The sequence below is a fragment of the Enhydra lutris genome, unplaced genomic scaffold (assembly GCF_002288905.1).
Source record: "Enhydra lutris kenyoni isolate GAN:26980312 unplaced genomic scaffold, ASM228890v2 scaffoldscaffold3, whole genome shotgun sequence".
Lineage (NCBI taxonomy): Eukaryota > Metazoa > Chordata > Mammalia > Carnivora > Mustelidae > Enhydra > Enhydra lutris.
In genome coordinates this window covers 10,547,934-10,620,022 of record NW_019154087.1, presented here as the reverse complement: position 1 = coordinate 10,620,022, position 72,089 = coordinate 10,547,934, and the positions used below count along the sequence as shown (strand labels likewise).

General features: G+C 37.5%; 1 protein-coding gene across 1 annotated transcript; it reads right to left on the bottom strand.

Annotated features, from left to right (window-relative positions):
• Positions 1-24,891: 24,891 nt before the first annotated feature.
• Positions 24,892-69,642, bottom strand: LOC111157826 (pyroglutamylated RFamide peptide receptor). The gene is made up of 6 exons (XM_022519500.1): positions 69,303-69,642; positions 34,345-34,503; positions 31,565-31,626; positions 27,322-27,557; positions 26,053-26,150; positions 24,892-25,302 (listed from the first exon to the last, which is right to left on the bottom strand). Exons 1-6 carry the CDS (start codon positions 69,640-69,642, stop codon positions 24,962-24,964), a joined length of 1,236 nt encoding a protein of 411 aa, XP_022375208.1. The 3' UTR covers positions 24,892-24,961.
• Between the last annotated feature and the right edge of the window lie 2,447 nt (positions 69,643-72,089).

The window sequence follows — 72,089 nt, the reverse complement described above, 5'->3', positions numbered from 1 at the left end:
CTTCAACCAAACCCTAACTCTATATGATACATGGGAATGAAATAGGTTAGTGATGGAAGATAGTTGAGGGGCCTCTGCTGCAGTGGTAACAGAAAGCCAGCTGCTCCCATGGCTGGATTTTTCCACAGAGGCAGCATGAGGAGTAGAAGTGGGGCCTTCTAAGTTTGATTTATGCTCTTAAATAATTAGGAGTGACAATTATGAAGGTAGATACATAAATGTAATAGGTGTGTCTCCTAGATCCCAGGCTGATGGTAGACCACAGGGAAGCCTGACCTCTAAAGGCACCTGGGAAATGTAATCCTTGTCTCCCAGATTGCAGCATGCAGAAACTCCACTTCATGCAGGTGGGAATGGAGGTGGTGAGCCCGTCTTCAGTACCAGCCTCACAGGATTTCGGCCTCAAAGTTTTTTCTGTGACTCACCAAACTCTTCTTTGAGAAATTATAAGCTTGATATAATCATTATTTTTTTCCCAGGGCATATTAAAATAAATACATGACATTTAAGTTTCAAAATGTTCAACTGAATGCCACCAAAAATTCGTCTTATGTGCCACTGCTGAGCACCCTGGTGCGTGAAGAAGTGCAGGTTTTAGATTTAGATCTGGTCCTGCTCTACCTCTATTAACCTCACTTCGCTTTGGCCTCCACTTTCTCAGGAGGATTTAGTCATAACACATGTAAATGGTTACCAGATCAATCACCCAGTGGCTCCAAAAATGATTAACTTTTAGACTTTTTCTATTTTTCAAAGTTTCTAATGTGATAACTGATCTCTCTGGAAATCTGAAATATTTAAATATATGCCATCTGACAACTATCTTCAATGGAGTAAGCTGAGATGTCACTCAGTAAGAAAACATTGAGCACAGTTTATAATAAAGCCAACATTGGTGTCAATAGAAAAAAATTCTAAAATTACTTTTGTTTTCTGAGCTCAGTGCTTATGATTTATGTCCTTTCTCTCTCTCTCTCTCTCTCTCTCTATATATATATATAGACTACTATAAACTTTTAATTGGAGTAGTCTATATATATATATAGACTAGATCTAGTCTATATATATATAGACTAGATCTAGTCTATATATATATAGACTAGATCTAGTCTATATATAGTCGGCTATATATATATATATATCGACTATGTATAATATGTATATATATCGACTATGTATATATATGTATATATATATCGACTATGTATATATATGTATATATATATCGACTATGTATATATAGTCAATATATATATATATATAGACTACTCCTGTTAAATATATATATATACATATATATATATATATGTATATATATATAGTAGAAAAAGAGAAGTGCTAAGAGATTTCACTGAATTAAACTTGGAATAGGTTGATGAAGTTTAGTAAGATATGGAAAGAATGTGTAGTGAATGCAGATTAGATATTCTGGTAGTATGAAGACAGCAAGAAAAAGGCATACAGCTCTGTTCTGGGAATCTCAATATGGAGTATTGTTTTTCATATCCAAGAGTCTCCTATTTTGCACTGTAATACAAATGGATTTAAGTCAAAAGTGAAAACCTTATTGCAAATTACTCTTCATTCAGGATTCTCACTTGGCTGTTTTTCCCACGGATTTGAGTGAAGATTATGTTTTTTTTTTTTTTAATTATGACCCCCTCATATCATGTAATTTGTTTCTTCTCTTTATGACTTCAAGTAAGTATTTGTTGCTATATACCATTATAGTTTCAGACATCTTAAATGTATGTGTTCTTTCAAGTACTTGGAAAACATAAGTACTTTTTTTTTTAAGATTTTATTTATTTATTTATTTTATTTATTTATTTGACAGAGAGAGAGATCACAAGTAGGCAGAGAGGCAGGCAGAGAGAGAGGGGGAAGCAGGCTCCCTACTGAGCAGAGGGCCCGATGTGGGGCTCTATCCCATGGGATCATGACCTGAGCGGAAGGCAGAGACTTAACTCACTGAGCCACCCACGTGCCCCCATAAGTACTTTTTATCTCAAAAATATGTAATGATGCTGTAGAGAGGAAACCTTGACTCAGAGAACAAAAATGTCAATGCTAGGAGCTATGCAAACACGAGTTTTGTGAAGAAAAGTACAATAGGATGTTTCTAAAAGTATTGTAAAAGCTGAAAGGAGCAAAGAACACATTAAAAAGATACTACTGGAGATGGATATTGTAACTAATGGGAGAAAATTATTCTTAAACTTTGTTTATATTTCTAAGTGGCTTAAGTTATACATAAATTATAATAAAAGCAGTAGGAAACCTATGTGTGTCCCCAACAGTATCACCTTGAAATAATATGATATATAATAATAATAATAATAATAATATGAAATAATGATAAAACTAGTATGGGCAAAACTCTGGATCCTGCTGGTAAAGATAGTCACAGAAACGTTTGGCTTTTCTGTGACGGTGAATGCAGAGGTCCCAGGGCTCAGTTCCTCATTCTCCACTGTTAAACAGCAGATCATGGGTTGTCCATTCTCATGGAATGGATAGTGGCAGAAACTGTGTGGTCTTGGAGCCAGCAGCAGGAGCTGGCTTCCCAGTTCCCCACCTGTCAATGTTGGGTAACTTAAAAAAGAAAAAAAAAAGACTTGATATATTTAAATACACAAGAGTAGAGTCTATGTGTGTTCTGCTGTCAGTAATTGAACCCTAACAGATGCAGGATGACAGAACGATAAAGATTAATAATAGAAAATATGAATGATTTTAAAGTTTGAAGGAAGAATTATGGCCCATTTTTAGAAAATTTAGAATAAAATCAAGAAACACGTGTTTTCTGATTTTAGGGAACTATTGCCTAATTCTGGGAAACTGAAGAAAATATTACTGTATTTAGTTCTATGTGTCTATGTCGTAGAATGGAAGGTGGGATATTACTGTGACTTTATAGAAATAGAAAGGGTCATAGAGAATACTATAGAAAAAAATTCAATAACTTAGATGAAACTTAAAAATTCTAAGACCTGGGGCACCTTGGTGGCTCAGTCAGTTAAGAATCTGACTCTTGATTTTGGCTAAGGTCATGATCTCAGGGTTGCGAGATTGAGCTCCACGTCGGGCTCTGCACTGAGCATAGAGCCTACTTAAGAGTCTCTCTTTCCTTCTCCCTATGCCCCTCCACCCCTTACTTGTGCTCTCTTTCTCTCTCTCCCTCAAAAAACAAAAGCAAAAACAAAAACAAAAAACCTAGATAGACACAAACTACTGAAACTGATTCAAGAAGAAATTTAAAATCTGAATAAACCAATAATAAATGAAGAGATTAAATTCGTGATAAAAAAAAATCCCACCAAAAAACCCCAGGCCCAGATGGCTTTATGGGTGAGTTCTACTAAATGTTTAAAGAGAGAGTAATATATTCACAAACTCTTCCAAAAACAAAACAAAACAGAAAAATGGGAAAAAGTAGCCAATGCATTATATGAAGCCAGTATTACCCTGGTACCAAAACCAGATAAAATAATTACAAGAAAAAAAAAAATCATACACCAATATCCATTATGAACATAGATGCAAAAATCTTCCTAGCAAACCAAATTTAGTGATGTATAAGAATCATGTTTCTATTTTTTAATTGTTTTATTTTGTTTTTTAAATTTGTTTACTTATTTGTACTTTTATTTGTTATTTATTTGTTTATTATGCTTCTATTATCCTAGGTATGGAATGTTCATTCAACATATGAAAATTAATAAATGCAATACCTCATGCTAATGGAATAGAGGACAAAAACCACATGAACATCTCAATAGATATTAGATAATAGAAAAGAACTTATCCCACGTGATAAAGAGCATTTATGAAAATCCCACAACTAATATCATACTTTATAGAGAAATACTGATAACTGTCCCCCAAATCAGGAACAATTCAGGATATCCATTCTCACTATTTCTATTCAACATTCTAGAGGTTCTAGAGGCTCTAGTCAGGGCATGAGGGAAAAAAAAGAAATAAAAGGCATCCACATTGGAAAGGAAAAAGTAAAATTACTTCTATCTACAGAAGACATGATCTTATATATAGAAAATCTTAGGAATTCACAATAAAAACAATCAGAGTGAATAAATCAGTTGAACAAGGTTGCTTGGTATGTGTTCAATATACAAAAATCTGTTGTATTTGTACAAAGCAGCAATGAGAAATGAGAAAAGGAAACTTTTTAAAATTTCATTTGTAATTACATCAAAAATAATAAAACACTTAGGAATAAACTTAGTAAAAGTAGAAGACTTGTACACAAAAACTATAAAACATTGTTGAAATAAATTAAGGAAGTCAAATAAATAGAAAGACATCCCATCTTCATGGACTAAAAGATTTAGTGTTGTTGAGGTTGCAGTACTCCTCAAATTGATGTATGGATTCAGAGCAATCTCCATCAAAATTTGCAGTGCTTTTTAAAAATCTTAAAATTCATATCCAAATGCAAGGGAACCAGAATACCCAAAACAATCCTGAAAAGAAAGTACATAGTAGGAGTACTCATGCTTCCAGATGTTAAAATTTATTATAAAGTTACATTAATCAAGACAGTGTGGTACTGGCATAAAAACTGACATATACATCAATGAAAGAGAATTGAAGGTCCAGAAATAAATCTAAACATTCTTGGTCAGTTGGTTTTTGACAAAGATGCTAAAACCATTCAACAAAGGAATGACTAGTCTTTCAATAAATGGCACTGGGACAACTGGATATCCATATGCAAAAGAATGAATTTGGACTTCTACCTCAAAATGGATGAAAGTTCTAATGTAGTAGCTAAAACTCTAAAACTCTCAGGAGAAAATATACATCTAAATCTTTGTTACCTTGGAGTAAGCATGTTTTTTCAGATATGACATGAAACACAAGCAGCTGAAGAAAATAGAGGTAAATTGGACTTCATCAAAATTTAATTTTTTTGTATATCAAAAGACATTGTTAAGAAAGTAAAAAGATAATCCACAAAATAGGTGAGAATATTTGCAAATCATAAATCTAATAAGGAGTTAGTTTCAAATATATAAAGAACTCCTTCAACTCAACAATAAAAACCTATATAACCCAATTAAAAAATTGACAAAGGATTTGAATCTACATTTCTCTAAAGATGATATACAAATGGACGATAAGCTCATGAAAATATACACATCATTAGTGAAATGCAAACTTGAAACCACAATGAAATATCACCTCATACTTACTGGGACATTTATAATAAAAAAAATTTAGAGAGTAACAAGTGTGGTGAGATTGTGGAGAAATCTGAATCCTTGAACATTGATATTGGTTGAAAAAAATGTGTAATTACTGTGAAAAGCAGTTTGACAGTTCCTCAAAAAGTTAAACATAGAGTTAGCTCATGACCCAGCAATTCCAACCTAGGTATATATTCAGCAGAACTGAAAATATATGATCAAGCAAAAATTCACACATGAATGTTTAGAGCAACATTATTCATAATAGACAAAAGGCAGAAAAAAATGTTCATCAACTGATGAATTGGTAAGTGGTATATCCACCCATAAAAAGGAATGGGCTACTGGTACATACAACAACATAATAAACACTACAGCATCCCCTCTTTGTCTGCAGTTTTGCTTTCCATGGTTTCAGTCACCTGTGGTCCACAATGGTCTGGCAACAGATGATCTTCCTTCTGAAGGTTAATAGTAGTCTAACCCTTCACAATACCTTTGTCATTCACCTGACTTCATCTCATCACAGAGGCATGTCATCATCCCACATGACCATAAGAAGAAGGATGAGTACAGTACAATAAGATATTTTTAGAGAGAGACCACACATTCACATAACTTTTATTCCAGTGCATTGTTATAATTGTTCTATTTGTTATTTGTTATTGTTGTTAAGAATAGGTTGAATAGGCAAATGGGTGCCAGTAATAGGGAAACCCATAGAGACAGAAAGTAGATTGGTGATTTCCAGAGACTAGGAAATGGCATAGTGGAGAGTGACTGCTAATGAGTACAAGGTTTTGATTTGGTGTAATGAAAATATTCTGAAATTAGACAGTGGTGATGGTTGCACAACTTCATGAATACTAGAAAATATTGAATTTCATACTTTTAAATGGCAAATTTTATGCTATGTAAAATGCATTGCAAAAAAAAATCTAGGTATCTTAAAGGCAAAGACAGTTTTTAATTTTTTTTTGCTAAGCATTAAAGAATTTTTTTACTGTTATGAAAATGAACCAAATCTAACTCTCTACATGCCTTGTTAGAGAGTTTCTTCCCCCTCTCAGCTAGAAAGAAGTTATTTATGTCAAGTGTTTCAGCTCCCAGAAATAATATATTGGAATAAGTGACTTCTTAAAAAAAAAATTCAGTGGTAGAATGAGCAAGCAAGGAAACTACTATCAATGAAATGAATGTTTTCATATGCATCATGGTGTTGGTGCATTTAGATAAATGTTTTCTTAATCCCTACAACAGCATGATACATTATCTTATTACTTATATTTACTTATGTATTATATAATTATTTATATATACTTCTTTATTATATTTGTTATAATCACAGAGAATATAAGAAAGTCTACACAGTGAGATGTAAGGAGGAAAGAGTTGATTTCAGAAGTCCCAATTGGAAGAGTGTCAGTCTTAATTTGAAGATCAAACAATCATGCATAAAACATAAGGGGAAAATATTTCAGAAAAATCTTGAACAGAGTAATAGAAAAATAATTGAAATTCCTAGAAGATAAACACACACCCACACACAAACACAAACACACACACATATCACATCTGGAGAAATTCTCAGGGCATAGAAGCTCAATATCCCACAAATCAGCTTCTGAGTTAGAAAGTATTTAATAGTTTTAGAAAATATCTCTGGTCATTTAAGGCCTTTTTCCTTTCACTTTATGGTCAGTTCTATCATGGATTATTCCTGATTCCTATTCACTGCCCTCTCCAGTATAGTCCTCCTCCTCCTCTGATTCCAAACCAGCTGATTTTTCTGTAGCTGATGTATTGTTCTCTTCAACTTGCCCATTTTATCTGAAATTTTTATCCCTTTCTTATACCAATATAGGCTATAAACTCCCAGAGTGATCATTTAATTTGTGTTTCATGCCTAGCATTTTAAAAATTATAGGCACATCAACAGATGAATGAATAAAGATATGGTCCGTATATATAATGGAATTTTATGCCTCCATCAAAAAGGATGAATACACAACTTCTGCATCAACACGGATGGGACTGGAGGAGATTACGCTGAGTGAAATAAGTCAAGCAGAGACAGTCAATTATCATATGGTTTCACTTACTTTTGGAGCATAAGGAATAACATGGAGGACATTGAGAGTTGGAGAGAAGTGAGTTGGGGGAAATCGGAGGGGGAGAAAAACCATGAGAGACTGTGAACTCTGAGAAACAAACTGAGGGTTTTAGAGGGGAGGAGGGTAAGGGGTTGGGTGAGCCTGGTGGTGGGTATTAAGGAGGGCACATATTGCATGGAGGACTGGGTGTGGAACACTGAAAAAAAATTAAATTAAAAAAAGATACCACAAAACAATATTAGAGAAAATAATAACCACTATAGGCACTTAAATACATACTAAATTAATGAGTATATATAAAGGAAAACTTCACTGTTTTGGTAAATTGATATAAATTCCAACCTCAAGCACAATTGTAATTTAAATCTACTTGCATTCTAATACCAAATATAAATGGCTTTATCTCTTTACTATACTTCCCATTGTATTTTTTCCAAATGTGAGGCAATAAAGATTTATAGCATGAGAAAAGTAGTACTATAATTCTAGTGGGAAAAATAAGAATATCTACTTTTGTTTTAGGTCTTGAGTTTTATACTCTCAATGATCTGTAAAAGCAAGGTAATCATCAGATAAAAAACCCAAAATAGCTATTGGAGATAAAAAATTGCTTGAATTATTCTAATATTAAGTTATTCATGTACCTAAATTCTTTTATTTTTATTATGAAGCCCAACTCTCTATACTTTTTTACCAAAAGAAAGCTTATAGTATGCCTCTTTTATTTTCATTTAATTATGTGTCTTTTGTTGTTGTTGTTGTACTTGTTTGTTAGTTTGTTTTAGAAAATCATGTTCCTGGAAAATCTTAGTTCTATTTGAGTAGCCATTTTAAATTAAATCTTCACAATAAGGTAAACATTTCTGCAACAATAAAATATAAATAAATTTAATATTTGCAGATGGAATAACTAGTGACTCAATGTTTAAACTAGTTTCCTGCCAACCTAGTGAAATAGAGGCTCTGTAGTTAGAGTTAATTTTATTAATTTTAACTTTAATTTAGCTAAAGCAAATAAATAAATATGGTATTCTTTAACTGCTTCTCTCCCCTCAGTAAACAGTAACTTCTTGGATGTGATTCAACCATATATGCTTATCCTATCCCTCTTGTGACACAGGCATGTACTGATGAAAGACCAGCTAAGGATAAGGATGTCATCTATAATCATGGAAACACAAAACTTTCATCATTTCTTGGGCAATCTTAAGAGTTAACATTTCTCCTACAGAATGTTGAAGGTCTCCATGAGATTCTAGTCTCAGAGGACCTTATTATCAGCAAGGTAAGATCCTCAAAAGAGAAAAACACCCTCTTCCTTTTCCACTCAGGGAGGTGATGAGGAGGAAGTTTTGTCCAGAGGCTCAGCCACATCAAATTTTCAATGAGAACAATGATATCAGACAACCTGAAATCTCATCTACTCACAGAAGTCTGCCCTATCAATGTTTTCTGTGCCACATTGCACACACTTCCCACTCTCCTCCTGTAGCCACCTCTGTTATCTGTGTCTGATGACAGAGGGAGAACCTTTCATATCTACTCAAAGAAAGTAATTTCTTTTCCTCCTTATGTTTTCTTCTGCTTTCTTCTTACTTTTTTCTGTTATTAAAAATAGAACAGTAGTTATCTTTTCTTATTTTAGTGTTCCTTTTGTGTTCACCTTCTCTGCTGATCTGAATTTCCCAGACAACCCCATTGTCTCTTTGGCACGATTAGAAAATTTTATAAGACCATGCTGCTTTGATTGACCACTAACTTGTGAAATCTAACTTAAATCTGGCCTACCTGCTTACTCAGAAACACTTTCAATCATCCCTTATTGACACATTCCCCATAGTTGGCTGTTCTGGACCATTTCCGTATAATATAACCCTACAAGCACTATTCCAATACTACTCACAGGAGATGTGTTTGCTCTAAAACAAATCTTATCAGATTTTTGATAGGATTCTCCCTCAATATTATCAGATTTTTTATAGGATTCCAGGAATCTTTCTTTGCACTACTTCCCTTAATCTAGACATTTATTTTTCCTCCAGACCATTCTAACCCACAACTTGTCTAAATATTTCAAATTTCAGGTCTTGTTATTTTACTGTCTCCTTGAATATTCCAGGACCCTCTCTAAATTTCCTTAGTAATATTTAAATCTCTTCTTTGACACATTTTTTGCTGTCTAGTATTGTCTTTTCTTTTCTTTCTTTTTTATTTATTTATTTATTTATTTATTTATTTATTTATTTGACAGACAGAGATCACAAATAGGCAGAGAGGCAGGCAGAGAGAGAGGAGGACACAGGCTCCCTGCTGAGCAGAGAGCCTGATATAGGGTTCGATCCCAGGACCCTGGGATCATGACCTGAGCTGAAGGCAGAGGCTTTAACCCACTGAACCACCCAGGCGCCCCTAGTATTGTCTTTTCATGTGCATATTCTGTCTTCTTGAGTAACAATAAACATCAAGGCAGAAATCATAATATAACTTCTATTATAATGTCTCAGAATTCACACTTAATAAGGCTGCATTTTGGAGGAGAGGCAAGATGGCATGAAGTAGCAGACTGAAATGACATTGGATTCCAGGAGTTCAGCTAGATAGGTATCAAACCATTCTGAACACCTACAAACTCAACAGGAGACAGAAGAGAAGAAGAGCAGCAATTATAGGAACAGAAAATTGATCACTTTCTGAAAGGTAGGATGTGGGGAGAAGTGAATCCGAGTGACAGGAAGATAGCCTGTGGGGGGAGGGGCTGGCTCCCAGCAAGTGGCACAGCAACGGAACACAAAATCAGAACTTTTAGAAGTCTGCTCCACTAAAGGACATTGCTCCAGAGGCTAAGTGAGGGTGGACCCTCGTGGGGACATTGTGGTCTCTGGTCCCACGGGGTTACAGAAAGATCAAGGGTGTCTGAGTGTGACAGAGCTGCCAGGTATTGGCACAGGGAAGCTGACTGCAAAGACAGAGCCAAGGAGTGAGCTTTCAGATCGGGGTTACCTTAAACCATGATCCAAGGCACAGCTGGACCACTGCTCCTCGAACAGGGACCCCACAAGTGGAAGTTCCAGGGATACTCACCTTCCTCCTCCAGGAGGAGCAGTGTGGCAGGAATCTGCTGGGTTTGGAGACTCCAAATGGGGCCGTGCACCAGAGATAGAAATGCTCAAAGGTTGGGTGAGCTTGGAGTGCAGCTGGAGACCAGGGAGACAGGAGTGATTGACTGCTTATCTCTGAGGGCACACTGAGCAGTGGAGCCCTGAGCTCTCAGCTCCTCCAGGCCAGAGATTGGGAAGATGCCATCTTCATTCCTGTCCTCCAAAGCGATAGAGAAAGTGTTCAGGGAACAAAAGCTCCAAGAGCGAACCCGAGCAGATTACTTAGCCCAGTCCCTGGCAAGGGTGCAATTCCACTTTGGGCAAAGACATTTGAGAATCACTGCAACAGGCCCCTCCGCCAGAAGATCAGCAAGAACATCCAGCCAAGACCACGCTCATGGATTAAGGAGAACAGTGGAACTCCAGAGCTAGGGGAAAGCAAAGCATAAAATTCATTGCTTTTTCCTCTTGATCTTTTAGTCTTGCAAAGTTAAATTTTTTTTAATTTTGTTTTTTTCTTATTCTATTTTTTTAACTTTTCCTCTTTCCTCTTTTAACTTTTTTAAACTAGTTTATCTTAACAGTACCTTTCTAAAAAAGATCTTTTAAACCTTCATTATTATAGTCAGATTTTATCCCTTCTTTGTATTTACCCTTATTTTATGTGTACATATAGGTTTTCTTTTTTCTAAAAAATTTTGGGGTACAATTTCTTCTAGTACATCAAAATATACCCTAATCTAGCACATGGGTTTGTTCTAGACTCCAGCCTGAGCACATTCCCTCCTCTTTTTTTTTTTCTTTTTCCAACCAAATTATCTTACAAATTCCTTTCTTAGAATTTTTTTTAAAATTTTTATCTTTACAGTCATATTCCACCCCTTCATCATGTTTACCCTTATTTTTGTATACATATAAGTTTTTATGTCTTTAACATTTTGAGAGGTAGTTTCTTCTAAGAAACATAAATATACCCAAATTCAAGTGGGTGGCTATGTTCTATTCACCAGTCTAAATATATATATATAAAATTATATATACATATATATAATTATAAAATATGTATGTATTTTATTTTTATTTCTTTTTTCCCCCTTTATTCTCCTCCCAGTTTTAGATCTTTTCTGATTTGGTTAGCATACATTTTTCTGGGGTCTTTGTACCCTTTTAGTATTTTATTCCCTTGCTTATATATTCTTGCATGGATAAAATGACAAGGTGGAAAAACTCACCACAAAAAAAAAAGAACAAGAGGCAATAACAATAGCTAGGGTCTTAATCAATACGGACATTGGTAATATGTCAGAACTAGAGTTCAGAACGATGATTCTCAAGGTGCTAGCTGGCTTGTAAAAGGCATGGAAGATATTAGAGAAACACTGTCTGGAGAAATCAAAGCCCTTTCTGGAGAAATAAGGGAACTAAAATCTAACCAAGCTGAAATAAAAAAAGATATTAATGAGGTGCAATATAAAACAGAGGCTCTTACTGCTAGGATAAGTGAGGCAGAAGAAAGAATTAGCGATAAAGAAGACCAAATGATGGAGAATAAAGAAGCTAAGCAAAAGAGAGACAAAAAACTACTGGACCACAATGGGAGAATTTGAAAGTAACTGATACCATAAGAGGAAAAAATATTAGAATAATTGAGATCCTAGAAAAAGAAAGAGAGGGGCAGAAGGTATATTGAAGTAAATTATAGCAGACAATTTCCCTAATATGGCAAAGGGAACAAGCATCAAAATCCAGGAGGCACAGAGAATGCCCCTCAAAATCAATAAAATAGGGGCGCCTGGGTGGCTCAGTGGGTTGGGGCCTCTGCCTTCGGCTCAGGTCACGATCTCGGCGTTCTGGGATCGAGCCCCGCATCGGGCTCTCTGCTCGGCGGAGAGCCTGCTTCCCCCTCCCTCTCTCTTTCTGTCTGCCTCTCTGTCTACTTGTTGTCTCTGTCTGTCAAATAAATAAATAAAATATTTTAAAAAGTCAATAAAATATGTCCACACCCTGTCATTTAATAGTAAAACTTACAAGTGTTAGTGACAAAGAGAAAATCCTGAAAGCACCTCAGGACAAGAAGTCTGTAACATACAATGGTAGAAATATTAGGTTGGTAGCAGACCTATCCACAGAGACCTGGCAGGCCAGAAAGAACTGGCATGATATATTCAGAGTACTAAATGAGAAAAATATGCAGCCAAGAATACTATACCCAGCTAGGCTGTCATTGAAAAGATAGGAGAGACAAAAAGCTTCCAGGACAAACAAAAATTAAAAGAATTTGCAAACGCCAAACCAGCCCTACAGGAAATATTGAAAGGGGTCCTCTAGGCAAAGAGAGACCCTAAAAGTAGTAGACCAGAAAGGAACAGAAACAGTATACAGTAATAGTCATCTTATAGGCAATACAACGGCACTAAATTCATAACTCTCAATTGTTGCCCTGAATGTAAATGGGCTAAATGCCCCAATCAAAAGACAAAGGATATCAGAATGGATAAAAAAAATAAGACCCATTGATATGCCGTCTACAAGAAACACATTTGAGACCCAAAGACACTTCCAGATTTAAAGTGAGGGGGTAGAAAACAATTTACTATGCTAATGGACATCAAAAGAAAGTTGGAGTGGCAATCCTTATATCAGATAAATTAGATTTTAAGCGAAGGACTATAATAAGAGATGAGGAAGGACACTATATCATACTCAAAGGGTCTGTCAACAAGAAGATCTAATAATTTTAAATATATATGCCCCTAACATGGGAGCAGCCAATTATATAAACCAATTAATAACAAAATCAAAGAAACACATTGACAATAATACAATAATAGTAGGGGACTTCAACACCCCACTCACTGAAATGGACAGGTCATCCAAGCCAAAGATCAACAAGGAAATAAAGGCTTGAAATGACACACTGGACCAGATGGACATCACAGATATATTCAGAACATTCCAGACCAAAGCAACAGATTACACATTCTTCTCTAGTGCACATGTAACATTCTCCAGAATAGATCACATCTTGGGTCACAAATCAAGTCTCAACCAGTACCAAAAGATTGAGACCATTCCCTGCATATTTTTAAACCACAATGCTCTGAAGCTAGAATTCAATCACAAGAAGAAAGCTGGAAAGAACTCAAATACATGGAGGCTAAAGAGCATCCTACTGAAGAATGATTGGGTCAACCAGGAAATTAAAGAATTGAAAAAAATTCATGGAAACAAATGAAAATGAAAACACAACTGTTCAAAATCTTTGGGACACAGCAAAGTTGGTCCTGAGAGGAAAGTATATAGTGATACAAGCATTTCTCAAGAAACAAGAAAGGTCTCAAGTACACAACATAACCCTACACCTAAAGCAGCAGGAGAAAGAATAGCAAAGAAAGCCTAAACCCAGCAGGAGAAGAGAAATCATGGAGAACAGAGAAGAAACCAATGAAATAGAAACCAAAAGAACAGTAGAACAAATCAATGAAACTAGGAGCTGGTTCTTTGAAAGAATTAATAAGATTGATAAACCCCTGGCCAGACTTATCAAAAAGAAAAAAGAAAAGACCCAAATAAATAAAATCATGAATGGAAGAGGAGAGATCACAACCAACACCAAAGAAATACAAACAATTATAAGAACATATTATAAGCAACTATATGCCAGCAAATTTGACAATCTGGAAGAAATGGATGCATTCCTAGAGACATATAAACTACCAAAACTGAACCAGGAAGAAATAGAAAACCTGAACAGACCCATAACCAGTAAGGAGATTGAAGCACTCATAAAAAATCTCTCAGCAGACAAGAACCCAGGACCAGACAGCTTCCCAGGGGAATTCTACCAAACATTTAAAGAAGAATTAATACCTATTCTCCTGAAACTGTTCCAAAAAATATAAATGGAAAGAAAACTTCCAAATTCATTTCATGAGACTAGCATTACCTTAATCCCAAAACCAGACAAAGACCCCTTCAAAAAGGAGAATTACAGACCAGTATCCTTTGTGAACATGGATGCGAAAGGTCTCACCAAAATACTAGCCAGTAGGATCCAACAATACATTAAAAGGATTATTCACCATGACCAAGTGGGATTTATTCCTGGGTTGCAAGGTTGGTTCAACATCCACAAATCAATCAATGTGATATAATACATTAATAAAAGAAAGAACAAGAACTGTATGATACTCTCAATAGATGCTGAAAAAGAATTTGACAAAGTACAGCATCCTTTCTTGATCAAAACTCTTCAAGGTGTAGGGATAGAGGGCACATACCTCAATATGATCAAAGCCCTGTGAAAAACCCAAAATGAATATCATTCTCAATGGGGAAAAACTGAGAGCTTTTCCCCTAAGGTCAGGAACACGGCAGGGATGTCCACTATCACCACTGCTATTCAACATAGTACTAGCTCCTAGCCTCAGCAATCAGACAACAAAAAGAAATAAAAGGAATCCAAATTGGCAAAGAAGAAGTCAAACTATCACTCTTTGCAGATGATATGATACTTTATGAGGAAAACCCAAAAGACTCCACTCCAAAACTGCTAGAACTCACACAGAAATTCAATAAAGTGTCCGGATATAAAATCAATGCACAGAAGTCAGTTGCATTTCTATACACCAACAGCAAGATAGAAGAAAGAGAAATTAAAGAGTTGATCCCATTTATAATTGCTCCCCAAACCATAAGATACCTAGGAATAAACCTAATGAAAGAGGCAAAGAATCTGTACTCAGAAAACTGTAAAGTACTCTTGAAAGAAATTGAGGAAGACACAAAGAAATGGAAAAACATTCCATGCCCAATGGATTAGAAGAACAAATATTGTGAAAATGTCTATGCTACTTAAAGCAATCTACACACTTAATGCAGTCCTGATCAAAGTACCATTAATTTTTTTCAAAGAAATGGAACAAATAATCCTAAAATGTATATGGAGTCAGAAAAGACCCCAAATAACCAGAGGAATGTTGAAAAAGAAAGCCAAGGTTGGTGGCATCACAATTCCAGACTTAAAATTCTATTACAAAGCTGTAATCATCAAGACGGTATGGTACTGGCACAAAAACAGACACGTAGTTCAATGGAACAGAATAGAGAGCCCAGAAATAGACCCTCAACTCTATGGTCAACTAATCTTTGACAAAGCAGGAAAGAATGTCCAATGGAAAAAAGACAGCCTCTTCAACAAATGGTGTTGGGAAAATTGGACAGCCACATGAAGAAAAATGAAACTGGACCATTTCCTTATACTACATACAAAAATAGACTCAAAATGGATGAAAGACCTCAATGTGAGACAGGAATCCATCAAAATCCTTGTGGAGAACACAGGCAGCAACCTCTTTGACCTCAGCCACAGCAACATTTTCCTAGAAACATCACCAAAAGCAGGGGAAACAAGGGCAAAAATGATCTATTGGGACTTCATCCAGATCAAAAGCTTTTGCACAGCAAAGGAAACAGTTAACAAAACCAAAAGACAACTGACAGAATGGGAGAAGATATTCACAAATGATGTATCAGATAAAGGGCTAGTATCCAAAATCTATAAAGAACTTATCAAACTCAACACCCAAAGAACAAATAATCCAATCAAGAAATGGGCAGAGAGGGGCACCTGGGTGGCTCAGTGGGTTAAGTCTCTGCCTTTGGCTCAGGTCATGATCTCAGGGTTCTGGGATTGAGCCCCACATCAGGCTCTCTGTTCAGCAGGGAGCCTGCTTCCCCCTCTCTCTCTGCCTGCCACTCTGCCTGCTTGTGACCTCTCTCTCTGTCAAATAAAAAAAAAAAAAAAAAAAAGAAATGGGCAGAGAACATGAACAGACGTTTCTGCAAAGAAGACATCCAGATGGCCAACAGACACATGAAAAAGTGTTCCACATCACTCGGCATCAGAGAAATACTCAAAACCACAATGAGATACCACCTCACAGCAGTCAGAATGGCTAAAATTAACAAGTCAGGAAATGACAGATGTTGGAGAGGATGCAGAGAAAGGTGAACACTCATACACTGTTGGTAAGAATGCAAGTTGGTGCAGCCACTCCGGAAAATAGCGTGGAGGTCCCTCAAGAAGTTGAAAATAGAGCTACCCTATACTCAGCAATTACACTACTGGGTATTTACCCTAAGGATACAAATGTAATCATCTGAAGGGGCACATGAACCCGAAAGTTTATAGCAGCAATGTCCACAATAGCCAAACTATGGAAAGAACCTAGATGTCCATCAACAGATGAATGGATAAAGAAGATGTGGTATATATATACAATGGAATACTATGCAGCCATCAAAAGAAATGAAATCTTGCCATTTGTGACAACGTGGATGGAGCTAGAGGCTATTATGCTTAGCAAAATAAGTCAATCGGAGAAAGACAATTATCATATGATCTCCCCGATATGAAGAAGTTGAGATGCAACATGGGGGTGTTGGGGGGTAGGAAAAGAATAAGTGAAACAAGATGGGATTGGGAGGGAGACAAACCATAAGAGACTCTTAATCTCACACAAAAAACTGAGGGTTGCTGGGGGTCAGGGGATGTGGAGAGGGTGGTTAGGATATGGACATTGGGGAGGGTGTGTGATACGGTGAGTGCTGTGAAGTGTGTAAGTGTGACGATTCACAGACCTGTACCCCTGAGGCAAATAATACATTATATGTTAATAAAAGTAATTAATAAAAAATAAGGCTGCATTTAAAGTATAAACAATTATTTGACAGGCATAAGTATGTAAGCTTTTGCACATTTTATAAATTCTTGCTTTATCATCTTAAAAGTTTTGAAAATGACTAATTAGTAATGTTATGTGTGTCTGCTTGTTTTCAAGATGATCAGTCAGTTTTGTTCAAAGCCCATTCTATGGACTAATAACTAATGAGTAGAGCTAACTATCTTGTAAATGTAGGTTTGGCATATAGAAGTCACTCAATAAATATATATTGGATGGATAGATAAACAGAATAAAAATGTGATGACTTCATCCTTTTGGAAAAAGGAATTCAATTGACATTGGGACAAAATGGCCAAGGTTACCTGAGGGGGAGAGGAGTAAACAAGGACAGAATAGTCTGAATTAGGGTGCTAGCAACTCTGCCCCCTGAGGGACATCCTGTCTTTCTGTAAACTCATAAAGAGGGCAGCACTTGGATGCAGCCCCTTTTCAGGCTTCCTGCATATTACTAGCTGAGATCTCTAACACTTTAAGAGGGAATAAGAACACACAGAATAAATTATGGAAACATCTGAAAAACACAGCTACTATTAAAGGATGAGGGTAGAATAAACAATCTATGTAGTCATGCAAATAAATGGAACGAGGATATCAAGAATTTAAAATAAACATAACAGGGACACCTGGGTGGCTCAATCAGTTGAGCATCTTACTCTTGATTTCAGCTCAGGTCATGATCTCTGGGTCATGAGAGTGAGCCCCACATCAGGCTCTGTGCTCAGCGCTCAGCATTAAATCTGCTTGAGATTCTTTCTCTTTCTCCCTCTGCCCCTCCCCCTACTCACACATGTTCTCTCTCTGTCTCTCTCAAATAAATAAATAAATAAATAAACAAATTTTGAAAATAGCATAATAAATATTCTTCAAAAAATGTTACAGAGCTCACCTATACTTTGATTAAAATTTTTTTTAATCTTAAGGAGGATTCTGGTACTATGAAAAGAAACAGTTACAATGAAAAATCAAGTGGATATGCTGTGTATGAAAAATATAAAATTTGAAATAAAAATATCATAAGACAAGATCAAAAGGCAGAGTAGAGAGAGAAAAAGAAAAAATTATTGAGCAAGAATATTAAATTAAGAAACTCTCCCAGAAGATATCAAGGAAGTTTTAAAGAAATGAAAAAAATCATTAATGAAAAATTAAGTGAAACAGACAGTGGAAGTAGCAGTGTCAAATCCATAGAATAGAAATTCTGGAATAAAAAAAAAAAAAACAAAAATAAAGGGAGGGAAGGAAATATTTGAATAAATAATAACTAGAGCTTTCCAGAAATAAAGATGCAAAACCTCAGACTGAAAGTACTCAAAGAGTACCAAAGGGAAAAAAAAATACACATCTAAATACATGGTGATAAAATTTTATAGGATCTAAGTCAAAGAGCAAATTTTAAGAGATGCCAAAGAGAAAGAAGATATCTCAAACCGACATCAGAATTCTAAACAGCTACACTGAAATCAAACAAACATCACAGATTTAGATGTAGTGAAAGAAATGAACTGAGAACTTAGACTTTTATATCTACTTAACCACCATTTAAGTATGAACATGTGACTGAAGATGTTCAGGCATTCATGTACTGGGTATTTTCTGTTTGTCCACCCAGAATCACCTACCTCCATCATTCTACTCCATACCTGGATCAAGGGGACTCCTTTGCTTCTTGACTGTTTTGGGGAATGGAGACCCCTTGCAGATCAGAGGGAGCATGAGTCCAGTTGGTGCATTTGTGTTCATGGCACGTGCCATGAGGAGTAGCATGGGCTGACTCACACTTCCATCCACAGTTACAGCTTCAATAGATGGCTCCCTACACACAAATCTTTCACTGTCTCTCAATTTCTTCTTTTTCCCTTCCTGTTCTTCCTCTTCTTCCTCCTGTTCATCTTCCCCAATCTTTTTGTCTGCCCTTCAGGCCTAGGGATGGGAACACTGCCTTGCTATAATTAGCAGCTGGTACTGCACCAGCCCTTCTGTTTCTCTGCACCCTGCTCACTCCTTTGTAAATTGTCCTTTTATTAATGTCACCTCGCATTACTCCATTTGAATGTGCCATCTGTCTCTAGACAACACCTTGAATGAGACATAGCCTCAAGAGGTTTGCCATACAAATATAATCTAGGAAACACATGTGAAGGAAATTTTCTGGGCTCCTCTTAAATGTATGGGGAATAAAGATGAGTAAATTATCTATTTTAAAATTTAGCAGTCTATCTTTAATTTTTTAGATTTTTATTAATCCAATTTTTTCCCTTTGTAGCATGCTTCATTGATGGTTTTATAAAGATGGTATCTCCTTACATTTCTGTGAGAATAGCACTAATTAAATTCATTTCTAGATTTTCTTTTGTTACCTTGAATTATTTGATTATTCTAGAGTTAGTATTCTATCTATACCATAGTCTCATTCCTTCATTTTTCAGAGTGTTCTAAAATGTTCAACAATCCTTTAAGGAGGCAGAAATGAGAACTGGCCAAGAGCTCCGTGAACACTGGATGATGGTGGCAAGTGGCTGGCTTTGATTAGGGTGATTGGGGTGTGGATTCATTACACTAGGACCCTCTGGTATTCCAGAACCCTGTGGTTTCTGCCAATGGTCACACCAACTGCTGTAGTTCTCCAAAATCATTCAAAAGGAAACCTGTGTGTTTGTGGGTGGGGGAGGAAGTGTTAAGTACTGAAAAGTAAACGCTTTTGTTATGGTCATTTTGTACATGATGAATAATGGGATGGATGTAGACAAATCATCAAGGTATTCCTCCCCCTTTTACCTATTTTGTCTCTCCTCTCCCTCTAAGATACCATCTAAAATATCCCAAGTCTCTTCAGGATTCTGCTAAAGAGAATATTTTCCTCTTCTTGCATTGGTCTTCTCTGGGTATATCCTGACCTATAACTTCCTCTGTTTTTCTTCATGATTATGATGTTCATAATCAACATCTAATTTTTGTTTTCAAGAAATTTATTGAAAATTCTCATCCACGGTGACTACCCTCTGTTTTTCATCAATGCTGTGGGTTTATACATTTCATTACTCTTTTGTTATCATTCTGGTAGGATTTCAGTAGGGAAAATAAATATGTTTACACAATCTGCTATCTTAAATAAAAAATTCTTTAATTATTTTTGAACCCATTCAGGCTGTGGAGCCTAGAGAAAAACTGACACTCAAAATGTCTACTTCCTATAAAGAGGAGCTATAATTATAGGTTTCCCAGATGCTCTTTTTCATTGAAATCTCCTTTTTTAAAAACTGCCTTTGCCAGCTCATCAAAGATTCCTTTTAGAAATGGTATCAGGGCACCTGGCTCAGTCAGTTAAGCATTTGAGTCTTGATTTTGGCTCACATCATGATTTCAGGGTCATGAGATTGAGCCTTGTAGGCTCAGCATGGAGCCTGCTTGAGATTCTTTTTCTCTCTCTCACTCTGCCACTCCCCATAGCCTGTGTTCACAGACATTCTCTCTCTCTCTCTCTAAAAAAAATTAAAAATTAAAAATTTTAAAAAAATTTAAATTAAATTTTAAAAATGGTTTCTTCATATCTAGGTTTTCCTGAGTTAACACAGTTTTGTAAACATAGAAACAGCCCAGAAATCTGACATGGTGACCAGAAACCAGTGGAATTGGCACGGTATTTCACAAAGCCCTGTCTTCTCAGGATTCTAGATATACAAATTGGAATGTTTTTATGTTCTTTTATCTTGTTTGTTTCTGATTTTTTACTTTCATAGATGAATCATAATCTCAGTTCTAGAAAACAAAAATCTGAGTGAAAAAGAGGGCAAAGGGCCTGAGATATAAGCCCGTAAAGCTATGCATGTTTTTTAAGTATATAGATTCACCTGATTTTATGACTTTCTTCCCACTGTTCTCTCGTTTGCCAGCCAACACTATTTAGCCTCATGTGGTTCAGAGTAGAAAGGATTTTCTTGATTTTGAAATGGAAATAGGGTGTCTAGTTCTGACACATAGCAGGAACTCCAAAAATATTATTAAATAAGTGAATGAGAGCAACATCTAAGAAAAAGAGTGTAGGCAGTCTACACTTTTTCATGGGTGGGTCTGTTTCAACGTTTGAAGTCTGTTGCATTAAATTATATTGCCACCTTGGTCAAAATAAGTTGTCCATTTCTGGTATCTATTCTTTTGCAATTGCTTATATGTTTATCCTTAAGCCAATGCCACCCTCTTTTGATTATTGTAATTTATAATAGGTCTTCAAACAAGATAGTATGGGCCCTGCAACTTCATTCTTCTTTTTAAAACATATTTGGGCTTAGAAATTAGTCTTTAGTCAAACTAGCATGCAGAATGCTGATGTCCTGATCCATAGCAACTATGATAAAAGAGGTGATTTTTTTTTTACTTTTGTTTTTGTTTTGTTAGAGAAGAAGAAAAGACACAGCTCTTTTTGGCATAATGATCCATAATGAAATAAAAGGCATAGAGGCCGGAACAGTAATGCGTATCTTTTCACTGACTTCATAGACATTTTACCAAATGCTAATGAATGGTTTTAATGACTAGCTTTCTGGACCCCTCTACATCCCTACCTCCCAGATCCAAAAGACACCTTTTCAATTCTCACTTCAAACACAAGTTAAGGGGAAATCAGATGGAATAAAATGAGTGACAATCCAAGGCAAAGGAAAAAAACAGGGGGAGGAAACAGGTGCCTGGGTGGAGGACAAAGGGCCTAAGAGACTAAGGGGGCTGCAAAGTCAGAGGAAAGCAAAAGGAAAACTTGGATTTTGCAAATCCAAGGTGAACTCTCTGTGGGCTTGTCAGCTGTGTTACAACTTAGTCAGGACTCAGTGCCCAGACTGGACTGAGAGCTGCTTTGACAAATTGTAACAGTTTCTCAATAATGAATTAGATCAGTTTTCTCTTCGAAACCTTTAAAACAGAGTAAAAAGATTGCATGTTTATAGGACAATTTAAAAAAAGTGTTCTATTTTTGTTTCTAGAATAGTATTAATTCAATGTGGGGGCAGAGTCTTTCATAGAATATCTGGTCATTTTAGAGTAATTATTTAAATTATAATTTAATACCTAAATGTTTTTAGATCAAGCTCTGCAATGTTTAGGAATTAAAAAAATCTCTAATCTTCATAATGAAATGTTTAATAACACTGTTGATTTATCCATTCATCATTAAGTTACATTAAGAACATGTGTACATCAAATTTAGGAAGAGTCTGATGGATATTTACTGATTAAATAAGGATATCCAAAATCAGAGAATCTGATTTATATTTAATGGCTTAATGATTTGATGACAATTATTGTTTTGCCACAGGGTAGCTAGTCATAACAGGAGGTGCACACACATGACCCATAATAAGTCCATTTTAGCCCAAACCAAATCATCAGTTTTCTTCTCTTGACCTTGTTAATTTTGTGTCATATTGCCATTTTTTCTTAATACCATGCAGTGCTTCATTTTTGTTTCTTTATTCACCTTATATTGACACACCTATAAAGTTAAATATCTATATTTTGAAAGATCCCAATGGCCTGCATTCTCTGGTTCCCAAACCTTAAAGCTTCACAAGTAATATACCCTGAGAATTCTTGAGCTTCACTTCCTTTCTGTCCTTCCTGACAGAAAGAGTAAGTGCTAGAAAACTGGAGGCAGAAGAAACACTTGACCCAAGAGGCTCTGAAAGGACTTTGGGAATCTCAGATGTTAAAGGGAAATTGATAGGCCCTGGGATGTGGTCACCAGTTCCATGACATTTGAAGGTAATAAGAGAAGACTGGAAAGAAAAGGGGTTAAGCTGAAGTGAGATTTAGGTCAGAGATACGGATGGGGAACTCTGTCGTTCTTCCTGGCCTTGCTCTCCTGAGGGTCAGTCTCAGGCACAGTAAAATCTCATGGTCTTGGAGTTTTCTTTCATCTACTAACTACATCTATAAGTCCTTTTACATAATAATCAGTCTTTCATTCCTCTGGTAAAATAAGGGGTTTAAAAATAGAAATAGTTGAGATAGATTAGCTTATATATATTATAGTCAACCTGTACATGAGGATCACAGAAATCTCCTTTTTTTGATGAGGGAAGCCAGTTACCAACCAGGAAGAGGTGGAAAGCTTGACAGGGTTGAGGGCCATTCTCGGGAAGCAAAAGGGAACAGAATGGGGAGGCCTGGAACATGCTTCAGAACTTCAGGTTGCTTCAGAGTACAAAGCGCTGGCAGTGGTCCTGCAAGGCAGAAGATGCACCACCCCAGTTTACAAGGGAAAATACAGAGGCTTAAAGTGGCTCAGTGGCTTGCCGGTCACCAAGGCTATGGTAGCTGCTAGACCTGTAAGTAGCTCAAACCCAGGCATCTGCCTCTTAATCTCATTCTTCTGTCATTTTGCAGCTTCTTCATCTTCTCTGACTTTATGATTATTGAACAGAAGTAAAAGAATGTGTTACCAAACTCCAACAGTACACTGAAAATTACATTAATATATTCAACTATTAACTTAAGAAAGGAGTAATTTCTAAAGTTATTTCCTCATCTAATTTAGCAATACATAGAAAGTCACATTACAAGGGTGCCTGGGTGACTCAGATGGTTAAGCACCCGACTTTTGCTTTTGGATCAGGTCATGATCTCATGGGTCCTAAGATGGAGTTCCCCACTGGGCTCCTCGCCCAATGGAGAGTCCACTTGAGATTCTCTCCCTCTGTGCCCCACTCCACCTCTCTCTCTAAAATAAATAAATATTTTTTTTAAAAAAATTCATATTACATAGACTGCATTGGGGGAAATACTACTACCCAAGAACATTAATTTCTGTACAAGTTTTTTCTTAAATCCATGATCTAGAAGGATAGTTTACTAATTTTTCAAAACTGTGCTTTCATGTCTGTCATATTTTTATGAAAAAATGATTTACTTCCTTTTATCATTCCAAGAATAAAAAAAATCTTCAACATTTGTTCAAAATAATTTTCTCTTCTAAAGAGGAATCCTCCTACACTGCTGGTAGGAATGCAAGCTGGTGCAGTCACTCTGGAAAACAGTATGCAGTTTCCTCAAAAAGTTGAAAATAGAGCTACCCTACAACCCAGCAATTGCACTTCTGGGTATTTACCCCAAAGATACAAATGTAGTGATCCTAAGGGGCATGTGCACCCGAATGTTTATAGCAGCAGTGTTCACAATAGCCAAACTATGGAAAGAGCCTAGATGTCCATCAGCAGATGAATAAAAAAAAAATGTTATATATATATATATATATATATATATATATATAGTGGAATGCTATGCAGCCATCAAAAAACCCGAAATCTTGCCATTTACAATGACATGGATGGAACTAGAAGGTATTATGCTAAGCGAAGTAAGTCAATCAGAGAAAGGCAATTATCATATGATCTCCCTGATATGAGGAATTTGAGAGGCAGGGCAGGGGTTGTGGAAGGTAGGGAGGGAAAAAATGGAACCAGATGGGATTGGGAGGAAGACAAACCATAAGAAACTCTTAAACTCAGGAAACAAAGTGAGGGTTGCTGGAGGGTTGGGGTGGGGGGGGGGACGGTTAAGGTGGCTGGGTTATGGACATTGGGGAGGGTATGTGCTAAGGTGAGTGCTGTGAATTGTGTAAGACTCAAGATTCACAGACTGGTACCCCTAAAGCAAATAATACATTATGTGTTAATTAAAAATAAAAATTTTCTCTTCTGATTAAGCTATGAATAGTACTAATTATGAAGACCTTGTTATAATTAGTGTCTGCTGCCTAAAGCAGAATTCTCAGAAAGTTCAGAGTTGAACAGGGTAAGGTGTCATTTGAGATATTTTTTCTCCCTTGGTTGTTCACACAATTTGACTTCAATGTTGCCATCACTGAATGCTTCTCCTTTGGTCTCCTCCACAGGATTCTGTCTCCGGGACAACATTGCTTTCTTCTGCATCATTGTAATTCCTGAATTTCCATGCCTTCGTGCTGGAGATAAGGTTTCTTTTACTATGCAATAACAAACTGCAGATAAAAAATTTTTTTTGAAGTTTTCGTTCAGAAATGCATAAACAATGGGATTACAGATGGAATTGGAAAATCCAATTATTTGCACTATGGCAAAAATCATCTTGATTGTGACATCGTCATATTCCTTTTCAAAATTACCTGAAATAAAAATTAATAGTCTAGAATGCATTATGTTCTAACTAGCAGAAAATAGAATTTCTGTTTATCATCCGTCTTTACTGACCACTTACACTTTGACAACTGGATAAAGGTGTAAAAGTCCCAAGACAATTCTGGGAAGAGCCATCTCATGTCAGAAGAAAAATAAGCTCTGTGATGTGTCCTCATTCATAGAGAATCTTGCCTCACAAGCACAGCCTGGCGCCCAGCACATATTAGGGAGCTTACTGCATTTCTACTTTATTCTAAGCTTTGTATAAACTGGAAGCAGAAGTTACCATTCACATGTTCGCTTGTGTTATGGAAACATATCACCTGAGAATTATGTTAAGTCTCAGATTATCAAAGGTAATACAGTGAGGGTCTGGCTGAAATCCTAGGTGTTATTAAATTTATGTGGTTCAAGTCAGCATTCTAATTGAAATGGAGAAACACTCATAGGATGTCACGCTTCTCCAGTGTCTGAATGGCTTATGGAGAACGGGAGGCATGGCATGAAAGAAACTCAAACATGTTTCTGTATCTTCTGTAATTATTAAAAATTTGGTTAAAGTAATACATAATTATCTACCATGTAATGATCTGGTGGTCTTGAAAACATGAAAGAAACCCATTAAATGTTTGATATTTGATTACCCAAGTGAATAACAATGAATTTCTATGATTCATTGTCCATTCTAGCAGGAAATGAACTAAAACTTCTATCAAATGAGAATGAAAAGCACTCACTGTATTCAATCATCATGTGAACGATGTGGAAAGGTGCCCAGCACACAGCAAAGAGAGCCACCACTGTCACCATCATAATGACAGCTCGCTTCTTCTTCCTGGACCCATAAGGATACATTGTATTAGTTAACTTCTTGGAAAATTTGTCACATTGATATCAAAGTTATTAAAGTTTGAGCCTAAACTTCTCCACCATAATTTTTTAAATATTAATAAAGCTCATGACAGGTTAATTATGGGCTGTTTCTCATTTTTCCCATTGCTTTTACCCACTTCCCTATATTTCTCATATTATAAACATCCTTATGATGTGTGCTCATAATAGGCCAAGCACTTGGCTAGATGCTTGGTGTGGATTATGTCATTCATCTTCTCAGTAAGCCATTTAATGGATGCAGAAACTGAGGCACAGAGAAGTTTATGTCACTTGCAAAGTCGGATGACCAGGTATTTAAACTGTAAGGGGTAGAGCGGCCTTAAAGTTATGCAGCTTAACTTCAGTATTAAGCTCTTATTCACTTTATACTGAAGAGCATTCTTCTGAGGAAGTGGGAGAGCTAAATCAGCAGTAAATCCCAAGGTGCTCAATAGTCCAGCATCGACGCTGACAGGGAGGATTGCTTCATACAAACTGGGCACCAGAGGTCGCTGCACACTTGAAAAATGAGACAATTTCACCAAACCACAAAACTCCTTAGAAGGTTTTTGTTTTTGTTTAATAGCCATTCCACGCAGATTATAAAATAAACATATGGACTACAAGTGCCATATCAGTAAATTGTGTTTTTTTTTATTAGTGAATATGTTCAGAAAAGAAAGCTTTTAGTGTTATATCAATAATAATAATTTAAAGTAAATAGCATACTCTGGCCACCAAAGGATTTCCATATATATCTCATGCATTTGAGCAACACTTTTGGGTAGGAGGAAGTGAGGATGGATTTTTATTAAGCTCCCTGCTACATAGGAGGAAAGCAGGAGGCTTAGTCCACACCATGTGGCTGGTGAGTGATGGGGAAGAGAAGACCACAGCCCTTACCCCCATGTCATGCTGACATGGAAATGAAAATGTAACAGTTTTCCAAATTTTCTAAACTCCTGCCATACCTAAAATCTCCAAAGTTTAAAGTCAGCCCAAACCCTAAACATGAATTACAAATGGCACTTCGGCTAAATTTCCCAGGAATTGAGAGATTTCTAGCACCTGCTCCTTCAAGCACAACTAATTACAAATATTTTAAACAGAGGTGAATATTTCATTAAACGGACCTGGTTATTTTTGACATTTCTTTTCCATGAATAGTTTGAAGCACTGAGCAATCCCCCACTCTTTTCTTTATCCAAAGTTCATAGCCGATTTTACTATACAGGATAAGCATCAGCAAAAGAGGCAGGAGGAAGAGGATGACAAGGATGAAGGTGGTATAGATTTTCTGGTGTGCAGGGCTGGCCCACTCTTCCAAACAGCAGACATGTTCTTTTTCATATAAGAAGTCATACTTAATCTTTAATACAAGAACAATTCAGTTAGAGGAACCAGAGTCAGCATCAAAAGAACAGAAAGCAGCCAACTACTATTGTAATGCTGCATTTTTCAGATCTTTACATATTTACTGTGGGGACATATTTCAAATGAGAAATATTTTTGATTGTTCTTTTGTTGTGAAGTGTCATTTTTCCTTCACTCCTTATGTGCTTAATGGTTTTATAATTTCTTTTCTATTTTAAAATGGAATTGAGGTCAATAGCCTCTTTATTTTATTTTTTTTTAATCTCCCACTTTTTTTCAATTTGGTAAAAGAGAGCTATGCTCTTTGACCAGAATATGTATGCATACAGTCCAGATGAAGAACGTTGCTTTCCAGATGGAGAATACACTGCAAATACAACAACCAAAGTATTGTATGAAAAAAATATTTTGTACTTGCATGCCAGCTAGTTTAATGTTACATTATTTTGCTTCCTCAATTGTTGAAGAGACAAATTTTGGCAAGGCATCAGATGTCTTTCAATTGATAGTACTGAAAACTTGTATTTTGTTATAGCTATTCCAGATTGGAATGATCAGGTTGTTTGCAAAGATTTTAGAAATGTAACTGATTGCTTTAAGATTCTGAGATGAATAAGAAATTGAGATTCAAACTATTGTCAATCTACAAATATTCAGACTCAGCTCTGAGCCTGATAATATCTACCTCAATTGAGGTAGATATCTTACAGAAAGATAATGTCTTCTTATTAATATTATTTCTGACAGACTCATGAGTTCAAAATATTATTAATAGCAGTATTAATAATAATAGCAAATGTTAATAAAGGACAAACTTAGAAAAGCATATTCAAGAGTTATTTAACTGGATAATAAGAACAAAAGAGAATTTAGCAAAACTACTTCCATTTTGGTCATTTTAGAGCTTTCCAGATGAAGAATACCTAGGTCTTAGACATATTTTTGCCTTCATTCCTGCAAATTTTATCATCAATTGTTAGTCAGTTGAATTGGGGAACAAGCTTTCTGGTATACTCATCAAAGGTAAGAAAATTCAAGCTCTGATCAAGGTTGTTATTTACAAATACAGTGAGGGATGAAAACACTTACTGAATAATAATTTCAAGATCCAAACTCCCTGGGAACTGGATATAAAGTGAAATTGATTCTGACTCCATGGAGGAAGAGCCCACAAAGGCACAGCCATGGGGGCAACACACTGGCACATGTTAAGGCACAAACTACCCCAGCAGTCTCCAAATAGGTGCATGTTGCCCTGGGGACAAGCACAGACTTTCTGAGGGCACAGGCAGATGGCTTTAAGGGAGCAAATTTCAGATCTTCTATTAGCAACTGCACAGTTCTCTAAAATTCTGCTGCCTCGGGGTGCCTGGGTAGCTCAGGCCTTTAAGTGTCCGGCTCTTATTTGGTTCAGATCCTGATCTCGGGGTCCTGGGATCGAGCGCCCCTGTCAGACTCTGTGCCCAGCGGGGAGTCTGCTTAGGATTCTCTCTCTCCCTTTACCTCTGTTCCTTCTCCCCGCTCATGCTTTCTAGCTCTCTCTAAAGTAAATAAATTAAATCTTTAAGATTCCACTGCCTAGGAGAAGCCTGAAACCAAGTGTTGTGCTCTCTTTATATTCCCAGTTTCTCGTTTCTAATCCCTCTTCTCCCCAGTTACATAAGCCAGATCTCTTACCCAACCACAGTCTTACTATGAGGCACTGAAAAAGGAGGTGGTTTGAATTACTGATGTCAGCGAAGCCACCATGATCAAGAAACCATAAATACATGACAGGGCTTTGTGCTTTTCCCTGTATTAAACACATTTTTATTCAGGGTAAAGCTTGGCATTAGGAAAAAGTGTTTTGACAGATGTTGAAATGCTGTGAATTTACATTTTTCATACACTGAAGGGGCAGAAGTGATGACAATTTTAATTTTACCACCTCGTTGCTTCCATCCCCTGAAAATTGTCAAATACATCACTCCTGAGAGAGAGCCCAGTGAGAGCAAAGCAAAGAGAACTTCAGTGGGTGGAAATGGTGACGTCCGGGTGCTTTGTTTCACCCAGGTGAGAAATCCAGGCCTTGTGCACGCTCACACACACTCTCTCTAGTAGAATTTTAGAAGTGAGAAGGTGGTCATGGGATGCATATTAATAGATTTATCTGGTATGAGAAATGAAAGCACAATTCTTCCTGACAGAAAGCAAATCTGACTTGGCTGATTGGTGTGACAGTGAGGACTGGCTTTGCCAATTTCATATGCGTTTTCTACAAACTAAATGAGTTACATATTTAAACTATATTTAGAACATATGATAACATAAGTTTATTTAAAGAAACAGACAAATACCCTTGTGTCTATGGGCCAGGAATGGACCCCACAAATGACTACTGTGTTGGGTCACTTATGAGAGGACTCCATTTGTACAGGATTCCTGTTGGGATAAGGGCAGCCTTGGAGGAAAGAGCTGGCCACATACAGTTGTGTGTGGAAGCTAGAGGGGCATAATAAACAGCCTGCTGGAGAAGGGAATAGCAGTCAGAAGCCTCAGTGATGTTATCTTTGAAAAACCCACAAGTGAAGAATTGATCATGAGCAATAGTCACGGGCAGAGGGCATTGACACCAGGGTACACCTGCCCCTTCCTCTCCTCACCCTTCTCACCAGCTCCCAAAGAGCCAGAGGCAGTCAACTGAACGGGAAGGGAGATATGCACAGTAAGGAAGGGGAGATGATGCGGATTATGTCCCTTTTCCATACTGTAGGATTCTAGACCTAAAATAGCTTAAGCTGAGGGAAGGGGTTGTTCTGCTTTGATTGAAAGTATGGATTTACGTGGTTGTGACACTGGGCTGGGCATTTAACCACAGAACTAACACTTTTGTTGTGACTGAAAGTGTCCAGAGGAATGTTGCTCTCTGAATGGTTGGAAGAGTAACAGGGCCTACCCAGGGCTTCATCCACAGCATTGCATCAGAATATTGGGAGGTCCTTAGGTCACATTTTTACAGGCAGCAATGGACAGAATAAAATTACCTTCTGCTCTCACCTATGGAGTCCGGCTCATTCAATACACAGGTAACATAAAAAATCAAGTCATGTTTTCAATGTACCCTTGCCTAAGAGCTCATTTGTTATCCTTGCCATTGGACACTGAACATCCAATTTGCTTCCGTCCATTTAAAAAGGTATAAAAAGGATACATGGTCTAAAAGATTATTTCAGTGGGTGTGTAAACAATGCCCTACTGCCTTTGAACACTACTATCTGGGCTAGATCACGTATGCAGGACACGTTGAAGTATGTATACCCCATTGGTGAGACTGGGTCACCAAAAAACAGCACCATGCTCCCTCCACTGTGAATCCCCATGCAATGCTGGGCCCATTAAATAAAGGTGTGAGGGAAGGAGAGAGGTCAGATAAGATGATCCTGGCACACACTCCAATTCAAATTTCAGTTTGTCAATGTATGGGAGATGGATAAGAAAAGACTTATGAAGGAGAATCAACTAATAAGCAGATAATTGATGACAATTTTTTAATGTGATTTAAAAATAAAAGAAAAATCTAGAGCAACCATTGAACGCTTCAAATGTAACAAGACACTGGAGGCCACTAGGAAAGGCATGCTCAGCTTGCAGGAAAATGTAGAATGTGACCCTGGTTAATTTTCTTTTAAGCATTAAAATCTTAATAATATAAGATCAAGGGAGAGCTAGATAATTGGGGAGAGGGGAGGATCTTAATTTTAAATTTTATTTTTTTTTTTTTAAACATATAATATCTTTTTATCCCCAGGGGTACAGGTCTGTGAATTGCCAGGTTTACACACTTCACAGCACTCACCATAGCACATAGAGGGGAGGATCTTAAAACAAACTATTTTATTCCACTTGAAAAATTTCCAGTGAAATAATTGGGGTTATACAAATTTGCAGGAAGAAATTGGATTATCACTGAGAGGGTTGAGAAAACTTTCAATAATATGACTATCAATCCCAGTCCCAATCTACCTCAAGACGTTGCACATGCCACATGGGCGATCCAACGATGACTGCCACCAGCCAGACCACACCTGCCAAAACATTACAATCATCAGAATATGGCTCCAACAGCAAAGCAAAATACATTTTGCTTATGCATAAAGCAGATGTTCTGAGCATAAAGACTCCTTATATGCAATCATATTTGCCCTCAAGCAGAGCAGGGGTCTACCCGTTCTCATGGCCACTCTTCCACCATCTTCAAAATTGCTGGTGGAATAGTCTTCCTGAAAAATTAAGCATTTTTAAATGCTTAATTAAAACTCCTTAAAACAATAAAAATAAAACTCCTGAATAGTGTTTCAGTGACTGCAAGATAAAACCCAAACCCTTAACCTGGTTCCTGGGGTTCTCTCATTTGCCTCTCTCTCCTCTTACATTTCTGTCCATGTTCTTCAAAACAGCATCCTTTACTGAGGAATGTACAGATTTGCTTTCAGTCCCTGTATCTCAGAATGCATTGAGGTGCTCTGACACGGTCACCCCGGATGGCACCTTATTCCACTCATTTTCCAGGACTCAACTCAAATGTCACTTTCTCTAGGGTATGAAGGTCGCCATCATTTCCAGATAGAACTGATCGCTAATTCCCTGTTGTCTCCATGTACCCTCTAGTCATTTGTTGCCCTTAGTCATTTCTTCTCAACTTCATCTAAGCTCATTGAGGGCAAAGACAATGCAATTTACTTGTTTTGTTCCTTTGTTTCCCCAAACAAGAGTCCAAGGATAATTCCTGGCCCTCAGTAGGTGTTGATCAAGCATCATAACATGAGTATTATTTCCTTATTTACAAAAACACTTAAAACATCAGAAACAAGGTGCTCTTTCCAAATTCCCCATCCACCATGTTTTTGTTGAGGGAATTGCTTTAGTGATGTGTCCTTAGCCAGGAACAAAAGAGAATCCAAACAGACTAGTATAAGGCCAGAACCAAGACTCAACAGCAATTCTGAGAGCAATTTCTCAGCTCAAATTTTTCTTGTGCTTTCTGTATTGAGTAGAAAACAGTCTATTGCCTTGGGTTTCAAGAAACTGAGACTCACTTAAACTGTAAGTGGGGCTTATTATAAAGAAACACAAGAACTGGCACTGTCCATAGAGAGTCAAAGATTTAAGACGGTTCTAAGACACAAATCAGTCTCTCCTTACATTGCCATACATCTATTCTATTCTAGTCCAATCACTATCTCATATTATCTTAAGTCCAATCACTTCTCCAATCTTTAGTAGAAATTCTGGAGGAATTGAGTCTAATTGGCTTAATTCATTGACAGTCTTTCTGTGTCTACTGCCTGTTCTGGGATAGTAGGGGCAGGGTTAGATTTATATTACTGGTATAATCTGTGAACTCTTGTGGGCAAGTGAGTCTAGCAGGTCATTGCTGATGTCCTGCGGGCAAGGCAGTCTCAGCTAGGAGGTACTGGGCATGAGGACAGGGCTGGTTCCCAGTGTAACAGACCTAGAGAAAGATGTCAGGCAACACTGCATGCAAGCCCCATAGGGACATGAGACTCCTTGGTTTAAAATCCTTTCTGTCTCCCATGACTCGTTCGAGTAGAAATTGTCTTGACTGCCTGTTATTGACTTTGCCTTCAGATCCTTAGACTCTCTACTTTTCTTTCCTTTTTTAATAACTTCCCTCCTCCACATATTCCTTTTTCACCCACTTTCCACACCCACACATACCTTTCAGATTTTTTGAAGGTAGAAAGATGTCAATTATTAAAAGCAATGAAGCCTTTGAATTCCTTCTAGGGAGGATATGCCATACATTTGAAACTAACTAAAACTAATGAATATTTTTCCTGTTGATTTATCTGTTCATTTCAAACTATGTAAAATGAGTTTGGCATTGCAAAGCCTTCAGGAGTTCTTTCTGTAATTCTACTCTCCTATGCTGGCTAATTCTTACAGCAGAAATAAACGTTTACTCATTCCTCGCAAGTGAGATATTAGTAAAAATTTCTCTTTGGTTATCGCATTAGTTGCTCCCTCAACCTCTCATTGGTGAACTGTCATACATTCAAACCACTGGGAAGCACATTAAGATTTTAAACGCTTTGGTTATAATGATCAGATAGAGAAATTCTTCCATCTTACTGTGCTAGGCTTTAGGACATCACCTTGAGCTCGCCACTTATCAGGAGGTACCTGCTCATTATGACTTGTTCACTCAGGAATGGTTACAGAAACCTGAGGATTCAGGAATGCCTGAGCAAAATTATGAAGTGGATGGAATTTGTGCTCATTAGGCACCTCTAGCACTCAAAACCCAGGGTTCTCATGAGTCCTATGAACTTCTACTATTGTGGCCTCACCATTGGGGTCACCTCTGAGCAGCACCCTGGTTCTCTACCTTTCTAAAAAGCACCTTTCCTTCCCATATCAAAATCTACCTGCTCTAAGAAGGGCCTCTTACCTGAAGATGACAGTTTACAAATCTAACAAATGTTAATGTGGTAATGCCACTGAAGGGTTATCTTAAGTTAGCTGAAAGTAGTGCTTAAAACGTTAAGACTTGAACTGAAGAACTAACTCTGAAATGTGAAATTTTAAATGTGGGGGTAGGCCTAAAGGAGAAAAGGAGCCAAGGTCTAGGTAAATGGGGAGAGATCTGAAATCCTGAAGTTACACTGTGATGCCTACAAGCTAGACAAGAAGCTATTTGGTTCATCAACACAGTTCACTTTGAAGAAATTCTGTGTGCTCTGTAATAAAGAATGGCATTACTGCCACTGGTACATCCTCACCTAGCATGGTAAAAGCCCTTCTGTTGGTGTACTGCCACTTCATTTTAAAAGGATGCACAAGTCCCTGGTGCCTTTCCACAGCAATGCAGGTCATGGTGAGAATTTCTGTCATGATAGCAGTAGACTGGATGAATGGCAGCATCTTGCAAATGAAAGCACCTGCAACAAGGAAACAGGACAGTCAAACATCAAGAGGGAAAGTTTTATCTGTGTTTCTGTATTTGTTGCAGTTCATTAATTCTGAGCTTCTGTTCAAAAGTTTTATGACTGTAATTACATTATAGATTCAACATAATTGAGAAAGGTAGAACTGGCTAACATTTTCCCTAAGTAATTTCCCTAAGTAACAATTTCCCTAAGTAAATTATAGGTGATTACCTATAAGAGGACAATGAAAAGGCAAGTAAATATCTGGTCATTGATAATAGGCAGGAAAAAAAAAATCGATGTGAGTCTTGCTTAAGAAAGAGCAAAGGCAGTCTCCTAGAGTCACAACCACACAGTAATCTTTGATTATTTCTTCCTTTTTGGTTCTCTGTCAAATCATGACAAAGGAAGAATTCTCACCAAAGACTCAAATCTCTTCTTTTATTTTTTAGTCTCCTTTGATTTTCTGTCCACAAGCTTATGTGTGGCTTACATCATTATACTCTTTTTTTTTTTTAAAGATTTTTCTTTATTTATTCGACAGACAGAGATCACAAGTAGGCAGAGAGTCAGACAGAGAGAGAGGGAAGCAGGCTCCCCGCTGTGCAGAGAGCCTGATGCGGGACTCGACCCCAGGACCCTGAGATCAGGACCTGAGCCAAAGGCAGAGGCTTAACCCACTGAGCCACCCAGGCGCCCTACATCATTATACTCTTAACTGATTTCACTTTCTCCAGTGCAAAGGCCTCAAACTGGTGGCTCCTGGGCAAGATTATGTCTGCAAACATGCTTTGCATGATTTATACAATATTCTTGCAATACGTGAATACATCATCAGCATTTGAAATGTTTACACTACCTGTCTTGCCCTTTCACCATTTATTTGTAACCCTGATTTGATGTTTCTGCTCTTGAATCCATCTTACTCATGGCTATCAAACTCATTACTCTGTACTATTAGATAATCAGAAGCTCAGGGAATATGAAAAGTTGGAAGAAACCTCAGAAGTCATGGAGTCCAAGCTCTCTCCAAAATCAGAAATTGTCTTTTCAGCTTCTCTCACAGATGGTCTGCCAAGCTCTGCTTAACAAACCTGCAGAGGAGACTTCCTGGCCAGCATACTCCCATCTCAAGCTGATGCTTGGGGTTTTTTTGTTTGTTTGTTGTTGTTGTTGTTGTTGTTTTTCCTTCTTCTGCTTAGAATATTCTTCCCCCAGAGAACTCCCTCCCATCCTTCACCAAAGTCTTTGCTCAAGTGCCCTTCAATGAGGCTGATATGCTCTGACAGCGTATCCTTAACTAAGGTCTGCCCTATTCCCTCCTCTCATCCCTTGGGTCTTATTTTACTCTTTTCCCACAACTCTTTCACTTTCCAACAGACTACATAATTTATTGATTGGCTTCATAGCTCATTAAAAGTTTCCTCATGCCTTTTAGAATGCAAACACCAAAGATTCTTGCCTGTTTTCCTGACTTACACATTTCAAGCATTTAAAATAGTACAAGAAGGTTCTCAACCCACATTCACTGAATTGTGGATGAGTAACCCAGGAAGCTTTTGACCTTTAGAAGTGCCTCCATTCACCTTTGGAAAGGCTCTCACTAGAGAAAGTGCTTTTTAATAGTTCCACCCTCTTCTTCCAGTTTCGCTTTCTGAAAGTTTCAGAACTAAACAACTATCTTTTCCAAACATCAACTCTTATATTCAAAAGAAACTTTCATGTCATTCCTAAGTCTTTTCTTTTCGCATTGTCCCTACTGTTCCTCATTTGACATGATTTTCAAACTTTCAATTCCTTGGACACCTTCCAAGGACTTCCTCTTGTTAGTAACCACATGGTTAGGAAGGAAGGAAACCTACCATCCTCAAGATGGTCTGGCTAAAGCAGAAACTGCAAGATTATATTGCCTCCTTGGGTCTGAACACCCTCTTCTGTGACTGTAACTAAAATTTACATCAGCCTTTGATGTTAGAATTTTTACATGGTTGGTTTCTATTGCACTTGAAATAAACTTGCAATAAACTGAATCGGTCTAATAGAAAACTTTTTTTTTTTAAAGAAAATTTTTGTTAATCCAAGATCTTGTGACTAAGGAAAAAAATATATGTAGATATCACTCTAGATATTCCCTTTCTAGTCCTTTTTGGAAGCTTCCGATTTCAATCCAAAAGTCAGTTACACTCACTCTTATCCTCTGTTCCAGTTCCCCAAATCCCAACCCTGTTCAATGTTAAGGCCTTTCCTTATCTAGCAAGATAGTTTATATGCTAAGTGCAGAAATTTGCTTTCAATTCTAATGTATTTCACTCTTCGAATACTGATCACACTGTGAATGAATTAAATTAGCTTAAATCCTGTTTTGGATGTGACACTTGAATAGAGGAATATATGAATAAATTATTCATCTGAATGTTTCTCCTTTTTTTGTTTTTGTTTTTAAATCTGATGAGTTCTTCTATTCTTTTAACCAAGTTGTTTATATAAAAAAAAAAGTTTGACAGGCTGAGGTTAAAGAAACATCAGAAGAAATTTTCCATGAAATAAACATAGACTCATCATCAGCACAGTTTAGATATAACTATCCAAGCAACTAAGAATTATTACGGTAATGTTATTTACTGTATATAAATACATTATATTTACATACGCTATATACATTTTATACACATATATATTTATATATGTTTATATAAGTAGGTAAGACAACATTCACTGTAGTCTTATCTCATGGTAGTGCTATCCATCTCAAATATATTCATCTTGTCTATCATAACAGCATGGGAAATTGGTCAACTGATTCTGTGCTATCAGGACACACTGTGATCCTGAGTCACCTGATTCACTCCAAGCCTTGATTTCATCATTCGTAAAAAGGGATTAATAACACCCATCTGTCATAAGACCGAAGTGTGTGCTTTATAAAATCACATAAATACCCAGCACAGATGTGTTATTTAATAAATGAAAGTTCTGGGGCACCTGGGTGGCTCAGTGGGTTAAAGCCTCTCCCTTCAGCTCAGGTCATGATCCCAGGGTTCTGGGATCGAGCTGCACATTGGGATTTCTGCTCGGCAGGGAGCCTGCTTCCCCCTCTCTCTCTGCCTGCCTCTCTGCCTACTTGTGATCTCTGTCTGTCAAATAAATAAAAATCTTAAAAAAAATAAAATATATGAAAGCTCTCTTATCATCAGACTACCTGCATAAAAGAATTGAGGTAAATTTGGTATGTTTAGAGCTAACAGATTTTTTTTGTGAATAGGTTCTAAACTACCCATGAAAGGACAGCTAGTTTTATAACATTTCCCAAATAAAGATAGTGCAGCTCAAAAAACTCAAGTGATTTGCCTACATCCACACAGCTGTTTATTGACAGATGAGGGCATGTGACTAGGTCATCTGAATCTAGTTCTTTTCTCCATGTCACCTTCACTTAATGCACTCATGCTATGTGGCATGGTTTTCTTGTCCCATAAATGTTCAATAATCTTATTTTATAATCCACTTGAGAATTTTGCACCAAGTTGTACTAGTTCTATAATCTGTCATCTTATCCTTTTAAGGCACCCAGATAGCATTAGCCCAACTCATTATTTCTGACATTTCTTCAACCGATATTTTAAGAAATTACAGACAATGTTTTCTTCTTTTTTAAAAAGATTTTATTATTTATTTATTTATTTATTTATTTATTTGAGTGTGCAAGTGTAGGGAGGGGCAGAGGGAAAAGGAAAGAGAGAATCTCAAGCAGACTCCATGGGGTTGAGCATGGAGCCCAATGTGGGGCTCAATCCCATGATCATGATCAGATCGTGACCTGAGCCTAAATCAAGAACTGGATGCTTAATCAATTGAGACACCCAGGTGATACTGACAGTGTTTTCTTGATCACACTGCCAAATTTCTTCAATGTTATGGCATGGTACTTATTTAGGCTAAAACTTTGAGTTTTTTTAAAATAAATAGATGCTCTTTTCCTATTTACTGTCTTATCTTGGATCTTTATTTTTATTCTAACCATTTTTGGTATGCTCTTTTTAAATTTGGACATTTTTTTCCAAGATTTAGAAGACTAAAGTAAAATGGGCATTGAAGAGATTTTTTTTTTTTCCTCTGTCTTCCATTAAATTTCCAACCCTCCTTTCCTTTTTCAGCTTCTTGTTCTGGTAATCTCTCTAAGAGCACTCTGACCCTTCCTAGGACAGGGCACACACAGGTATTCCCTGTAGGTGCTGCCTATCGCTTGGGGAGATTCTCAACTCAGAGGTACAGAACACTTGGGGATGACTGGGTTTACATGACTGAAATAATGCTGCCTGAAATAAAAGAGGGTTGTTTGGTATATAACAATCACTGTAACAGACATTCTTTGATTTATTTTTCATTTTTTCTTTCTTTTTATTAATTGAAATTTTTATGAGATAATTACAGATTCACATGCAGTTGTAAAAAATAATACAGAGATATTCCTTGTGTAGTTTTTCCAGTTTCCTCCAATGGTAACATTTTGCAAAATTACAGTAAAATATTACTACCAAGTATAGACATTAATATGATCTGCTGATTATATTCAGATTTTCTAGTTTTGCTTTAAGTCTTTTCTGTGTGTGTATGTGTATGTGTGTTCTATATGATTTTATTACTTGTGTAAATTTAGGTATTTGCCACAACAGTCAAGATACTAAACAGCTCCAACACCCTCCTGCTGCCCTTTTATAAGCACACCCAAGCCCCTCCTGCCTCTGCCCATCCCTGTCACTAACTACAGGCAATCTTCCATTTTTAATCCGTCTTCCATTTGTAAAATTTTAAAATTTCACAAATGTTACATAAAATGAGTAATATAATAGATAATCTCTCTTGGGACTGTCCTTTTTTTTCTTTCAGCACAATCCCCTGGACACTCATCCAAGTCTTTGCACGTATCAATAGTTTATTCCTTTATACTGCTTACCAATATTCCCCAGTTTGTTTAATCACTCATTCATTGAAAACATCTGGGCTACTTCAGTTTTTTACTACTACATATAAAATAGTTATGAACATTTGTGTACAGGTTTTAGTCTGAATACAAGTCTTCATTTTTCTGCGACAAATGTCAAGAATGTAATTTCCAGGTTGTATGATAATTGCATGTTTATACTTATAAGAAACTGTCAAACTATTTTCCAAAGTGACTGTATCATTTTATGTTCCTACTGGCAAAGTATGAGTTACCCAGTTTCTTCATAGTCTTTTTTTTTTTCAAGATCTATTTATTTATTTGAAAGAGAAAGAGAGAGAGAGTGAGGGAGTACACAGGTCAGAAGGACAGAGAGAGAGAGGGAGAGAAAATCTAAAGCAGACTCTGTGCTGAGTATGGAAACTGACATGGGACAAAATCCCACAATGCTGGGAACATAACCTGAACAGAAATCAAGAATCAAATGTGTCACCCAGACACCCCAGTTTCTTCATATTCTTGTCAATATTTAGATTTGCCATTTTTTAAAATTTTAGTCACTCTAATAGCTGCAGAGTGTTAGCATGTTTTTTCATTTCCTCTATTTCTAATAATACTGAACATGTTTTCATGTGTTTCCTGTCTTCATGTGTGTCCGTATATTCTCTTAGATAATTCCCTTCATATCTTTTGCTGTCCATTTTCTAACTGAACTGTCTTTTTATAACTAAGGTTTAAGAGTATTTAATATGGGGACAGCTGGGTGGCTCAGTTACTTAAGCTACTGTCTTCGGCTCAGGTCATGATTCTAGGGTCCTAGGATTGAGCCCTGTATTGGCTTCTCCCCCTCGTCCTGCTCATGCTTGTTCTCCCTCTCACTTACTCTTTCTCTTTCAAAGGAAAAAATAAAAGAGTACTTAATATGGATCTAGATGCTAGTCCTTTGTCAGACAAAAGATATATGCTTTACAAGTATTTTCTTCCAGTTTAGCTTATCTTTTCATCTCTTCACCAGAACTTTCACAGAGTAAGTGTTTAATTTTGATGAGGTGAGTTTATTAATTTTTCCTTTTATGTGTTGTACTTTTGGTGTTAGTTAAGAACTTTAAGAACTCTGTGTCCAATCCTGAAGATTTTCTCATGTTTTTTTTTTCTATAAGTTTTATAGTTTGCATATACCTTTAAGTCTATGATCCATTTTGAGAAAATTTTAATATAAGTTGTGAGAATTAAGGAGTTCTTGTGTGTTTTCGTTGTTTCTTTTGGCCTAAGAATGCCAATTGCTCCAGCAACAATTGTTGAACAGGCAAATCCTTCCTCCATTGACATGCACCCTTGTCAAAAGCAATTGAGTATATACGTATAGATATATTTTTGAACTCTCTATTCAGTGCTATTCCTCTGTCTATCTCTTTGCCAATACCATAATGTCTTGGTTACTTATCTACATGGGAAGCTTTAATATCAGTTAAAGGGAGTTCTCCCACTGTATTCTTTTTGGTTAAGGTTACTTTAGCTCCAAGACCAGCAAATCACACCTGGTTAAATATCCAAACACTCTCCACTCTAAAGAAGGACTTTAGAGGACGGACTAGTTGGAAGAGCAGCCAAAGTTGAACAGCAGAGTGCACACAGCATACAACAGAAACACTTCCTGAAGTTTCCTTTATTGTTGTTGTTATTGTTTTTTTCTTTTTCTTTCTTCTTCTTTTTTTTTAAACAAAACAACAAGACAGAGAAATTCATCCCAAAAGGACTCACAGCAAGGGATTTAATCAATACAATATAAGTAAGGTGTCTGAACTAGAATTCAGAACAATGATTATAAAGATACTGGCTGGGCTTAAAGGGAAATAAAACTATTAGATCACAAAGATAGATTCAGGGAACTCAGCAATTCCATAAAATGAAATAATATCCAAATTATAGGAATCCCAGAAGAAGAAGAGTGGGAAAAAGGGACAGAAGGTTTATTTGAACAAATTAGAGCTGAGTACTTCCCCAATCTGGTGGAGCAAACAGGTATTCAAGTCCAAAAGGCACAGAGAACTCCCCTCAAAAATCAATAAAAACAGGTCAACACAAAGACATTATAGTGAAACTTGCAAATTACAAAGATAAAGAGGAAATCCTGAAAGCAGCCTGGGACAAAGAGGTCCTTAATCTACAAGGGTAGACATATAAGGCTGGCAGCAGATCTGTCCACAGAGACCTGGCAGGCCAGAAAGGATTGGCATGATATATTCAATGTGCTAAATGAGAAAAACATGCAGCCATACTTTATCCAGCAAGGCTGTTATTCAGAATAGAAGAAGAGATAAAGCGTTTCCAAGACAAACAAAAACTAGAGGAATTCATGAACACTAAACCTGCTCTGCAAGAAATATTACAAGGGACCATTTAAGCATAAAGAGATACCAAAAGCAATGAAGATGGGGGGTAGGGAAGGGGTGCCTGCTTGGCTTGGTCTGTTAAATGTCTGCTTTCAACCCAGGTCATGATCTCAGGGTCCTGGGATTGAGGCCCACATCAGGTTCCCTGCTCAGTGGGAAACCTGCTTCTTCCTCTCCCTATGCCTGCTGCTCCCCTTCCTAGTGCTTTCTCTTTCTGTGTCAAATAAATAAATAAAATCTTAAAAAAAAAAAAAAAAAGACCAAAAATGGAGACAATCTGCAGGGACTTTATAGGTAACACAATGGCAGGAAATTCATATCTTTCAATAATTACTCTGAATGTAAAGGACTCAATGCCCCAATCAAAAGATACAGAGTACCAGAAAGGATTTAAAAAATAAAAAAAGAACATACCCATCAATATGCTGCTTATAAGAGACTCACGTTAGATCCAAAGACACCTTCAGATTGAATATGAGGGGGTGGAGAACTATTTATCATGCCAATGAGATCAAAAGAAAGCTGGAGCAGCCATCCTTATTTAGATAAATTCAATTTTAAACTAAAGACTGTAATAAGAGATGAAGGACACTGTGTCATAATAAAGGGGTCTATCCAACAAGAATATCTAACAATTGTAAATATTTATGCTCCTAACTGGGGGCAGCAAAATATATAAAACAATTAATAACAAACTTAAAAAAACTTACTGATAATAATACAATAATAGTAGGGGACTTTAACACACCACTCACAGCAATGGGCAGATAATCTAAGCAGAAGATCAATAAGGAAAGAAGGGCTTTGGATGACACACTGGACCAGGTGGATTTAACAGATACATTCAGAGCATTTCCTCATAAAGCAACAAAATACACATTCTTTCCAAGTGCACATGGAACATTCTCCAGAATAGATTACATACTAGATCACAAAACAGTACTAAACCGTATGAAAAGATTGAGATCATACGATGCATATTTTCAGACCACAATGCTATGAAACTTGAAATCAACCACAAGAAAAAACTTGGAAGAACTACAAATACATGGAGGTTAAAGGATATCCTACTAAAGAATGAATGGGTCAGCCAGGAAATTAAAGAATAATTTTTAAAATACACAGAAGCAAATGAAAAAGGAGCAAGAAACGTCTCAAAAACCCAACCTAAACTTACACCTAAAGGACCTGGAAAAATAATAGCAAATAAAGCCTAAATTCAGCAGGAGAAGGGAAATAATAAAGATCAGAGCTTAAATCAATGATCTAGAAATAAAGCAAACAAACAACAGTAGAACCAATCAATGAAACTAAGAGCTAGATCATTGAAAGAATTAACAAGAATTGATAACTCCCTAGCTAGAATTACCAAAAAGAAAAAAGAAGGATCCAAATAAATAAAATCATGTATTAAAGAGGAGTGATCACAATCAACACCACAGAAATACAAACAATTATAAGATAATATTATGAGCAATTATATGCCAACAAATTGGGTAACCTGGAAAAAATGGATGAATTCCTAGAAACGTATATACTACTAAATTAAAACAAGAAGAAATAGAAAATCTAAACAGACCAATAACCAGGAAAGAAATATCAAAAAGAGGTTTCAAAAATCCCCCAACAAATAAGAGTCCAGGATTAGATGGCCTTCCAGTGGAGGCCTACCAAACATTTAAAGAAGAATTAATAATCTCCTCCAGTCCCATCCATATTGATACAAAAGTTGAGTATTCATCCTTTTGATGGAGGTGTAATATTCCATTGTATATATGAACCACATCTTTATCCATTCATCTGTTGAAGGGAATCATGGCTCTTTCTGCAATTTGGTGATTGTGGCCATGGCTGCTATGAACATTGGGGTATATATGGCCCTTCTTTCCACTATATCTGTATCTTTGGGGAAAATACCCAGTGGTGCAATTACAGGGTCATAGGGTAGCTCTATTTTTAATTTCTTAAGGAACCTCCACGCTGTTTTCCAAAGTGGCTGCACCAACTTGCATTCCCACCATCGGTGTAAGAGGGTTCCCCTTTCTCCACATCCTCTCCAACACTTGTTGTTTCCTGTCTTAATAATTTTGGTCATTCAAACTGGTATAAAGTGGTATCTTAATGTGGTTTTGATTTGAATGTCCCTGATGGCTAATGATGATGAGCATTTTTTTCATGTGCCTGTTAGCCATTTGTATGTCTTCTTTGGAGAAGCGTCTGTTCATGTCTTCTGCCCATTTTTTGACGTGATTATCTGTTTTTTGGGTGTTGAGTTTGAGTTCTTTATAGATCTTGGATATCAGCCCTTTGTCTGTAGTGTCATTTGCAAATATCTTCTTTCATTCTTTGGGTTGCTTCTTTGTATTGTTGACTGTTTCCTTTGCTGTGCAGAAGCTTTCGATCTTGATGAAGTCCCAAAAGTTCATTTTCACTTTTGTTTCTTTTGCCTTTGGAGACATGTCTTGAAAGAAGTTGCCATGGCAGATGTTGAAGAGGTTACTGCCTATGTTCTCCTCTAGGATTTTGATAGATTTCTGCCTCACGTTGAGGTTTTTTATCCATTTTGAGTTTGTCTTTGTGTATGGTGTAAGAGAATGCTCAAGTTTCACTCTTCTATACATAGCTGTTTAATTTTCCCAACACCATTTATTGAAGAGACTATCTTTTTTCCACGGATATTTTTTCTTGTTTTGTTGAAGATTATTTGACCATAGAGTTGCAGGTCCATATCTGGACTCTTTACTCTGTTCCACTGGTCTATGTGTCTGTTTTTGTGCCAGTACCATGCTGTCTTGAAGATCACAGCTTTATAGTAAAGCTTTAAATCAGGCAATGTTATGCCCCCACCTTTGTTTTCTTTTTCAACATTTCCTTAGCAATTCGGGGTCTTTTCTGGTTCCATACATATTTTAGGATTGTTTGTTCCAGCACTTTGAAAAGTGCCAGGGGGATTTTGATCAGGATGGCACTGAAAGTGTAGATTGCTCTGAGCAGTTTAGACATTCACTTATTTGTGGAGCATAAGGAATAACAGGGAGGACATTAGGAGAAGTAAAGGAAAAGTGAATTGGGGAAAATTGGAGGGGGAGATGAACCATGAAAGACTGTGGACTCTGAGAAACAAACTGAGGTTTTTGGAAGGGAGGAGTGTGGGGGGATGGGTGAGCCTGGTGGTGGGTATTAAGGAAGGCATGTATTGCATGGAGCACTGGGTGTGGTGCATAAGCAATTTCTCTTGGAACACTGAAAAAATAAAATAAAATTTAAAGAAAGAAAGAAAGAAAGAAAGAAAGAAAGAAAGAAAGAAAACCTATTCTCCTGAAACTGTTCCAAAAAATAGAAATGGAAGGAAAACTTCCAAGCTCATTCTATGAGGCCAGAATTACTTTGATCCCAAAGCCAGACAACCATCTTAAACATGCTGAGTCTTCCAATCCATGAACAAAGTATGTCTCTCCATTTACTTATGTATTCTCTGACTTCCTTTATCAGCATTTTATAATTTCCAGCCTATAAGACCTGTATGTTTTGTTTTATAGTATACCTAAGTATTTCATTTTCTTTGGATTAATTATAAGTAGTATTGTATTTTTCATTTTAGTTTCTGAATGTTACTTGTTAATATGTAGAAATACCACTAAGTTTTGTACACTGATCTTGTATACTGTGACCTTGCTGAATTCACTTATTATGGGAGTTTTCACTAGATTCCTTGGGATTTTCTGTGCAGAAAATAATGTCATCTGAAAAAAAAGATTGTATTATTTCTCCCTTTCCAAAGTGCATGTCTTAGATTTCCTTTCTTTGTCTTTGTGCAGTGGCTTGAATTTTGAGAGCTATGTTGCATAAGAGGGGTAAGAACAAACATCCTTACCCTGTTCCTAAACTTAGAACAAAAGTATTCAGTCTTTTACCACTAAATATGGTGTTAATTGTAGGTTTTTACATTTTACTTTTTACATTTTCTTTATCAAGTTGAGGAAGTTTCTATTTCTAACTTGCTGTGAATTTTCATCATGAATGGTACTGGATTTTGTAAAATGTTTTTCCTCTGCCAATTGCTAGGATTATATGATTTTTCTTCTTTAGCTAATTACATTGATTAGCTATGGTAGATTACATTGATTATTTTAATAAATTCTGAGTCAATACTGAGTCAGTCTTAATAAGTAGGATAAATCCCACTTAATTATGCTTTTTATATGTTGTTGGATTCTATCTGCTAACATAGTAAGGATTTTTGTATCTAAGTTCATGAAAGATAGCAGTCTGCAGTTCTCCCTTTATTGTACTGTCTCTCTCTGGTTGATTTATCAGTGTTATAAAGGCCTCATAAAATGAATTAATAATTGTTTCCTCAGCTTACATTTTCTGAAGAGTTCATGTAAAAGTAGCATTAATTCTTTAAATGTCCCATAGAATTCTCCAGTGTAACTATCTGGGCCTGGAGACTTCATTTTGGGAGAGTTTCAGCTGCAAAGTATTATTTGGTCACTTTCTTTTTAAAAATGTCTTTTTTTTAAATTTTTTTTTAGATTTTATTTATTTGAGAGTGACCAAGCAAGAGAGAGAGCACCAAAGGAGGAAGGGAGGAGGAGGGGCAGAGAGAGAGAGACAGCAGACTCCCCACTTAGCAGGGCATCCAATTTGGGGCTTGATCCCAGGACCCCAGGATCATGACCTGAGCTGAATGCAGATGCTTAACTGACTAAGCCACCCAGGCACCCCTAAAAATGTCCTTTAAATCACAGAATTATGAGCATATGGTTTAAAATCAGAAGGGCTACAATTTAAAAGAATAGGTCTCTATTCACCCTTGTTCACCTGCTGTCCCCAACATCTACTTGTTTTTAATTCTTCTATCAGGTAACTTCACATCTTGAAAACAAGTTGTTTTAGATAGCCTTTCTTCATTTATGGATTTTACCATGATATATATTGACTTTCTTCTGGGATAGATGAACTTTTGGTTCACCTTTATCACCTCTTATTCTCTCTCCCCATAGCTTTTAATTTTCTTATAATAGCACTCTTCAATAACTTCTTTGGAAAGGTTTTGGGAGATTATTCCCTAAATTCTTGCATGTAGTTTCCTCTATCTTAGACTCATAGAGCAATATACATAAACCCCCATTCACTGGCCTATCAACTTCCAACAGTTTATCTTCTTCCCCACATTGCAAGATAGTGATACCTCACCTTATTCCTCCTTTTCCTCTCTCTTCTTCCTTCAAATTTCTATCAGCTTGCCTTTACATTTACTTTATCAACCAGGACAGCTTTTCATTCTGTTTCATAGCCATATTAAGTCTTCTGGACTTGACCTACATTTTAATTATAAAAGATTAAAACTATAAACAACATTTTCATTATTATGACTAAATACTATAATGACAAAGCCAATATGTATGTTGTAATGTAAATACATTTCTCTTTCTCTGATTTTATAATTAAGATCCTTATTAATTTACTTATTGCTCTAAAGTATGTCATATTTTAATCTGGGCCATAACTTACTTGCAGAAGAATTTTGTTTATTTAATTTTTCCTGGAGTTTTTGATTGCATTTTTTTCTAGTTGGAAGAAGAAACATGTACCTTCTTTCAACACAGTCTAGGGGTTTATCGTATGAGCTTTGGAATTACTGCCTAGGTTTAGATCCTGGATCTACCATTAGTTGACTGTGAAACCTAAAGCAAATTATCTTACTTCTTTGTGTCTTAGGTTTTCTTATCTTTAAATTAGGTGATGATAATAGTACTTATCCTATATAGCTGTTAGAAGATTAAATGAAATAATAAGTACAATGTGCTTAGGATAGTGCCTGGCACTATGTGAAAGTGCATTCATTAATGTTAGCTACATTTATTGCTGTGATCATCACCATCACTGGCATCCTCATCATTTTTACTATTATATCTCAACTTTTCACATTAACATATTTACTGCAAATCAATCACAAATGGTGTTGGGAAAACTAGACAGCAACATGCAAAAGAATGAAATTAGACCACTTTCTTACACCATACATAAAAATAAACTCAAAATGGATGAAAGACCTAATTAAATGTGAGACAGAAAACCATCAAAATCAGGCATAAGAGAACACAGGCATAACCTTTCTAATATCGGTCATAGCAATTTCTTACTAGATGTTTCCTGAGACTAGGGAAACAAAAGCAAAAATGAATTATTGGGACTTCATCAATATTTGTTCTTTTAAGATTCTTCTAGAAGACTACTGACTCACAATTTTTTTTTTTTTGATTTATTATTTTAGAGTGAGAGAGAGCATGAGTGGGAGGGGCAGAGGGAGAGGGAGAGAGAATCTCAAGCAGACTCTGTGGAGCCTGATGTGGGGCTCAAGCTCATGAATCAAAGCTGAGATCACAAGCTGAGCCAAAACCAAGAGTCAGATGGTTAGCTGACTTTGTCACCCAGGTGCCCTTAATGACTTCCAATTTTAATGACTCAAGTTTTTAATTTGTTGTTTTTTTTAAAGACTACTGTGTAGCTGTTATCTTAAAATTTATTTTTATTGGATTCCTTTTCCACTGTTTATTTAATTTCATGGCTTCTTATTTCTTATGTTTCGTGAAAAATTTTCCACGTAATTTCTTCAAAGTAATGATTTTAAAGTAAGCTCTTTAAGTTCTTGCTTATCTGAAAATGGCTATAATATGACTTGAAATTCAATATCACCTTTCTTTGGAATATTGAAGACCTTGCTTTATTGACTCTTAGAATGAATGTAAAGATTGTCCATCTGATTTTTTTTTTGTCCCTTACAAGTGCTCCTTTACTATTTAGAAGCTTTTATTGATATCTTTGTAATTGGAATTCTGAAATATTGTAGGAAAATGTTGAAGCATATTTCATTTTTTACTCTTTCTGTTTGGCCTGTGTGTACCTTTTGAATTTTGAGACTTCTAACTCATTTATTTCTGTGCTTTCTATTGTGCATTTTTTTGTGGAACTCCTATTAATCAGATTTTGGAATTCCTGGATTGATTTTCCTATGCTTACTACCTTTGTTTATATGAATTTTTTGCTTTATTAATTCTCTTTGTCGATTTGCTCATATTATGGAGATTCTCTTGTCTTTGTCTTCTAGCTCTTATAATTTACATATTAATTCAACAGTCATATTTTCACTTTTAAGAACTTTTTCTTATTCTCAAAAGTGTTTATTTTCAGAGACACTTCTCGTGATTTATGAAGTCAGCATCTCCTTAAAAGCAGACATCTCCCACTCAACATTAGTAACTCATTCGTGAAAAGAAGACATTCTGTGTGAAAGTACACTGGTAGCCTATTTCTCATTACATAAAAAGCCAAATTAAACTCCCAACACATTTTGACTGTAACTTGTAACTAAAACACAGTAAAACCATCATTTACTATATAAAATATTTAAAATAATGTTCTTGGTAGAAAAATAAAATGGTTGTTATCAAATTGTTTGTATGTATGCTGCTCTGTATACAGCATTTTCATGGTGTGTCATAAATATTTCTTTTCCAACAAGGCATAGCAAATAGCAAACATTAATAAATATATTAGAAAAGTGAAGGTAAAATTTGCCATAACAAGGAGACAAATACCTTGGATGTCCCCTCACTTATGAAGAAAGGAACAGCCTGGAAACTTGAAAAGGGAGGGTTGTTGAGGTATAGTCATTGTCATTGGTGGTGCAAAGTGATGTCATGGGTAAATGGGTTGCAAAGGTACTATTTCAGGCAAACTATGAAACTCAGAAGCTTACAGATTCTTTATTGCTCTTGTACTGAAGTAGGGAGTGCTAAGTGGATTTTCGGGGAGGCAGATGACACTTTAGGATGAAAAACTACAGAATGGAGCTTTATTTACTCTCTTCTAATTCATGTTTATAGAATTCTTTGCATGGTGCTATAAGAAATATCATGCAATTATATCTCCACTTCCTTCAGAGATAATTACTATCATTGTATTGTATAGCCCACAAATTATTTTCAGCAAGTAATACCTAGTGGTTTAACTATATGCCTTCTAGGTTACCATAATGATTAACTTTTCCAGCTGATATTCTTTTTAAAAAATTTTATTTATTTATTTGACATAGAGAGAAAGAGGGAGAACAAGCAGGGGGAGGAGCAGAGGGAGAGAGAGAAGCAGGCTCTCTGTTGTATAGGAAGCCCCATAAGTGGCTTGATCCTAGAACCCTGGGATCGCTACCTGCACTGAAGGCAGATGCCCAATGCACTGAGCCACTCAGGTGCCCCCTAAATGATATTCTAAACAAGTTCAGTACTTGTAATTTGTCAGCATGACATTTAAAGAATTCTTCAACATCTTCATTCACGTCTTCTCAAAGCCAGACTTCTCTGCAAGAGTTAACAAAGAGTTGCGAAGAATGGCTCAGTTGCAAAGAATGTATAAAATGATGTAATGCTTCTCTCAGTGTCAGCAACATGTGGCACACACATCCCTTTGAGGACACTAGGCATGCTTTTCAAAACATCTGTTTGTTTTTGATGTTCTACCAACTATATTTGGAATATAGCTCAAGAATTTTTCTATGTAGGGGTGCCTGGGTGGCTCAGTTGGTTAAGCAGCTGCCTTCGGCTCAGGTCATGATCCCAGGGTCTTGGGATTGAGCCCTACATTGGGCTCCCTGCTCAGTGGAGAGCCAGCTTCTCCCTCTGCCTCTGCCTCCTGCTCTGCCTACTTGTGCTCTCTATCTCTCTGTCAAATAAATAAATACAATCTTTTAAAAAATGAATTTTTCTATGTATTATTTTGTTTAAAGTGTTTTATTAATTTGGGGGATATAAGTTTTTCTTATGTAAACATCAGCTTAAATATATGGTACTGAATGACACATTTATTGTCGAAGCTTGAGACTTAAAAATAAATAAGGGCACCTGGGTGACTCAGGTGGTTAAACATCTGACTCTTGATCTCAGCTCAGGCCTCCATCTTAGGGTCATGAGCTCAAGCCCTGCATTAGGTTCTACATCCTACTTAAAAACAAAAACAAAACAAAACAAATACTAATCTACTGGGAAAATATTAAATGAGAAAACATTTTTCAGGATATGTCTGTAAATATGAAAATATTACTTGGAGTTTTATTTCTGAATTTATCTATTAATAACCCATTTCTTCTAGTTTCATTTATCTGTATTGTTCCCTTTTATTCTGCAAACCTTCTTCAAACTATCTATGAATCCTTAGTTGCCTTTACATATTTAAGAATGTGGCAGAGTGAAAGACAACTGACATTTCCTATTCACATGGGCTGGAGTGGTTCCCCAAAAGACTGATTTAGAATGAGTAGAGCCTTAGAGATGAAAAACATTCAGGTTTTTCCTTATGGAGCCAAAACTCATACTAACTCTGCAGTTCTGCTCAGAGTGCTTCCTTCAATTACTTTACAAGACGAATCATCTGGGTATATGTTTGTGCCGGAAAACAAGTTCAGTACAGTAAAATTGTGTGTCTTCTGATATTTTTCTTCTTATTTTCATTACTCTAATAGCTACAAATCCTATTTTAGAAAAATAACTGAATTGGTTTCTTTTCCTCCCCACTAATGGCAATAATTAGACTTTCAAATAATAGAATTAAAGGAACCCAGGTTAAACTTTAGGGTTTAAAAGCAAAAAGCAACAGACAGCATTCTTCTAAGTATCACTTGCCTATATTGCTTTAACACATATTTTTCTTTCGTCATTTCTCAATCAGCTTTAGTTCAACATTTTGCTTTTGGTTTTTAAATATTTTGACTCCTTTATCCTTGACTGTATTGAAACTGAATTGTTTGGAATGCTACTTTGTAATTAAATGTTTATTTGTGGGATATTAATGTCTGCTCTCTTTCCATGAAGAACAGATGGGAGTGTTTGTTTTGTCTTTCTCTGTATTCAAAAAGTCTTAAGTAGTATATGACCTACAGGTGAATGAATGAACAAATGCATGAATGAATGAGAAGATAGAATACAGATGAATTCTTGTTATATAGTTAATTTGATGTCAGCTTGACTGGATCATGGGATGCCCACATATCTGGTTAAGCAATATCTCGGGTTGTGTCTGTGAGGGTGTTTCCAAAAGAGATTAGCATTTGAATTGGTTAGCTGAATAAAGCAGATGGCACGCCCCACGTGAGTGGGCATTACCTATAATCTGTTGAGAGCCTACACAGAACAAAATGCAGAGAGGAAGGTTAAATTTGCTTTCTGCCTGACTGCTTGAGATGAGTAATTGATCTTCTACTCTGGAGGTACCTGGTTCTCAGCCGTTCAGACTCAGACTAGAATCTACCTACGCATTGGGTCTCTGGCTCTCAGGTCTTTGAACTACCACACCCAGGGGTTTGCCTGGGTCTCCAGCTTGTAGGCAACAGGCTGTGGGACTCTTCAGCCTCCATAACTATGTGAGCCAATTCTGATAATATACATCTGATAATATACTAATGTGAAGAATATACATTCTTCACATTTTCTATTCCTTTCCCACCTTGTTTTTGTAACACTAGTTTTTCAAATCTTATCAAGGTAATGTTTTCTTCTCTTTTCTTTTCTTTTTTTAAAGATTTTATTATTTATTTATTTATTTATTTAATTAATTTTATTTGTTTTAGAGAGCGAGAGCACGAGTGGTTGGGGAGGGGCAGAAGGAGAGGCAGACTCCCTGCTGAGCCAGGAGCCTGACACGGGTCTGGATCCCAGGGCCCTCAACTGAAAGACCATGACCTGAGCTGAAGGCTGCTGCTTAACCAACTGAGCCACCCAGGTGCCCCTGGAGTAATGTTTTTCTAAAATTTATTTGAATGGTGGATCTAATTTATGGATCTCCAACTTCACACAGTCTAAAAATTGAAATATAGTATCCAGAAAGAGTACATGATACTTTTCTTTCCCCACAAAAACTGTTTTTATTACAGTAATAAAAAACAAAGAGCTAGGAGGCCCTAAGCAAAAATCGTATATAATATAACCATTCTTCCACTCAGCCACCAGTTGTGTCTTCTGCCATAATCTAATCTAAACAGTTCTCCTTTGTCTCAGTCTCGTTTATACCCACACATTCCAAGATGAATAAAACACTTACTAGTTTATTAGCAACTAACTGCAGGTAAATCAATTTTTCAATCATCTGTGTTCCTTATAAATTGCACCATCAATTTCTCCAGTTTAGTAACCCAGTTGTGAGAGTTGGCGGAAAGGAAGTTTAGTCACGGTGTAGCAATAGGCCCCAGTCATGGCATTGCTGAGTCCTGTTGGGTTTAACCTGTTTATGGTCACCTGTACTTGCTCTAACCCAACTTCCTTTCCAACAGTGATTTTAACCAAAACCCACAATAATAAGAAGTACCTTTCCATTACACATACACATACACACCCATAAAGTTATTTCTTTCTGGATGTGTGTATATATATACACACACACACACAGAAATACATGTATTTATATACACATACACACATATACACATAAACATATATATATATATATACACATACATATATATGTATACACACAACCAAAAGTTTTACCATGTAAATGTTCTTTGATATTCTGTATTCTAATATATTTGTTTTTTTTTCCTCAATTGCTAATCCTGACTCACCAAATAATTTCCTGACTCATTAAGACATTGTAACTCCTACTTTGAAATTCACTGCCCCAGAACAGAGAGGTCTGTGCTCCAAAATGACCTTCAAACTCCTTAACACAGCAGTAGAAAGCTCTTCATGATCTGTCTTCCTTTCCCTCCAGTTTCATCTCTCACCACTCCGCCTTTGAATGCTAAAGTCCAGGCCTACAGAAATACTTATATTTTCCAGGAAGACTGATGTCTCTCTAATCTTTACAATATCTCCACCATGTACTGTTCACCCTTGTCTCTCAAGTTCAACATAGCGGCTAGCATACTACTGTATTCAATAAATATCAGTTGGATGAGTAAATGCATGAGTAAATGAACAGATGGAAAGTTCAACATGTAAGGAATATACGTCAACAATAAAATCCCACTGATTTCACTTTGAAAACCCAGACATTGGCTACAGAAAAGAGAAAAAGCATTCAATAACCTAGAGCTTTATTAAGGAAAACTGTAATTTTTGGAAACCAGAGTAATCCATTCCATGAAAGCTTATTTACTCAGGAATTTTTCACCCATTTAATTTGGGTCAGTTTGATTTTTGTCATCAATAAATCAAGCCCACAAGTAAGTTGACTGTGTATTAAATTCTGTGCCCTTCTCAGTATAATGATGATTTGGAAAAATAAGCTGAAATGACATAAGTTCTGGTTACTGTAGTAACTGCCTCTGTGGTATAATAGATAATTAAAGAGAACTATTTAGCCAATCTATTTGCTAATAAGTAGCCTTTCATCATTGGTCAAAGTAATCTATCCTGTGTTCATCAGAAGCAAAAGTGGAACACAGTAATGGTATATTTATAAACCAGCCTCAAACTTCCTTCCCCATAGGGCCCACACTGGTAATTTCATTAAAATACAGATTCTGATTCAGTAGGTCTGGGATGGACTCTGAGACTGTTTCTAACAAGGTTCGAAGTGATACTGATGTTGCCGGTCCACGAAGCAGATTCTAAGTGGCAAGAAAATACACAGTATATCGAAGACTGTTTTGCTCCTAGGGAACATGATTTCCCGACACAAACATTCTTGTTACCGAGGTAACTGGGCCACAAGTGGGTCCTACGACTACTTGACCTCGTGACCTACTGTGCCAGCAGAACTGTTTTAGCAAAGGAGCAGCCTCTCCTTCTCTTAGGCTGCTTCTCTAACAAGGAGTTTCTTTTCCCTTTTCAAATTAAAGGAACCAGTACAGTTTGTCCCCAGATAGTGTATCTTTCAGTTACCGGTGAAGCAGCCATTTTTAAAATTTATCTCTTTATGCGAGAAACTTAAAAGAAATTAACTTTAATTGTCTGCTGTACTCGACATTGCTACTACCTAGAGCTGAAAACATGGGGGAAAGGATGTATAAAAGCCATGCGGAACCCAACTAGCTCTATATAGAATTTTGACTTGCATGACTCTCACTTAATAATTCTTTTTCTGTTCGAGTTTTGCTGAAGGTTTTTTAATGGAAGATAATCAAATTCCATTCTCATGTAGTCAGTTTCCCATCTGTCAGTAACATCTGTAAGTCAAGATTTTCTGACTATATTAGAAAAGTGTGGGAGTTTTTCCCCAGTTCTCTCCCTTCTTGAAAGTTTTCTTTTATTTCCTTTTTGATATATACCTTTCTCCAGGAAGAGGAAAAAAGGCAGAGGTGTACAGTTACTTAAATACAGGAAAAAAATCTTTCTTTGACATGTTTACTACAAGAAAGACCATTGAAAATGAAGTCTGACAAGGCTATAAAGCAAAGCCAATTTATAACCAAGGTTCATACTTAGCTGACTTAAAATTCTCATCATTGTTAATGAAATAACATTGAAAACATATTACAGAGAATTGTTCTTTCAAAAATTTGAGAATTTCACAGATAATTTAAAAGAAATTAATTAGTCAATTAACCTCTCTGCGATCCATGCCAGCCTAGTGCATTTTGGAGCCTCTAGGGATTTCCTAATGAAGGAGCCCAAACTATATCTTACCCCAGCCCAATCCTGCCAGGCTAAGGCAGTGTGACCTTTTTCTTTAGCTCTGTGGGAGTAGAAGTCCTATACAGTCACATGAAGCCACCTGTTCCTCCTAGCCCTTTGTTGACTGAACCCAAAGTCTAAGCCAGTTGCATTCCTTGTCTTTGGGCTAAGATGTAGGGAATAGTATAAGGATGCACTGTGAGATGAAGCCAATGGATATACAGAAAAGCCTGTATTGTAGGGATGAAGATTTCTGTGATTTGTCCTGCATAACCGACCACTTCGACTTGCATATATGCAGGCAGGTTAAAGAATGCTGTTTGTGAGACTTACGCTGCATGAGTGTCCTTGGGAACCTGGTTAGTTGACATTAGCTGGCCTCCAGGTCAGAACTGGCCCTCCTGGTCTGGATGCCAAGAGCTGTAAATCTTGCCTAACACGCCCTCTGGCTTCAAGCTGGCCTGTCCCCGCAGAATGGGACCCGCACACCTAACCCAGGCTCCTTGAAGAAGTAAAGACATGGTAACACAGAAATGCAGCCACTCTAAACAGCACACAGGCAAACAAATGTTCACCTTCATTTGCCCCATAAATACGGCCCTTTTGGGGGTAGTCAGTTGGAAGTCTCACCTGAGGGGAAGACGCTCCGCCCAGGCCTCTCAATCCAGACTCCAACGTGACTGTCTCCAGCTTCCCCAGCTGATGAGGTTGGATGTTCTAAGTACCCAATTTGATGTAATTCTGTCTTATTCTCCTTACTGCTTACTATTGCCCTCATCTATGCGTAGATTGCCCTTTTCTTCTTTCTGTTTCTATTCTATTTTTAACATATCAAGAAAATGTTTTTATCCTCTTCAAAACTGAGAGTATGGCTTCTGTGAATCTTTTCTTCAGAAAAAAACATTAGTAAGAGTGGGGGGACTACAAGGGTTATGAGAAAGTAAAAAATCTAAAGACAAACAAATAAAACAGGGATAAAATCAGTGTATGAGTTTTCCTAGCTTCTTTCTCTCCTCCACCCTTTCCTTCTCTCCTTAACTAAAAGACATGCCTGCTGGATAGTTCCCTCTCTGGGTCATTTTATTAACCAGACTGTGTGGAATAATTTGGGTCAGGTATCAGGATGGGAAATTCGCATAAATAAGACTGAGATTTAAAGAGCGAGAGAGAAAAGGTGGGATATGGAGGCAGAGAGACAAAGAGAGAAGGGGAGATAGACTGATGAGGATGGAGGGAAAGAAGGAGGCAATAAGAATGTCCACAAGGGGGGCGCCTGGGTGGCTCAGTGGGTTAAAGCCTCTGCCTTCAGCTCAGGTCATGATCTCAGGATCCTGGGATCGAGCCCCGCATCGGGCTCTCTGCTCAGCCGGAAGCCTGCTTCCTCCTCTCTCTCTGCCTGCCTCTCTGCCTACTTGTGATCTCTGTCTGTCTAATAAATAAATAAAATCTTTAAAAAAAAAAAAGAATGTCCACAAGCAACTGAAGCATATGTTCACATTCAATGGAGGTTACCTTGGGGTGGGATGGGGAAGTTGAGAGACCTTGAAGTCCAGCCTTACAAGATGGGGGTGTAAGTCAGTGACGGCTTTGTATTAATACTAGTGTGGCAACATTGTGTCTACTGTCTGGGGTGGCCTGAAAGGACATGTGATCTTTGCAAGGTGAAAAAAGTTCTGTGGAACACTATTAAGTGTAATAGTAAAGACCTGAATGAAATGGAAGAATGGGGTTTTAACAGAGAGTCTTGCGAGTAATGAATTAAAATCTTTTAAAATTTCTCTGAGACATGTAAATAAAAATCAAAATTATTTTACACTAGTGTTGGTCACTGAACAAAGCCTCTTTGAATTTGACACTTGGAGCGTTAGGATTTATTCAGCTGTCCAAGAGTATAAAGCAGAAGGTGGAAGATATACGATAGGAGAAAGATTAAACAAACTGAACAACTGAATACTATGGCAGTAAAAAGCAATCAGATTGAATAAGCAAGCCTTTGTCCACTGGAGGAGTGGAGCAAAGTCATATTTATGGCTGAGCCCCGGAGACTCATGGATTCTTCATGTTGAGCTCCACACAGCTGCTGCTTCAGATTCCCCTTCAATTCCCATGCAACCTACCTGTTACTGTCCTGAAATTCAAGAAAGCCCCCTCTTCTTCACTGCTATAAAACAGGCTTGCCATAGCTCCAATTACTTGAGGTAAATTGAATCTTTGTTCCTTGCAACCAAAAAAGCAGACATGAAGATAAATACAATCTCATTCTTCTGTATGTCACAAAAATAAATACAACTAATTTCTTAAAAGCCTCAAATATTAGTGAAATGTCAAATAAGGTGATAAACTTTAATAACTCAAAAAATATTTATTGAGAACCTACCATATAACCTAGCAATAGCTATGCAATTAAGTGGTGGATACATAAGAGAGATCAAGTCTTTGACCTTATGGAGCTTATATTCTAGTGGAGGAGACAAAAACAGACAAACAGATTGTATCTTCAAAGTCATAAAATTCACATGTATTATTTCCTCAATACTGAAAATCAAATTTGAAAAGTGTGCTCACTGAATTAACCAGCTGTTTTTGCGTCTTGCAAACAGTGTGAAGATGTGTATTTTATACCTAAGGATTTATTTATAGGTAATATAAAATTTTAACAGGACCTACATCTTGCCCAAAGTGAAGTTTTATTTCATTATGTCTTCATATAATCTGTTTTAAGCATTAGATCAGTACCAATTTCCAAGGTTTCATCACCCTGCCTTTTTTTTTTTTTAAATAAAACTGTCCTTTTAAAATACATTTTCACTGTCTTTTCCTCAGACCTGCTGAGGAAATCACTGCTTGGATCAGGTTTATATTGATACTTAGATTAGATTTTGACTCAATAAAATTCCTTCTCATAAAAATAAATTCTTCAGTGTTTATAGATGATGTAGTAAAGGAAAAGTTTTAAAAAGCCAAGAATGTTGCTCAGTTGTAGACTAGCTTGACAGGACTTCTAAACCCGAGTCAATATGGACTTCTGTGAATAGATGTGTGTTAAGGTTGCAAGCATCAGTAGACAGGTGGCCAGAGCCACTGAGAGTCAACAGAGAGGAATCCATTCTCAGGAAGGTTTTGGGGGAAAAGACCAGAACAACTTTTCATTTCATAAGTTTGTCCTCCAGGTCCCAGAAATAAGTATCTGTGGTCTAACTGTGCAGGCAGCACTGTGCACACACGGGGCAGAAGCAGGGGATGAGACAATGCATCGCAGAAAGAACAATCATGCCCTATTCCAGCAGAGCTGCTATGGTGAAAAGCCCGACACAGAAGCATAGCTCTTGCCCTCAAGTCCTGGCAGCAGCACTTCCTATTTATATGAGCATGAGCACGGTCCTAAATGTGATAGATTAATTAAAAAAAAAAAAAAAGGCACCAATTTCCCCTGTCACTGTCTGCAAGCTTCCCCAGCCCCCATCAATGTGACTTTGCCAAGTGGAGAGACTCCTTCCCCACTGATGGCGTGATTTGCTTTAATCACAGAAGGGACACTGGTGCAACTTCCAATCCTGGGCGAGCGGTTTTGAAGCTTCTGCTCTCACTCTTTTGGAACGCGGTGCTTCCACATAAAGAATTGTGGACTATCCTGCTGAAGAAGGGAGCCACATGGGACAGAGATAGCCTGTCCCTGCTGAGGTTATGTAAAATGGTGAACCTCCATCAGGCTGCCAGAAGAACGTCGTCGTCGCGTGAGTGCCCTCAGTGGAGACTAGCAGAAGAACTGCCCAGCAGAGACAAGCCAAATGGCTAAGCCACTGACACTGAATAAGGAGCAAAAACAAAAACAAAACAGTGGTTTCTTTAATCTACAAGGGTTTGAGTAATTTGCAATGAGAAAGAGATAACTGGTGTACTAACCCCATCTTTTTGTGCCTCCATTTTCTCCTCTGTAAAACGGGGATGATAATATACTTCTCACATAGTGAGCCCTAGGAGTTTGGTGGTCACTTTGATATTATTATTTCCATTTCTCTGCAGTGCCAGTGAGGCTCTGGCAGCCAGAATTGCCCAGATCCCAACAATCTGTGATAGCACTCTAGAGCTGTCAAAGGACAGCAGTCATGGAACTGATGTCACTGTTGCACCCCGACTGTGATGGCCACACTGAGGGGCTGTCATGAGCCTTGTTCAGGCCATGAACCAGGCAGCAATAATGTTCACAAGGTAACTGGCCTCTGAGGTTCACCTGGGGGGAGTGGGATGGGGAGTGTGGCAAAAGGAGCTGCATTACAAGACCAGGGCAGGGGCCAGTAGGACGGCTCTGTTTTAATACTAATGTGGTAACCTTGTGCCTCCTAGTCTGCAGTGTCCTGGGAAAAACCCCGAGCCTGGCAAGCAACTACAGAATCTATAACAGCCCCAACAAATCCTTGACCATTTCAGCCTCTTTTCAGGATGTATAATTGCTTCTAAAATAAAAGAAAACAAATACTCTTTTCTGTTTTCTGAGTACAAATGATTAGTTTGAATTTTCATTGAGGATAGGAGTAAATATTTTCCTGACAGTTATTCAAGACTTTATTAACAAAAATAAATTATATGGACAGGGTTATTTATAGCGGTTTCATATAAATGCATACATATGTCTTTGATAAATTAATATTGCAATTACAGTTTTTTTTAAATCTCTGCCATCCTGTACATACAAACACGCCTAACATTTTAAATAATAATACTTGGCAGCTATAAACGACAATCTGCTTCCTTCTATAGGCTACCCACCAAGTGCCAGATCCTTTACACACAGCGTTATTCATTCTCCCAGCAGCCTCATAAGGTAGGCATAGCTTTTCCCAAATTTACAGATAGGGAAACCATAAAAAGAGAAATAAAACAACTGTTCCAAAGTGAAACACGGTGTTTGCCCACCTGCAAAGAACACTGCAGATATTAAATGCCTCTCAATTTTACAAAGAGTTTTTTCACTATATTTTTAAGCATGCATTGAACGCATGCATGTTTCAAGTTTTTTAGATGAAAGGTTTTATAGATGGAAATGTGTAAATATTGCATACTTCATACTGAAATACAATAGGAAATCATAAGAACTGGGTATCCATTAATATTTTTGATGAACTACAGCATGATGTAAATCTTGCATCTTTGTTGTAGTTTCTGCTGCTGCATTGGCCACTGGGGGGCAACATCATATATAATTTTATCACTTCTCTTGGTCTCCTAATAGGGGCAAACAGAATGCAAGGAAGTGTAGTTAATAGCTAATTCAGTAATCTAAGGGTCATAAATGGTGCAACAGTATTAGAACCCAATATTGTCCATTCTAGAGTGTATATTCATTTTCACTGCACCAAACTATCTCTTTTATCTCTCCCAGGTTATGAGAACACATTATATCGTAAGGAGAATTCCACTAGTCCTTAATAATCTGCAATCTTTCTGGTACTATAGATGATGTATATTCTCAGAACACAGCCACACGAAGAGCAAATCTAGTTTTGCCTAGGTAGATAAAAACACTAAACACTTGAGTACTTCAGAACTAATCATTAGAAATCAATCCTTAATTTTAATATAGGAAATGAAACAACAAAATTACCTGTGAATACACATTTGGGTTGAAACAGGGAGTTGTTTTTAAGAAAGGTTTATTTATTCATTTTAGAGAAAGAGAGAGAAGGGGAAAGGGCAGAGGGAGAAGGAGAGAATGTCTCAAACAAACTCCATGCTGAGTGTGGAGCTGGACATGGGGCTCAATCCCAGAACCTTGAGTTCATGACCTGAGCAAAAACCAAGATTTGGATGCTTAACCAACTGAGCCACCAGGCACCCCTGAAATGGGGAGTTTTAAAGAAAACATGAGCCAATAGTTCCAGGACCATCTTTCATAATACCTGATAAAAATAACCCAAGAATGAAACTGCACTACAGAAGGAAGTGAGGCTGGGCACAGACGGGGAGAATGGCAGAGCCCTGGAGTCACTGTTGGGAGACCTAGATTCAGCTATGCCTGAAGCTGGACCTAATCCTCAGTTTTTCAGTTCCATGAGACAGAATATCCCCCTTCACCTTTTCTTAAGTTAGTTTTAGACAGGCTTCTCTGTTTGCAAACAAGAATCTTAATAAACCAATCACTGGTCAAAGAACATGCTAAGCTATGTTCTAGGAAAGCAAATGGAAAAGGGAATTTTTTTTATGCTTTCTGAGTACACAATGAAATTTTTCAAATTTTCTCATTGCCAAATTCTTTGTGTCCTTATTTTAACTGTAAAATATTGTTGTCCTAGGTAGAGAGACTCATACAAATCCCATTGCTGATAGGACCACCTTCCAACCTCCTGAGAAAACTTAGTAAATTTCTTGACCCTGGCATCTTTTCTTCTTAAAGTGTGCACATAATTGATTCAAGAGGAGACCACCCAGAGGCTGGCCCTATGGTACAATTTTTGATTTGACTTCCAAACTACTGTCGTTGGGTCTTCTCTCTGATTTACTTCTTTTATTTTTTTTATACTTCTTCACTTCAGTGTGTCTATTCTTTGTCAGCAGTTTTCATCATTCCTGTTTAAAGTTGTTTTTTTTTTTTTTAAGTCTCATGATACTGTTGATTTTACATCAGTTTCACCATATTTAGTTTCCCCCAGGAACTCTGAGGTTTCTAAAATGTTAAAGGGAAAATTATTATTTTAAGTGATATTTTCTAACCACTAATCAAATAATAAAGTAGACCTGAAGATGTTCCAGTCTAATCCCTCTGCTCTGAGCTGGCCCCCCAAATTAAGATCTTTTCACCACATAATTCAACAACCTCCTTTTAAAAATTTTTTTAAAATTTATTTATTTGAGCGAGCAAGACAAAGAGAGTGTGCACAGGGAGAGGAGGAAGCAAGCTCCCCGCTGAGCAGGGAGCCAGATGAGGAGGATAGTAGTGGGGGGGGTGGTTTGAACCCAGGATCATGACCGGAGCCAGAGGCAGACACTTTGACTGAGCCACCAGGCACCCCAACAACTTCCTTTAATAACCGATTTCAGAATTTATCAGGTTGAAATCTCTAAAAACTCACATAATTTTTTTTAAAGATTTTATTTCTTTATTTAGAGAAAGAACATGAGACCCAAGGAAGGGGCAGAGGGAGATAGCCTCTCAAGCAGACTCCATGCTCAGTGGGACTCAATATCATGACCCTGAGATCATGACCTGAGCCAAAATCAAGAGTTGGACACTCAACCAAGGAAGCCATTCAGGCGCCCCCCACCTAAATTTTTGTGTGGTGTACAGTGAGTGTTTTTTTCTTCCCTACCCTCCTTCCCTTCAATCTTCATTCCAGTAAAATCCTTTTCTACAAATATGAAATCTAATGGAAAATCTTATTTATTGAAAAGAAAGAAGGGAGCTGTTTTGGTGAAGCTTGGGAGTCTGCCTGCTCCACACCCATGCACACCAGCCACCAAGGCTCTGGGTAGCTCGGACTGAAAACCTTGATGTGGGGGTGTGCTCATTTAAAACTAGAGTTTTGGGGCGCCTGGGTGGCTCAGTGGGTTAAAGCCTCTGCCTTCGGCAGAGGGTCCTCAGATGGAGCCCCGCATTGGGCTCTCTGCTCAGCAGGGAGCCTGCTTCCTCCTCTCTTTCTGCCTGCCTCTCTGCCTACTTGTGATCTCTGTCTGTCAAATAAATAAATAAAATCTTTAAAAAATAATAATAAAACTAGAGTTTTATTCTCCAGATGAGAGAATAATTCTTTCAGTCTTTCGTCATATGTCAGGTATCCCAACATTTTAATCATTTTCGGCTTCTTTCTAAATCCACCTCAAAAGACTCCAAAAAACTTTAGGGCTTGTGTAGAGACTTAATTGATGAGTATAATGGGAAAATCACCTCAAAGTTCCATGTCAAGCTTCATTTTATACAACTTACGTGTGGATTTTCCAAGCACTGTAACTCCGATGGCTGTAGAGCAACCTTGCGCTGGTGTATGTGGCAGGCGCTGTGCTATGGAAGCACCTGGCCTCCTTTATTTCTTTTCATCTTCACAACAGCCCACGTCTTGGCATTGTCAGCATTTGCTCTACATTAGTGATTCTCAGCCTTGGCTACAAATTATGTTATTGGGGAACTTCTGAAAATCCAATACCTGGGTAGTCAGACCAATTAAATCAGAATTTCCCAGGGTAGAAACCAAGCATCATTTTAAAAACTCCCTGAGCGATTCTATGTGTTGGCAAGACTGAGAGCCACCGCTCTAGGCAGAATTTTCCTATCAGCCGCTGAGAAAATGAGTTTTTGCATTTTTTTACCCAAGCAAGCAATCTTCAGGTATAGTAAGTAGATGCGAAAGTGCCCTTCTCCCAGTGAGGCTGCCATTACTTAGGCTATTTTGGGAACTCCTTGTCTGTAATTGCTTTTAGTCAATTTACCAGTCATCCTTAGAAAATTCTTTTCAGTGCCCACAGCAGGATTGCAGGGAGGTGCAGAGAGCTCTGGATGCACCTGGGGAGATCTTCCCTTCCCCTGGCTGTGACCCTACCCACAAAAGGATAAAAGCAGGCAGAGAGTCCTGTGGCTCCCACAAGGCCAACAAGCCCTTCCCCATCTCAGTTCATTAATGCTGACAGCAATAAAGAGGCTAGAATGAGATCTGATGTTCTACCTCCTCTGGGAACTCTTCAGAATTAATCCTCCCGTATTTTGTAAATTCACGTTTACCTAAGTGACCATGAGTCCCGTTCTCCTAGACCATCCCTTGCCCCTGGACCCAATCGAGGCTCTAAACATTCCCATTCTGATCCAAGCCTCCAGTTCTCCAACACTTCCCCTGTGCTTTCTCCACAGTGCACTCTGAAACTCTGACAACAAAATCCCCTGTCTTCTCCATTTTTTCTTTGTGTGCTACACTCCTGGTCTTGCTCTAACTGAAACCTGGCAATTCCATAAGAACTCAGCTTTCTCTACACCTTTAATATCCCAGCGCAAACAACAGATACTCGGAAAATGCTGAATACAAAAATGACTCAGACTATTAATGATAATAGTTTAGACCCTGGACAGAGAGATAAGGTAGGGTGAGAGAATGTTGAATGCTAATAAGAGATCTGTGTGTAAATGCCCAGTCTCAGATCAGGGGGATTATGGCTTAAGATAATTAGATACTGATTTCAGAATTATCAACAAAAAAAGGAGAGTCCTGGTTGGAGCCTCTATGCAGAAATGAGTGATGAAAGAAGAAATTGCACGCTAGGCTTCAGTGGACACACACTCAAAAACTAAGAGGAATTACAAGAACCATCAAAGGGCAGAATATAAAGAAAGAGAAAAGTGTTCTGGAGCATTGTTGAGAAGCAAAATCTATTTTGTGGAATTTAGTTGAAAAAAAAAACAACATATTCAGACAGGGGATTTGGAGGAGCATGTATATACTTCAAAGAAAGAGAGTAAAGGAGGAGGAAAAAAGAGACAAAATGAGGAAGAACAGACTGCAGATAAGGAGAGGTAAATTCCACGGCCCCAAGAGTAGAATGGGCAAGTTGACTGCTAGAGTTTGATCAGATAGATTTGTAGGCAGGATGCATACAGAACTTCCAAGGCCTGACTCCTAATTGCTATAACAACAAAACCCCATCCTCATATTAGTGATTTTAAAAAACCATAAACAAATGCTATTTACTGTTCTTGTGGGAAGAGAATCCCCATTCCTGCTAGCTCTGTATTGGATGTTCTGGGGAGTAGTGTGGGAGTAAATCAACTAGTGGGTCAAAGAGTGTTGGCATATGCCAGACATATACAAGAATTGCACATACACTTGCCTCAATGCTGACCAACACTTAGATGCTGAATTTAGATCTCCTTCTAAATTGAGTGTAATTCACTTAAACCAAATGTTTATGGATACACTTTGTTGCACCTGTCATTTATGGCGCCATCACTGTACCAAAGGAAACTCAAAGTCTTTGCTCAGTGGTATGCTGGAAAACAGCTGCATGGTTTTTTTTTTGTTTTTGTTTTTGTTTTTTTAAAGACAGCTTTTGCTGCTGTCATCCACAATGTAAATATTCCTGTCATGACTGATTTCAAGCCAATAACATGACATCTCTGAATGGGGAACAGGGTAGAGATGAGCACAACGGTCTCTTTAAGTCTGCAAGCTGGTTCCAGAGAGTCAGATGTAACTAGTTTGGACACAGGCTGGCACAAAACATTTTTAAAGCCCCTCAGGAGGTTCTCTGTGTAGCCAGGTCTGAGAATCATTACTTATAGTGGTGCTTCTCAAATTTTCATGTGCTTATGAATCACCTGGAGATCTTGTCCAAATGCAGGCTTTGACTCAACAGGCAACGTTGGTTCCTAGCAAGGGAGATAAGTGGACTAGCAAAAGAAGAAGAAAACAGTCATTTATAGCCCTACCTCTGTCAGAAATGTTTGAGGGGGAGACTTTGAAGAAAAGTCACAAACTGGAGGTCCATGAATTATTTGTGGCCAAACCCCCAGGAAGGTTTTCGTTTACCCAACTGCATTTTATTTTATTTTATTTTATTTTATTTTATTTTGAACTAAATGCCAAGATCATAAAATCCCAAAATTCCATTTTTCCAGCTTCTCTGGAGTTAAAAAAAAAAAAAGAAAGAAAGAAAAGAAGAAGAAGAAGAAGGGCAGTAACAGCAGCAACAACAAAAGATTTGACAATTCAGGGCACACAGTCCTGCCTCCAGGGGTCCTGCCCCCTTTCGGGGAGGTCCTGAGACTTTGTCCTGCCACTGTTGCCTCCTAGTGGTTTCCACTGCTTCCTTTATATTTCCTCCTCCACCCTGGAGGAATTTGAGGGGTAATCATATTTAAGTTTAGCCTAACTGATACTTTTCCCTCCCCAGTTGCACTATCCTACCTTTCTGTCTCATTTCCCACCATCCCTCACATATAAACTATATACTTGAAATGACTTACACAGTGTTCTTGGAATTCATCACCTTCATTCTTTCCTCCAAACTTTGGATTGACCCCTATTCCTGGGACACACTCCATCTTTCTTTCTCTGCTGAAAACAATCTGAATCATTCTTCAATAAGTAGCTCAAAAGTCCCCTCTTTGGAGAAACCTTCCTGACTTTTATACTCCCACAGCAGAGTGGATCCTGTTCTATTACATCCTGTATTTGTCATTTGAGGATATTTCCTATTTTCAGAGGTCCAAAAAGGGATTAGATTAGCTTTATTCCTTTTTTTTTTTTTGTATTACCAAGGTAGAATGCTTTGCCTTAAAGAAGGTCCTCAATAGCCTTATGAAATTATAAATTGTGAATTACCATTGAACTATTAGATTACTTTTCCTTGAAAGCTCTTTTTTTATTAATTTTTAAATTTTTTATAAACATATAATGTTTCTTATCCCCAGGGTTGAAAGCTCTTTTGTTAATTTATCAAGGGAGCTTTAAAATTATTATCCTATCCTATAAAGGACAAGTTAATTCTGTTTGCATTGTTACCTCCAGAAACTCTGCAAACTCTTTCCTCTTCCATGATAGTCAATTTTGGTGTTACTTACTTGATTTGTAAGAATATCTATTCTATAAGTCTAGTCCCAGATAAACATAAGCCACCTAAAATTAAACATTTCTTAACATAATGAATACCTTACACTTTCATGATATAATCAATTTTTTCAAAGCACTTTTACTAATACACTTTATCCTCACTGTAATGTGTAAAAAACATACACAATGCATTACCCTTTTTCAGCATTTAGAAGCTAAAGTGAAATGTGCTCCATGAACTAGGAAGCAAGGAAAACAGAAAGTTTAAGAAAAACTTTCACACCACCCACCCACGTCTTTGGGAAGGAAGATCTACTCTGTCGTCTTCCCTAGGCATGAGTTCCCAATTTGCTTAGAGGCTAAACATCCGCCTCATTTCAACTTCCAGGCATCAAGAATTCCTAATATTTTATCAAAAAACTTAGGACCAGATGTGTTAAATCAACATGTATTAGAGCTAAAATAGGAACCCAGGTCTTTGGATTCCCAGTATAACATCCCACTTTTTAAATTGTGTTCACCTTCACAAACAGAGCTATAATCATCCAGAAATACATACATGCTTCACAAATCTGCCTTCACAAACATGTAGAAATCGAAACTCTTATGCCCTTTTCTCAAAAAACTAGGTTTATGTGATGATCAAAATTTTCCCCGTTAATTTTATGGGGTTAGTGGCACAGGACAACTTTAAAATGTCCAAGTACAATGATTTCATCAGAGTGCATAAGAAAGGCTGTAAGTCCTAAGTTGGTTTGCCACTTGCTGCATTCTGTGTCACTCTCACGTCAGTGCTACGTTCTCTAGTGGTTAGTGCATTTTTGGAAATACTTATATTGTAGATGAGATGGGAATCAAAGATCTTAGCCTTTTGATGCATTAAAGATAAACCCAATGTAAATTAATGAAGAAAAAATGCCAGGGAAAGAAATTGAAGAGCTCAACTTGTTAATGGTAGGATAAAAGAAACTCTCCGTGAGATTAAAAGGAAGTAGCAAAGGAATGGAAATGGCAGGGCTTGAAGGCATAATGATCCATTTCTCTCACGTTCTCTGTATTTGCAGCCACTTTCTATGAATTTTGACGTGGTTTCAAGAACGCACCCATCCATGACAATGGGGCCCAACCAGAGCTTCATCTCCAAGACACACAATTAAACACAGGTGACAACAGAAGGCATTACTGCTTATGGACTAGAGCATGCTCTGTAGCTGTGTGTCTGGAAAGACTGGATTACCTGGGGGAAGTGCACTGTCTAGCATTTCTCAACCTCTACACTGGGATCCCAGCTCAATAACTCTGAGTGGCTTCCCTACCATTTCCACTCCCCTTTAAAGGAAGGAGAAGGAATCAATGTCTCCTTCTTTATCAGTCAAGAGGGGCATATGTTTTCTGTGTTAACTCTCCCTGCTTGATTCTGTTAATCCAATCTGAAAAAAATCACTATACACACACACATCCTATATATATATATAAAATCCATTTGCAGGGGATATATCTATTAAATATGTATTATATATAATTACATAATAATTACATATACTATATAATAAATAAACACACACACACATATATAAAATTAGTTTTAAGCCCCTGTATAAATTGGATCTACAAATACCTACAAACACCTGTTTGGAAGCCACAGAGGCATCTGTGGAGTGAGAATGTAAGCTGGGAGGAGGAGTGGATATCGGTATTTTTATTTTTGAAATATTTTTATTTTACTTAAAAAAACAGAAAAAATCCTGGTAATTATGGAAAAAGGAGTTGGTGTGCAATGGAAAAATAACTGGTGTGCAATGCGACTCCCCATCTCACTGCCTTGTACTTTTCCTAGCATTTTCCTGTGTCTTTTTAAATTTTATTTTATTATGTTCAATTAGCCAGTATATAGTACATTATTAGTTTTTGATGTAGCGTTCAAGGACTCATTAGTTGCTTTTAACAACCCAGTTCTCATCACCACACCTGCCCTTCTTCATACCCATCACCCGGTTATCCCATCCTCCCACCTGCCCCCCCACCCCATCCCTCAGTTTGGTTCCCGGGATCCAGAGTCTCTCATGGTTTGTCTCCCTCTCGGATTTCTTCCCATTCAGTTTTCCCTCCCTTTCCCCGTGGTCCTCCGGGCAATGCAAAGAAACCTGTGTCTTTAAGCGACAAGGAGAAGAAATGTTGCACCGAATCAAGTACCAAAAAACTCTCCAAGTGAGCGCAGGCGAGGAAGTTCTAAGAAAGAGCTCCGGATTTTGGTAGAAAGAGAAATGTAAGGAACAAAGGGGCGGGGAGAGTCCCGTGGAAGGCTGGGGGATTAGGGAAGAAGGTGCGGACGTGGACTCACCCCCCAGCCAGGTGTCAGAGATGTTCTGGAGCATGGTGACTGGGATGCAGAAGAAGGCGATGAGCAGGTCGCTGAGCGCCAAGGAGCAGATAAAGATGTTGGTGACAGAGCGCATGGCTTTGCTGCGGGTCACTACGTAGACCACCAGTGAGTTGCCAAAGAGTGCTAGGGCAAAGATGAGCACGCCGGTGAGAACGAAGGCCAGCTTGGCGCGCCCGGGCAGCTCCGGGGTGTAGACCAGGGGCCGCAGCCCATACCGTGCGATGAACTGCTCGCGGGTCAAGTTGTACTCCCGTAGTAGCCGGGAGAACTGCTCCCGCGTAATGTTGAGTGATTGCATGCCGCGTGCTCCCGGAGCGCCGTCCGCTACAGCCGGGCCACCCACCGCCCCCCAAGCGCACCGAGGCGCGGCGGAGTGGGGGCTGCGAGGAGATGGGGCCGACGGCCGCTTCACCCTCGGAGGCCAGGACAGCCTCTGTTCCAGACTCTGGCGCGCTAAAGGACTCCGGCTGCACCCCAGGAGGTTCGGGAGAAGGAAAGCAGCGCGGGATCAAACCCGCAATCAAGAGGCTGGAAGCCAAAGCCTGGGAGACTATCCCTTTACCAAAAATGTTCGCAGTTCAAAGAATGTTCTCTTGCTCTTCTCTAAGGTGAGGGGCTGGGACGGTCAGGAATGCTGGAGCGCCGCTCCAGAGTCCCAGCGCTTCTGGCTCCCCAGCTTTCTGGCGCACCGCACTGGCTCCAAGGGCAGCGGAGGGAGGGGCTGGAACTCTGCGGCGCGCCACTCCCCTCCCAGCTTCAGGGGCGCGGACGCCGCCTTCCACATCCTCAGGGCCTGGAAAACACCTCTTTGGCTCACCACATTGTGCTGCACAGCGACTTTCTTCTGCCCCAGGTCATGCTTATATTTAAAACCGAGTATTGGGGTTTCTACGGTCTCACGGCTTCTCCTCTGACGAAGTAATAGGCGCCACAGCTACCCAAGGCAAAATAGGATTATTTTAAGTTTTTCTGCATTTTCAACAATAATTACAGCACACAAGGAAATTGCAAGAATAGTACAGGCAGGTCCCACGTATCCCTTATCTAGTTTCTCCCTTTCTCCATTGATTACATCTTACTTAATTATGGTCCAACACAAACCCAGGAATTCGTCATAGGTACAGTGTGTGTGTAAAGTCTATGTCATTTTACCCCAAGTGTAGATTCCTGTAACCATCACCAAAACCAGGAGAGAAAACGATTCTATCACCATAATGATCTTCTTCCTGCTACATCTGTAGTCATACCAAGTCCCACCTCCCACCCCAGGCTTAAATTCCTGCCAATTACTAATCTGTCCTCCATCTCAGTACTTTTGACAAAAGGTTATTTAAACAGAATCACACATTATAATACCTTTTGGTATTTTTTAGCACTCAAGCATAATGTTATTGCTATTCCGATCCACACAAGTTGTTAAGTATATCAATACTTGTTCCTTTCTATTGCTGAGGATGTATCACCTTTTGTTTAACCATTCATGTTTAGTAGGCATTGCTTGCTTCCAGTTTGGGGCTATTGTAAATAAAGCTGCTATGAAGAATGATATACAGGTTTTTGTGGGAGCAAACATATTTATTTCTCTGGGAAATGCCAAGAAGTTTGACCGTTGAGTCTACGGTTTATATCTTTTGATTTTGAAGAAACTTCCAAATTACCTTCCAGCATGGCTGTACCATTTTACATTTTCTGCAGCAACATAGGAGAGATTCAGTTTCTACACATGCTTACCACCATTTGACACTGCCATTAGTTTTTTAGCCGTTCTAATAAGTGTGTGGTGATATTTCCTTCAGCCTTAATTTTCATTTCCCTAATAGTTAATGATGAACATCTTCTCGTGTGCTTATTTGCTTAGTATTTTCTTCAGTGAAATGTCTTTTCAGGTATTTTGCCTATTTTCTAATTGAACTGTTTGGTTGATTTGCTATTAGTTTTGAGGGTTCTTTTTATATTCTAGATACCAATCTTGTGTCAAATAAGTGGTTTGCAAATATTTTTTTCTAGTCTGTTTCTTGTTATTTATCCTTTCAACAAGGACTCTCACAAATCAAAGTTATAAATTTTTAATCAGTTATATTTACCAATTTTTTATTGATTATACTTTTGATGTCAATCTAATAACTTTTCATCAAATCCTATGTCCCTCAGATTTCTTCTATGTCTTTTTCTAAAAATTTTATAATTTTACATTTTTCATCTTAGGTTTTCTTTTCTGTTCCATGTGTGGATCTATATGGCTATCTACTCCAATACCACACAATCATGAATACTGTAGTTATGTAAGTCTTCAAATCAGATAGAGCGATTTGTCCCACTATATTCTTCTTTTTCAAAATTATTTTAGATATCCTAAGGCCTGTGGCTTTTCAAATCTTACAATAAATTTATTTATGTCCACAAAAAATCATTGCTGGGATTTTGATAAAAATAATATCTTTACTCTGTTGAGTCTTCCAAACCATATATTTAGGGCTTCTTTTATTTCTCTTTTCAGCATTTTTCAGTTTTCAGTATATAAGTCCTGTATATGTTTGTTAGATTTGCACTTAAGTACATCTTTTTAAAGTATTTGTGCACAGTATCATATTTCTAATTTTTAGTTCTACGTATTCATTACTATAGAAATGTGATTTATTTGTATCTAGATCTCAAAACCTATCATGTTGCTGAATTCACTTATTAGTTTTAGGAGATTTTGTTATTGTTTTTGTTGTAAATTTCTTGAGATTGCTTACATAGACA

Excerpts from the sequence above, each read along its gene's own strand:
- LOC111157826 (XM_022519500.1), bottom strand. The coding sequence starts at position 69,642 with ATGCAATCACTCAACATTACGCGGGAGCAGTTCTCCCGGCTACTACGG. Across the intron at positions 27,558-31,564 it reads GGCATGTGCAACGTCTTGAG|ATTAAGTATGACTTCTTATA; the intron begins GTAGATTGGGAC and ends CTTGTATTAAAG. Across the intron at positions 25,303-26,052 it reads TCACATGATGATTGAATACA|GTAATTTTGAAAAGGAATAT; the intron begins GTGAGTGCTTTT and ends TTTTTATTTCAG.